General features: G+C 47.9%; 3 protein-coding genes across 9 annotated transcripts in view; all 3 read left to right on the top strand.

The window, feature by feature from the left end:
* The first annotated feature begins 8,711 nt into the window (after nucleotides 1-8,711).
* NPNT (nephronectin) lies at nucleotides 8,712-52,590 on the top strand. Its single transcript, XM_078865128.1, has 12 exons — nucleotides 8,712-9,148; nucleotides 14,965-15,107; nucleotides 23,418-23,510; nucleotides 24,607-24,726; nucleotides 34,596-34,715; nucleotides 38,972-39,106; nucleotides 40,991-41,113; nucleotides 42,071-42,694; nucleotides 44,157-44,225; nucleotides 45,273-45,368; nucleotides 46,456-46,721; nucleotides 49,664-52,590. Exons 1-12 carry the CDS (start codon nucleotides 9,060-9,062, stop codon nucleotides 49,766-49,768), a joined length of 1,983 nt encoding a protein of 660 aa, XP_078721254.1. The 5' UTR covers nucleotides 8,712-9,059; the 3' UTR covers nucleotides 49,769-52,590.
* Nucleotides 52,591-55,865: 3,275 nt separating this feature from the next.
* On the top strand, nucleotides 55,866-61,080 carry LOC144937703 (uncharacterized). Its single transcript, XM_078865129.1, has 2 exons — nucleotides 55,866-55,977; nucleotides 57,022-61,080. Exon 2 carries the CDS (start codon nucleotides 57,024-57,026, stop codon nucleotides 58,833-58,835), a length of 1,812 nt encoding a protein of 603 aa, XP_078721255.1. The 5' UTR covers nucleotides 55,866-55,977; nucleotides 57,022-57,023; the 3' UTR covers nucleotides 58,836-61,080.
* Nucleotides 61,081-65,381: 4,301 nt separating this feature from the next.
* The window catches only part of AIMP1 (aminoacyl tRNA synthetase complex interacting multifunctional protein 1), a 17,537-nt gene continuing 10,829 nt past the window's right edge, over nucleotides 65,382-72,089 (top strand). The window contains exons 1-3 of one of the 7 annotated variants that reach the window (XM_078865135.1): nucleotides 65,382-65,470; nucleotides 66,884-66,959; nucleotides 68,399-68,536. In XM_078865135.1, coding sequence (XP_078721261.1) covers nucleotides 68,428-68,536 — 109 coding nt within the window. In that variant the 5' untranslated portion in view covers nucleotides 65,382-65,470; nucleotides 66,884-66,959; nucleotides 68,399-68,427. The other 6 variants (XM_078865130.1, XM_078865133.1, XM_078865134.1 and 3 more) reach the window with 6 other exon arrangements.

The raw sequence follows: 72,089 nt of genomic DNA on the forward strand, positions 1-72,089 counted from the left end.
AGCCAACGGGACGCAGAGAGAGGCTTCTCTCGCCTCGGGCTGTGCCACAGGTGAGTTCGTCGGTAAGCCGCGATGTCACGGAAGATTCGTCAACTCTCCCAGTGATTGGGTTCAGTGCCGGATTATATCCTCGTAGCACAAGTAGCTACACATGCTGCTACGGGCCCCGCACTTTCAAGGGCCCCGCGCTAAATCCTTTCAAGCTATCAATTCCGGTTCAGTGATTCTGCACTTGCTCTATTACTATAGTACTATACTGCCTTTAACTTTTACGAACGACTGGTTAAGGTTAGCGATTTGTTGTATTATCTGGTAAAAACACAACTACTTTACTATGCAAGTTAAAAATTAGTGTTTTAATATTTACGTGTGTTTTTATTTATTTATGGCCCCTTAATAACATCATGATCGAGGCCCCGCACTAGCTTAGTCCGGCACTGCCGGGGTTTATAAACGCAGCCCGCAACATGGACCGGTGCCAACAAGGTGCACGGTCGTTCCCAGCCACAGCGCCCCAAAGCGAACTCTTGAACAAACAGCTTTTAGTTCACTTGAACTGAACCTTGCTACAACTTCGGCTTCATAATGGAGCCCTTGGCAAGCGTTCACTTTCAGCAGCGTCGATACGAAGCTGTCAAATATACTCTCGCTGCTGCTGCTCTCGGGAAAACAAGGCACGAGACCTTGCCATCGGAGTACAATGGGAGAGTTGTGCGTGACTGTACTTTACTGGGCAGACAGGTGGGTTAATGGTGTGTGCTCTGTACGAGGGGTTCATTCATTAATCATTGGCGAAGTTCAAAAGTGCTGCTGCTGGTCTTGCGAGCGCCAGGGCTTGATGGCCGTGGCGGTGGTCTGGGCTGGTCATGGTGTGTAGGAAGCAGGCGTGCTGTCAGCTCGCTTGACACATTCATAACATCTCGTGGCCATCATTGTGTGCTGACATCAAGACAAAGTGGAGCCACTCTGCAACAAGTTCATGGATGGGCGAGGGCCCTTTGTGATCTGCTGTTACGGGCAACATGCGTGGGCGAACAGGTGCATGATGAACACGGCGTAGTTACTAATGTACTGGCATTGTCGCAAACGAAATGGGACGATAATGCATTATGCGTAATGCTGTACTACAGTCCTTCAAACATGTGTATTAAGTCGTGAAGACAGTGAACGTATAAACAAGCGTATTGAGAAAATTGTGATGGCCATTATTGCACATGCACTTTCAGAGGTCTATATTTCTATATGCACTCGATGTATTAATGAACCTGCATCTCCAGACTACTAATAGCGGGGTGGGTATGTTAACATTTTCAATTGCTTACCTTATTTTGCTCAGAATATGTTTTTAACCGAGATAAGCCATAGCTGGACGTGTTGTTGTTTATTCACGGATTTAGATGAATGCCATTCACACTGAATTTCTGACGAGTGAATCAAGATAAATGTTAATGCTGCAACTCGGATACAGAGAATGCGGACCTATTGATTTCGAAGCTCGCTCCACCTGGCAACTGGGCGGTGCCGATGAGACATCTGAATATGAACATTTCAGTATCTAACGTTGCGGACCATCGAAAACAATCAAAGTGCAGGATTTGATTTCATAATGCATTTTATTTAGACGTTTGAAAAAAATTTAATTGTAGCTTCGAATATAAATGTATAACAGCTGTGCACACGAGTATATACAAGTTCATAATACACTGCTGGATATATTGCGATGTTTTGGCCAATATCAGCACACTTAAATATAAATGGGGTTCGCCCACAAAGACCTCTTTCAAGCCAAGTTGTTCCAAAAAAGCAGGGCCAACGTGCACGTTTGGGGGCTCGCTCAAGAATAACATTCGCGACCGCAGTGATTTAAGAAAGGTAGACACTATTTGGCACACCGGGCTTTAAGCAGTTTCTCATTTTGATAGATGGCCCTTGTGGGCTCCACTGTTAAACGGTCCTAATCGGTTATGTTTGCATTGAACAAAAATACTTGGGAGATCCGCTAAAAGCCTGATTGAATGTGCGTGCAAAAAAATATCCACGCGTACATTCCTAAATGATTCGCAATGAAGAATTCCTTTGGTACATCCTCGCACTTAAGAGGCTGAAAATGATCAAATACATTATGGGACACGGTCAACATTGCAAAATATATATCTTTAAAGAAATGGACATTGCGATGATGTGTGTTTTAACGAAAGCACACAAACAGCGACCGATACGCGCCAAAATAAAAGCGTCGCGTGTTTCAAGCTGTGTTAGTTGGCGCCGCCCCAGTTCCACATTCGGTAATCCCCCGGCATTTCATAGAAATGACAGACGCATGCAAACATATAATTACCACCTTTAAAGCACGTGTATGCCGAGGAAGAATGGATGGGTCTGCGATTCACAAACCCCGGTGTCTTAATAGACAAAAGTGCCAGTCTGTTTCCCCCGTCCTGTCCCGTCTGTCACGCTGCTGAATGCTTTTGGATCTTTTGCTGGCTTAGTTACACCGAGTGACGGAGGCCAGATGTTGAGACCTGACTCGCTGGCCATTATTTGCTTTTTGTATTTCCCCCTCCCCCCCTTCATTGGGCGCAGGTGTTCTGAGCTGAGAAGTTCACCGTGATTCCCAGTCTCGGGGGATGTGAAGCTGTGCAGGAGGCTGCAGGTTTGAAGGCGTTTGCCAGCATCTGCTCTCGTCTTGTTAGTGACTTTCATCTACTTTATACAAAGAAAAGTATTGGTTGGTGGTGGTAACCAGGTTTCTATGGATTCATCACCTGGCGATTTGAAGAAATGTCACAATTTGGGCTTGTGATTCAATTGAAAAATCAATTATTTGTTGTATTTTTATCCTACAGTCTTGTGTGCAGTGTTTCCCAACTCCTTAAAGCAGCAAGTCGCGAAACGAACCTTCAAAAGTCACTTGACGTCACGAGGCAGGCCTTTACAAATGTGTTAACTATGTCACGAGACATTTTAAAAAAAAAGTATTTCACGTCGTTCATCTTATACAGAACCCTCGATACAGACACTGTGAATAGTGTCACTAGATTATGGCGGGTGTTACTCATCGTAAACTGATACAAGTTTAATTATACACTATACCGGGCATCGCTCTTAAATGTCCCAGAAATTGTCTCGGTTTGCCGTGAGTCGTTTTTAACTAAATTTTGTCACTGGGGAAACCCAACAAAATGATTAAAATCTTGCGACAAAATCACTACAATGGCAACACTGCATGATTGCACATTCATGACTGTTGGCTGCACTGGCTGCAAAAATACGACGTATCATTCGCGTACAATTTGTAGAAATTGTACGCAATTGTCACGCGGGGCAATTCGATGCGTCGCGCATCGTACGGATCGGCGGTACCGGCGTCCACGTGTAGCCACAGCGCCTTGTCTCGCGGAGACCCGCTGCTCGTGGTTTAATGCCGAGTTTGATCGGGTAGAGCGCAGAGGGCGAGCGAGCCCGGCGAGTTTGGTGGAGGTGGGGGAGCTGAGACGCAAGGCGGCCACCTGCCTCTGCGGAGCACGAGGTTACGACCTGGGCTGATCGAGCGGTGTCGGGGCTGTGGCGCTCAACGAAACGTCGCTCTCCTCCCTCGTAATCCCCCGGGGTTCCGCCCCCTGTCTCTCCCGCCAGACAAAATAGCCCTTGGTCAGAAGGGAACGAGCCCGGGAAAGGGGGGGGGGGTCAAGGAGAGTGTGCGACAATTTGCAAAGGGCAAAATGTGTCATTATTGGATGCTGCAGAGCTTTCGCGAAAGATCTTGGGTGCTCGGAACGTGCAGGGTGTGGAGATAAAGTCGCCGGTTGTTTCACTGGAACATAACTCCTGGATACAAATATTTGAGAGAGAGGAAAAAACCCACTAAAAACAAGTTTTGATCTACTTCGTTGTTGCTGGTGCATAAACAGAAATGACAAAACCCCCAATAAATTTGTCAATAGCATTGCCCTAAAAGGTTTTTTGTTTAAGAAGTGGCGATGCTGCCAATGGTCCTTATTAGCAGAGAAGGGCCATAGCCCAAAAATGTAGATTTTTTTCATATAATTATATATTTAAGAAATGTTTAAGTATATTTTTCTTTTTAAGGTAGAATGTGGGTTTTTGCTCGAGAGAAGAATATTGATCTCAACGGTAAATTTATGATATATATTTCGAACACTAGTTAATGACTGAACCACATCTTAATTCTCCAGTAATTAGTCCAAAAGTGCTTACGTAGGTGATCATGTGAGATGTGATTGTGAATTGTGGCAAAAACTTAAAAATGAAAATAAAAATGGACTTGTGTGGTCTTGAATCGCACGAATGCGAAGCTTTCAAGTGATGAATGCACCACTGCATAATCTATAAATGCCATATGCGATAGCTTTTTTCACCCGGCAGTTTGAGGCAATTGATATCAACATAACATTATGGACATCTGTATGTAATGCATTTATACACTTTAGGTGAGGTATCATCTTACGTTGCGCGCGACACATTCGCTCAGCTCGTGCCCCTGTTGCCATCTCGTGCAGGCGCTCTGCAGTCTACACAGATCTCCTGTGATCTGCGGTAGCGTGGCCCACCAATATCACGGATCCTATTAGTGGCGGGGTGAACTGCAAAGTGACTCCACTCATCCATGGGAAAGGTTTGTGGATAATCACGGATCATAGCAACAATAGTGCCACGGGTGACGGGGTTTTTTCATGGACCATCTAGTAATAGGTAATAGGGTCGCGGATAACAAACGTTCTCTCGTTAGTGTAAAACTTCAAAGGAATTTCCACTAAACCCCAAAGAGGGTGCTCGCAGTGTTTGTAGCTGCTTATCCCCGAGTCGCTGAACCACAGTAGCACCGTGCAGGATTACCTTGTTGGTGCACGAGTGCCACGCACACTTGGACAATGGCCATGCTTCTGCGCCCTTGTTAGCGAGGCCTGCCCATTAAGCAGAGCCTCTCACTCTCCACGCCTGAGTGGCAGCCCGAGTGGACATCGCACGGGGAGAGAGAGAGAGAGGAAGACGGGGGCACTCTCCCTTGTGCAGGAGGGAGGGCTCTGAGTGGGGGCCCTGGGGGTGGCTGACTGTGGTTGTCAGAGACTAGTCTGACCAGTGTTTGATGGGGCACATAAATCTGTATACGTACCATCTGTCCCTGCAACCACATACCAAGATGTGGGATGTCACTTGGTGTATCTAATTACTGAGACATGTATTAATTCGCCCGACACAGATTTGGTGGCTTGTGAATTGATCGTCGTGCACAAGTAGGTGCGCCTAACGTGAGCGTCAAAGTTTATTTTAATTAATCAGTGCACAGTTACAAAGCTAATTATCATTTTGGAAAAAGCCGAAAGTCCTTTCGCTAATTTTGCGGAAAATACTTTGTATAGCAGATATTATTTTTCAGATAATGTATTGGGTCAAATTGAGAAGTCAGATCATTTATTGGGTGAAATTAAGTCAAAATTAAAATCGAGAAGTGAACTGAAACACTCTCGCACTCTTAGTGGCAGGGACTAACGTTGTGAATTGTAACAATTCTCTTTGTTGTTATTTATGTTCATGACCAACATTTGCACTAGTAAATATTGCCATTTATACACTGTTACTAGATGTGTCAATAAAAAAATGTCAGTGGTTGGTTAATGTTGAATCAATTCGCCAATGGGCCTTCCAGATTTGTACTTGGGAACATATGTAATGTTGTGTCTTCACCGAGTATCACCACTAAAGTGTGGCCTGTTAAACTAACACAACTTGTGTCATGGGCAAGAGCCTGATGCAGTGATTTTGACGGTTTACAATGTACCATAGCGTGCAAGTTTGTATATTTGCAGATGCTAAAGTGTTCCATTTAGGGCGTAACAAACTTAAGCAGACACACACTCTCTTGTATGTGCGCAAGTCTGCTCTTGGACATGAGCCGGTGCGGAGTTTGGTGGCAAACCCTGAGTGAAAAAATTCTGTATGGCCAACAAAAGAGAACATTTGTGATAACCGCTGTATGAACATTTCGCAAGGGTTATCTTCCAATTCTTTGTCATGTCGAGTAATATACCTTCTGAAAATACCGACCTAGTTTTACCACTTCGCGTGCTACTGAAAAGTGAAATATCTGGTATGTAGTCATGGAATAAACCCAGTTGTACTTTCAAAGTGTAATAGACAAACGGTAAACATCTCCACCTTTGCTCGCTCTGCCCTTCCCTAACAGCAGCACACCTGCTCAGCTGTGGGGTTGACACCTGATTTTGCATGCGCGTGTACAAGTGGCTGTGCTGTGCCAGCCTTCATAGGTGCTCGCGAACAGAAGTATGTTAAACGCTATATGAGGGGGGGGGGGGTCTTTGTGTTGTGCGTCTGTGCAGACTTTATCAATTATCCTCTATTCTTGAGCAAGCAAATGGATGACTCGGAGAGCATTGGCGAGAGAGGGAGAGAGCGCAACTGCAGTGAGATCGAGAAATCTTGGATGACCTTCGTCTGTCATAAAACACAACCATGAAGCATCCGCACCATCGCCAGCTCTGCCTCGTCCTTCCTTAACACCAAACCAACAACCGCCGTTCGCCACTAAGTGGCGGTGACATCACTACGGCGCTTGTGCCAGGCTAGGTTCACTTTGAGGCCACGTGAAGTGTCGAATGCCCGCTGGCAGGAGGTCACGAAGCTGATCCAGGTGCCATGGGTGTACTGAGGTGACTGGCAAATGCACCAACTGCGCTCCCCACTGTGCCAACTTTCTGCGTTTTATCGGCCCGGCGTTCCGCTCGTTGTTGTGAGCGTGACTCCTCAGCCCTCCGCTGTTGCTGGAGGGCGACTGCCTCCATCTCCCCGGCAGCATCCTTCACGAACCTCCTCCACAAAGGCCGATCGTGACACTGCTGCTGCTGCCGGTCATCGGCAAGTCCACTCAGCTCCAGGCCCTTCTGTATCGCGTCAGTCCTGCAGGTGTAGCCGCCTGTAGCAGAGCACGGGAGAGGGTTCATTTTCTTAGGTTTTTTAGGTAAAGTCACGTAGGTAAAACATCAAAATTAATAAAAATAAAATAAAAGAAAAATCACGACGTTTAGCTGCAGCTAATCTGGCTGTGACGGTCCCACCTGATGACGGAGACTTGTGTTGCCTCCGAAACGTCGTGATTTTTATTTTATTTTTTATTAATTTTGATGTTTTACTTACGTGACTTTACCGAAAAAACCTAAGAATATGAATCCTTGCAGTCACGAAAGCTTCAAATCTAGAACGGGAGAGGGATAGAGGAACGGTGTGAAGACGAAAATATAGAGCGAGTTCGTATCTGTCCCTAACTCTTTCTGGCGCCTCTTGCACTCACGTTACATTGCTGCTGTTTTACGGTTATCGTGGGTTTAGTTTACGACCGTTAAATATATCGTTTGTTAGTTGTGAAGTGTTCCTTGAGAACTCCGTACTCGTTCTCTGCGATATTGATGTGTTTGTATTTTATTTGCGTTTCTGCTGCTGCTTCTGCGTTCACGCACCACGGGCCCCCCTTGTAAAATAGGCCGGGTTGGCAACTGGCTGAACGGGATCATCCGGGAAAACGAATCAAAGTAAAGTCGAACGAAAGAGAGGCGCTGTGTGGGCGCTGTCTGCACGCGCCTTCCTCCTCTCGGAGTGGTGAGCACCTGACGTGAGTCACTGGGGTGGGTGGACGGGTGAGTGGGTGGGTGAGTGGGTGGGTGAGTGGGTGGGTGGACTGGTGAGTGGGTGAGTGGATGGGTGAGTGGGTGGGTGAGTGGGTGGGTGAGTGGGTGGGTGGACGAGTGAGTCGGTGAGTGGACGGGTGGGTGGACGGGGGAGTGGGTGGGTGGGTGAGTGGGTGGGTGGGTGAGTGGGTGAGTGGATGGGTGAGTGGGTGATTGGACGGGTGAGTGGGTGAGTGGACGAGTGAGTGGGTGAGTGGACGGGCGAGTGGGTGAGTGGATGGGTGAGTGGGTGAGTGGGCGGGTGGGTGGGTGAGTGGGCGAGTGGACGGGCGAGTGGGCGGGTGGACGGGCGAGTGGGTGGGTGGACGGGCGAGTGGGTGGGTGGACGGGCGAGTGGGTGGGTGGACGGGTGAGTGGGTGGATGGACGGGTGAGTGGGTGAGTGGATGGGTGAGTGGGTGGGTGAGTGGGTGGGTGGACGAGTGAGTCGGTGAGTGGACGGGTGGGTGGACGGGGGAGTGGGTGGGTGGGTGAGTGGGTGAGTGGATGGGTGAGTGGGTGATTGGACGGGTGAGTGGGTGAGTGGACGAGTGAGTGGGTGAGTGGACGGGCGAGTGGGTGAGTGGATGGGCGGGTGGGTGGGTGAGTGGGCGGGTGGGTGGGTGAGTGGGCGGGTGGGTGGGTGAGTGGGCGAGTGGACGGGCGAGTGGGTGAGTGAGTGGGCGAGTGGGTGGGTGGACGAGTGAGTCGGTGAGTGGACGGGTGGGTGGACGGGCGAGTGGGTGAGTGGACGGGTGAGTGGGTGGTTGGGTGAGTGGGCGAGTGGGTGAGTGGGCGAGTGGGTGGGTGGACGAGTGAGTCGGTGAGTGGGCGAGTGGACGGGTAAGTGGGTGGGTGGACGAGTGAGTCGGTGAGTGCGTGGGTGGATGTGGAAAAACAACCCAAGAGCAGGCGAGGCGGGCGGGCGGTGCGGGTGACCGGGAGAGCGAGAGGGAGGGGGGTGCGAGGGAGGCGCTGTCGCGTCGCCCTGGCTGGAGCCGCACACACACACGGGGCGCTCACGCACAGCTCAGCGGTCGCGTGGGCTTCACTGCGTGCGGTGGAGGTGGTGGGGGGTGGACTTTTTCCGAGTCTTGTCAACTTTCCTCTCCGATATAAACGGGCAGCCGAGTGCGTGTAAGCTGCTTACGGGGAGTTGGCTTCGTCACCCACGCGGGATTGCATTTCATAAGAACAAATACTCTTCTACGGTACTTGCGATTACTCTGAAGGTTGTGCAAACAACAACAACTTTGACAAGCTCACTGCTGGGCTGTCTGGCGTGTTGAAGACATCTCGACTGGGCGCTCTCTCTCCCTGGCTCCCCTCTGCCCGGCGCTGTGGCACAGCAGTGGACACAATGACCCCTCCACCACTCCTGCTGCTGCTGCTGGGCATTAGTTGCCTGTGGACACTGCCGACCAGTGGACAGCACCAAAGCCTAAGCAGGTATGGGCCCAACTCACTCACCTGCTGCGATATCGGAGGCAAAGGTACCCCGTGTCGCCTCTTCACAGACTGTTCGGGCAGGTGTTGTTTGCGAGCGCCTATGAAGGCCGGCACGGCACACGAGGGGCTGGTGGTTGGCCAATACCACGCCCGGCCGCCTTTGTCTCCCCAGTGTTGATGTTTACACATCACTTGAGGCTGAGTTGACCTAGGGGAGATGCTACACGCACACTCGCAGACGTACGCGCATTCACCACCTGCTGTAGCGCACGCCGTGCAGGTTATGCATAACGTATACAAAGACAGAGATCCCCCGTATAGCCTTGACATACTTTGGGACAAGTGCCGTTTGCGAGAACCTATGGAGGCCGTCACTTTTAAGTGTTTTTTGTTCTTTTGACGAATCAACCGAAGCATGCAGCTCGTGCGTGGGACACAAATACACTCGGCACAGCAGCGTGTCTCCAACGAGAACCCTTCATTCCCTGTGCTGTACTGGTGCGTGTCTTCTTGACATCAGCAGCCGCATGGCTTGTGTTGGATGCAGGAACGCGTGCACTCGCGTGACGAATGCACCAGTTCCACTTTCGAACTTTAGTCACTTTCTAAGCTAAGCTATGCACACTACGCTATAGGCTACAGTACTTTTATTTGACCAGGTAAGCTTCACCGAGCTGTGTAGCTCTTTCCCAGAAGCGACCTGGTCACAAATGATCGCTCAGCATAGTGGCTTATCACGTGGACATTTATACATCAGACAAATACTCAAAACGCGTGATGTTGATTCTAAATGTGGAGGGGAAAACTGGAGGACCCGGAGAAAGACACCCAAACTCCAAATACACAGCAGCAGGCGTCGTGGTCGGGATCGAACCCACGACCTCCTGTGCACCAGGCGAGGTAGTTAACATCTCCTAGCCACCGTGGCGAGATGTTAACTCCGATGTTCATGATTAGCAAGCGAACTGCTCACAGGGTTATGAAAATGTGGTTTAAACATGCCTAGTAAAACTCGTGTATTGAAGAATATCCCCTCCTTATACCCTCCACCTGAGTCACACGTGATGCACATGAATGTCGTGTACATGTTATACGTGATGGGCAGTTTTGTTTTGAAACGAGATATTGTTTGATTTGGCATACGAAGATATCACCTTGAATGCACCCAATCTCGTAAGACCTCAAGCCAAGCAGGTGTGAGCTTGGTAAGTAATTGCACTTTGATCGGAGCTAGATTGCTTGGTAATGCCCCGATGTTGTTGGCTTGGCTGTGAGTTGACCGTAAAAAGGTAGTATAGCAACGAATGATTGTATCTATCTGTGTGGAGTGTGTGCATGGGCTTTCTCAGGGGGCCCTGGTTACCTCCCATATACCAAACGTGGATGCGATTGCCCAATCACTCCACCGCAGGCCCGTCTTGAATGAGTCTTGAGACTCCTTAACGATAACTTTACTTCAGCGCTTCTCATTGATTTCAGTCAAAACTACAATTCGGGCTCGCTGTGCGATTAGTGCTTCGGACTTAGAAAAATATATGCATTTTAGGTCGGTACACTGTACTGTTTCATTGATATTAATATTATCAGCACATGCGATGTTGTATATTCTACACATACAACAGTGACCTTCTTTATGTTAATAGTATTTAGGTGTATACAATTTAATAGTATATTATATTATGAAACAACAAGGCATTTGTGTCTTTGTATGTTGAACTTTTTTCGCAAAGTACGTAGCCAACCGTGCTCATCGGGGCTGCGGGGAATGCAGCAGCAATAATAACAATAATACGCCAGGAATGAAATCATCTATTCGGCACATCTACTGGGACAATGAGCTTGTGGTGCATCGTCAGGTGGGCAGGTGCAGGAGTGTGTCTCACCCACGAGATGTTTAACACGCAGCAGCAGCAGCTGCTGTACACAGGCCACGTCAAACGGCACAATCAAAGTTGCAGTAGATGAAAGTTATGACGCGTATTTGTTTTGTTTTTTTATACGTGAGCAAGACTGTTATAAGAGTTTTGGGGGAAAACAGAGTGGTGAGTGTGTTCGAGTGGGTGAGTGTGAGTGTGTGTTGTGACCTGTGTGGTGAGTGTGAGAGTGTGTGTTGTGGCCCTCATTGTGGTGAGTGTGTGAGAGTGTGTGAGTGTATTGTGACCTTCTGTGTGGTGAGTGTGTTCGAGTGGGTGAGTGAGTGGGTGAGTGAGTTGTGACCTGCAGCGTGATGCTAGAACACACTGTGGATGAGATGAAACAGTGAGTTCGGCAGACCGAGTCCTCTAAACAGGAGCAGTGATCACTGTGTGTAGTGAACACGAACGCTAACCATGGCAGTAGCGATAGCAGAGCGACAAGGAGATGACTGGTCTCTCATCAGAGCGAGTGCTGGACCATCTCGACCTGGCCCCTCCACTCTGTAGCCTGTCGACGACATCGCAGGCGACCTCTTCTGCCATCCACTGCTGGATGATAGACCCCCCCCCCCTCGCTGTGTCAGTCCAGGGGGAATGTTTTGACCCCACTTCACTGCACAGCGCAAAGTGCGGGATGGTGAAGGAGGCACCCGTGGCCGCTTCAGAGGTCACTCGCCACTGATGTTATCCGTGACCGAGAATCCAACTGGGATGCGGCGGGTTCGTGGTGTCGTGCGCGAACCGCTGTGCCCCCCCCGCTCCACCGCATATTCAAGCACCACCCGATCCACTCGTCCTGCACACATCTAGACTCGCAGAAGCCCGTGCAGTCAACCTTGTTAGCTGCTGCGTGTTTCGCGAGTGTTTTGAAGTGTTTTGTATATGCCCAGTGACGCTGTTATTGCGCATCTCTGCTCTTTAACAATTGTCCCATGCACCATCACGAAACAGCGTCACCATCACGAAACAGCGTCACCATTAATCATCAATAGCAGCGAGCACAGAGCACACACCACCCAGACACACACACCACCCACACACCACCCAGACACACACATCACTCAGACACACACACCACCCACACACCACCCAGACACACACACCACCCACACACCACCCAGACACACACACCACCCACACGCACACACCACCCACACACCACCCAGACACACACACCACCCACACGCACACACTACCCACACACCACCCAGACACACACACCACCCACACGCACACACCACCCACACACCACCCAGACACACACACCACCCACACGCACACACCACCCACACACCACCCACACACCACCCAGACACACACACCACCCAGACACACACACCACCCAGACGCACACACCACCCACACACCACCCAGACACACACACCACTCAGACACACACACCACCCACACGTACACACCACCCAGACACACACACCACCCACACGCACATACCACCCACACACCACCCAGACACACACACCACCCACACGCACACACCACCCACACCCCACCCAGACGCACGCACCACTCAGAGTTTCAAGGCTTGGGGCATGGCAACTTGGCAGGACAACGCGGTTGACAAGACACACTTCACGTACGCTGTACTAGTTAGCGAGACGTGTTCGTTTTTAACGCCTTAAATTGTTCATGAAAATCAAGCGACCGAGTGCTGCGTTGGAGATCTACTGTATAAATATAAAAACACATCCTTTAGCATTCTTTGCAGGCGCATGATCTGCATTTTACAGGTTTTGAGAAGTGGAAACCATTGCACACAAGAGTATTTGTACACACTGGTTCAAACAAATGTGTTCACTTTTCTGTTCGGTGCCCAGTGCCCATCAACTTTATCGCCACGTGAGTTGTTAACGAACGTGGGAACGTTGGAGTCACAGTTGCTGCCACGTCTTGATCCCATCATCATCATCAACATCAATGACAATGGTCATTGTGATGTACATCCCAAGAGCATCGCATTCGCCCCGGAACATCGAATTAAGCCAAATACTCTTCAGTCAGCTGTGCACGAGGCAGCTGGAATAACCCCATACAGAAGCATGCTGTCCGTGTCTCGGTGTGTTAACTCTGGATAACCTAATTCTAGATTACCTAACTCTAGATAACCTAACTCTAGATTACCTAATTCGAGCCTAATTCTAGATAACCTAACGGGCTCTCTTCACACATTCGCCTACTTTACAAACCCACGTTGACTGCGTTACATCCGAGGGTCTGCCTGCATTTGATGTTAATAGCACAATACGCTCATTTAAAACTAAGTATAAAATTATGAGTTTACGCTGAATGTGAATGGCTTATTCGACATACAAGGCGCAGCCCTGCAATCGCTTGCTCACGCCACTGCTGGCAGTCGGGGCCGCTCTGGGTAGCCCCTTCGAGAGAGGGGGGCACGTGGCCGACTCTGCTACGCTGTTCGATGTCTCTGAATGTGTGGGGTATTACCCACGCGTCACCCCACCACGCGCGGCCTGCGGTATTCACATGCCACTGATGGGTGGACGGTGGCGGGCTGGGGGTGGGGGTGGTGACTCAAACTGGCGACCCTCTGGGTTGCAGGGCCCCGTGTGGCAACCCCGGGGAAGCATCCCACCCACACACAATGAACACCTCCGGCGGGCTCCGTGCGTGTGCCAAAGAAGAGCATCATGCAGACAGTGCAAGCACGAACCTTTGTAAAACGTGAATAAGACACCTTCACCTAAGTGGAGACAACTTTTGACTTAACCCCAAAACAATTCCCTTCCGATGTAGTCCGTAGGAACACCGACCGACACACACGCAGGGCTGGTTTGCACGGCTCGCCTCGCACAGCTGATTATGAATGCACCATTAGCGTGTGAATGGGAATGCAGATGAGGGCCCACAAAGGGAATGTGTTCGGGGATGACGAGGCTGCCGCGTCGTGCGTCTAACGTACACAACGATGCGAGCCAGCGCTATTCTTAGTTTTTATAGCTCGCGACTCAGTCACTGGAGCACCGAGCAATCCCATCTTGGGACATCACGCATACACGTGTAGCGCGCACTATGCCCGCGCGCAGCCGGTGATCTATTATAGCACGGGTCCTCACAGCTACAGCGCGGAAACTTAGTTTCAGAAACCTTGTTTAAGAAAACTTGTTTCTGAATGTGCAAGTTGTGGTGGCACCGCAGTGTGGTGGACGCAGCCGTGCAGCGACCTCGGTGGAGCAGCGAAGAAAGACGGGGGGGGGGGCATTGCCCCATCCACAGACTGTGAACATTCACTATTCTATTGATATTTACCAAAGAAAATATTTAAATGTTTTTATTTATTAATTTGATCAATTTAGAGTCGTGTTTATTTTTTGGGGATATTTTCAGACCTGCCCCCCCCCCCGCCACCTTGGGAAGTTTCTGGATCAGCCTCTGATCCCAATGACCCAGGGCTGGATTCCTGGCCATGCACCAACACCATCTCGGCCTGGCCTACGGCTGCCCTGAGTCGCCCCGGCTTTAACGAACGGGGTGCGTGGTGGAGTGACCGGCTCCGCAATCTCCAGTGCGGAGACAACGAAGCTCACTCCCGTGGCGTCCCGTAGCTCCAGTTCAGGTTTTCCTGCCAAAGAATCCCACACGGGCCTCCCAGTAGAACAGGTCTGGCGATAGCCCTGCACCCGTGGCTGCGTTGACATCACCTCCGCTTTGCTGTTGCTCTCATCAATGGATCGCCTGCTCATGTCACCCGCTATTACAAAACCCCGAGACAGAGCGCCTCCATCAACCTGAACTGGATCCGCGGCACGCCTCTGGTTGTTACTCCACCTCTGGCGTTGCCTCACCGCAACCAAACATCTGCCCCTCCAGCAGCGCGTGTCCCGCTAATCGGGGACGATGCGCGCGTGTGTGTCGTGCGAGCAGGTACCGCCACTACCACCAGCTGATCGTGGGGCCCCGTGCTCCCTACGGGATCCCGGCAGGCAGCCATCCCGGGGTGTGCCGCTTCGGCACGCGCCTCGACTGCTGCTACGGTTGGCACTGGACGGAGAGGGGCACCTGCCAGCGTGAGTGTGACGACGACGACGACGATGATGACCTTGCACAGCACTGCACCCAAAGGAATGCTCAGGGGGGGGTGGGGGGACATTAAACTTCAACAGATGTTGCCTTCCATGCACCCTCAACTGTAACTCAAGAGCGACTGGCAGTGCTTAATATCTCTCTGAGTATTGTGTGGTCGACTGGGGTAGACACGTAAACGAGTAGCTGCGCTGGATGCGGTGTGGCAGGTGCGGAAAGATCTCCCTGGTCACTGATCCGGGCAGATCTGGCTGAAATTAAGCCCTGGATATTGGGACAAAGCTCGTGGTGGGGGTCTCATCATCATCATCTTTATCACCTGTGGCCATGGTCTATCTGTAGCTGGATGAATGCCCCCCCCCCCCCATGCCGTCACCATCCCGAACAATCCCGCGATGCCACAATCCGTCATCTCCACGTCAACTGATGTCGTCGCTCCGTCTCCGCGGCGGTCGCGCTCTCTCCGGTGCATTCCTTCCCTTGACTGACGTTCTGTCACCACGCTTGTCCATCGGCCATCCTCCCTTCTAGCGACGCGTCCTGTCCTTCCGATTGTAAATACAAGTGTCTGTTGCACACACTGTGGCCAGTGCTGAAGCATGGGGATGAATGTGCTGCATTGCCGCCAGCGCTGCTCCCCAAGCGATCGTGATAATCGACAACATGCCACACGCGGTCCACGCTGCAGGTGTGGGACTTCTGTGTAAGGCCATATTCTCTGGATTACCAGACCCTCAGGAAAGTAAAACCCACCACAAGCTTTTGGCGAGTGCCAATAAAGTCGTGCAAATCTGGTCACACACATACACACCAATGGTAGTGTAAGTCATGCCCCCAACTTTTGCTTCAAACTACGAGGGGGGGGGGGGGTGCATCCTATACTCTGGAGAATGTGGTAATACTGTACATAGTGGGGTTCATAGGATGCCTTGAACGCTACTGTACATCGTGGTGTGTGTGACTCGGGGTGGGTTTTTTTCGAATTGTGCATCGTATTCTGGCTCCCGTGTTAGGTCTTTTTGTGGTGTGACAGTTGGATTGGGCAGCCTAAACCTTCAAGACTTGAGAATAGTCACATCCTCCTGGGCGTAATGCAGGGCAGTGAAAACAAGTTCGACCGTACAGGATCAGTAAATTTTGAAGGGGCAGTCACACCCATACACACACACAGAGAGAGAGACACACACAAACCAAGTACAAATACACACACACAAAGAACTTCTGCCTAGCTCTGGTGGACCTCAATAAAGTGCCACTTAGAATAGGGGTTAAGCATTGATAGGGCATCTTAAACAATCACACGTTTAATTACAACATACACAGGCCAATAGAAAACACACTGTAGAATAATTATAGTATAAGGTATGTTGTGTTTTGATAAACAATATCCAAATGCAGTGCTGTGGTATGTAGAGTCTGAACAATGCACGCACGGCCATTTTCAGTCCACTGCTGGGGTGAGGCCTTGCCTCAATGTTTCAGTCATGTTTCTTTTTCGACCATAATTCACCACGACGCTCAGTGCCCATCGGTGAAGAGGTGGACATATTTAGTTTCTCGTGCAGAGAAAGTCTCACAATAAGAGGGCCACTGTTGATTCTGACTAAGTGGTGCACAATTTATCGACCCTGATAGGATGATGGGATGAGTGCGGTGAAGTATGGGAAAACAAAACCCATGACCAACACAGCATCGGAAGGCCTTCATCCAACAGTGGATTGCTAAATGGCTGCATATTTTAATCATATTTCAGATTGTATAGAATATTTTATATGTTGACTGTACTATCCAGTCATTGTCTGAAACCATACGAATGTACGTTGAACTTCTTTCGCACCGTACGTAGCCAACCGTGCTAATCGGAGGTGTGGCAGTTATAAACATAACTAGCGATGGTTACCACTGCATGATCGTCTAAAAGAGGAAACACTGCGGTGACTTTCACATTGCAGTTCTCTTCACGTGATTGTTGTAAAACACAACCTCTCCTATTAATAGGAACGCCATACTTATACTCTGTATATTTTTTAAACAAAGAACATCAAAATAACGTGAATGTTTGTTTCTTGGTTTATACTGTAGTATTATCCGCTTACATAACTGGTTAAGTGGTGCAGAAAAAAATTCTTCCAAAAAAATAATGTGTTTAAGCAGCTGTCAGATTCCTAAAATACCGGTTCGCTTTGTTGTACATCCAGTCTTCACGCCTGCTTGACAGATCAGAAGGTGAATCGATTTTACCTGTCAAGTTTGCTCGGGATTTTATCAATGCCAGGCGTACATCAGAGGCTCCATACACCGACCTGTCGTGTTTGCCTGTGCGCAGTATTTATTCAGAATTTTTAAATGTTTTTTGATTTAAACATACTACAGGTGATCCCTTATCGAGTGAATTTACCACAAGCTCTGTACGTATTCAGTAAACCCCATGTCAGTTTTCCGTTGACACGGTTGTAAGTTGTAAAATGCCATTCATGCGACTCTTTTTGGCACGGTGACATAACGGAGTGGTTCGGAGGCTTGCCAGTTGGGGAGTGAATCGCAAATGTTTGGCGGAATGAACCCTCATTTTACGCTTGCATATATTTTCCCAGGAAAACTTATCTGACATTTTTATCATCTCATGCAGGAAAGGCGTATGTTGAATGTTTAATCCATTCCTCGTATGCATGCATGGGCGAACAAAGGTGCCCATAGGAAAGCCGAGCTTGCGAAGCAAGCATGAACTCACAAGCATCGCCTGCCCAGTCACGCAGCAGGTCATTGTCATTATCACAAGACGCTCCCATCACTTGAACATGATTAAACCTATGAAATCTCTCGCTGCAAATGAAAAACAGAACGTGTTTTGAATTCTCTTCCACGTTTGGCAAGCTCCAATTTGAGGAGTGGCACACGAGCGCCTAAACAATCTCGCTCAGCCGCTTGCCTGGCAACTTTTTGCACTGCCAACTTTCCAGAAGCCGTCGTTAAAATATCCGTCTGCTTGCTTCACGGTACGAAGCAAAGCCATTTAGCGACACACTCACTTCTTTGTCGGCAGTTCTAATCTGCGTGGTCCATCACTGTTTAATGTTTTTTCGTGAAAGAAAGACACCTAAAAAAATGAAAATTCATCTTGTTCTCACGGTCAAACACAATATGCCTTTTTATTTAAATTAATGCTGCAGGAGGAATTTATTTTGCTTCGTGCTGTACACGACGGCTCTCTGAGTGGCACGGACAATTTCCGCTGCTAAGACGATTGAAGCGCCTTTTTGTTGTCGAGTGTCCCTGCTGCCATGGCAAAGGGCTCTGCTTAAGCTGCGTAAGATCATTGCTTTCATTTTGGAACGTGCAACAGGGGACCTTTTGGGCTTTCAAAAAAAAAACCTGTGGCTAATTCTTCAAGGTAATGGTGGGTGTAATGGGGCCATTGGCAGGACCGAGGATAGCATTCAGGAATGCTCACAAAGCGCCCGTGTTGTTATCCAGGTTGAGTTGAGGGGAGACAAACAGAATCAGCGCTAATCCAGTAGCCCAGATTGTAAGTGGCCTTGCGTGCGTGTGTGTGTACGTGTGTGCGTGTGTATGTGTGTACGTGTGTGCGTGTGTGAACGTGTGTGTGCGTGTGTGTACGTGCGTGTGTGTGCGTGGTGGGGAGCGGTGGTGTAGCGGTTAGCGCGCTGCGCTATGAACCCGGCGACCCGGGTTCGATTTCTCGCTCACGGCCAACACCAGTGACGATTATCTGAACAGGTCCTGGGCCTCCCCTAGGTCGACTTAACCTGAAATGAGTACCTGGTGCGGTGTGTAAAATCGCCACTGGGGAGACAAAGGCGGTCGGGCGTGGTGCTGGCCACCCACCCCCTCGTGTACCATTCCGGCCTTCATAGGTGCTCGCTAACAGCACTTGCCCCTACAGTCTGTTAAGGCTATACGGGGGATCTTTTGTGTGTGTGCGTGTGTGTGTGAACGTGCGTGTGTGCACCTGGCACGTGGGTGCGTGTGTACACACTTTGGTGCACACACTTCGTGATTATTAATGTGCACGATTATGTTTTCGTAATGAATGAAAAATAGATAATTGTGACCGACTTCGTGAGTAGCTGATGTTAATTGTAATGATGACGTTTTATAACTTTAGGCTAACCATTCCACTTTGAGTAAACCCTGCAGGCCATTTTTTGTGCGGACCAAACTAAAAAAACCGGGATAATCTAGTAGAGAGATATATATATGTGACTATTCGTGTCATAACCCAGCTTAGGTCTCATGATGAAACTGAAAAATACATGATCCCAATCGTCAGTGAATCAACAAATGTTGCGCCTGCAGCATGTAACACTAAAGCCGATAGAAAACACGTGCAGCCCGCTATCTGTTACTCTTTTATATATATAGAAAGCGGGGCTGCATAGAGTATACCGTAGAGTGTTTGCCATTGAGCCAGTGTGCATGGAGTCAATTATTCAATACTCGCAGCCACCTGGTGATTCCAGTGGGGAATGACCAAAGCATGCCAACTTCGATAAAGTGGACATTAGTTCATAGCTGGGAGGCCGACCATCCCAAAGTGAGCCAGCGATTTGGAGACATCTGTTGGGCCCCCTCACACCCATCCGGAGGTGTCTGCTGCCCGTTCCGCTCATACCGGGCTCTGGTTCCCACCCACGCCGATGGCGTTACATCAGTGTCGCGCTCCCAACAACGCCGGCGGACATTGTAACAACGCTCACCCCGTAACCCTAGCCCAGGGCTTCCCAAACACCACACCTCAAAACCCTCCCCCACCTCAGCCCAGCGGTCTATTTTTTCTTTTTATGTTTGAGCACAAGCATGTGCAGTGCGCGTTGTGCGCGCGCGTGTGTATAGTGCGTACATTAGTAACGTGCTAGAAGATATATTTGTTCTTTGCAGATAAGCATCAAAGGGATGTGTTGGTACATTTTGTTAATGCTCTGCGTTGAGACACGCCGAGCTGATTTAAGGCTCGTGAATGAAACTTCTCCAAATATAAATGTTAATAATGCACAGTCCGTTGATAAGGTATCTTGTATTGTGATAAATACTTTCCAAATACATTGCGGTTATATGTACAGTATAAATAATAATTCCAAATAATGTGTCTATTTATTGCTGGCTGTGGGGTTTATTTGACCGTGCCTCATTATTAAATTAATTAAGTTCACTACATTTAGGTCCACGTGAGCTTATCGCAGACATTTTTGAACTGTTTTACAAAGTTGGCCACGTGGCCTGGCAAGAGCCACCATTATGATGACCTCATTGGTATGCTGAACAAGTCACCTGTTCATCATCAGCATCACCAGCTATGTTCTAGCCACTGCTGGATGAAGGCCTCTCCAAGCTGTCACCTTCATTCATCCTCCTGAGATGCTACAATCCATCGTGCCCCTACAATCCATCGTGCCCCTGTGTGTGAGCTGAGACGCCATCGAGGCGAGATGTTAACTGCCTCGCCTGGAAAATAGCAGGTCGTGGGTTCGATCCCAAAACTGACGCCCGTATATTTGCAGTTTGCATGGTCTTCCCGTGGTCGCGTGGATTTTTCTTTGGACCCTCTAGTTTTCCCCTCCACATTTAGAAACATGCGTTTAGGGAATTTGGCCGCTATAAAATTCCACGTAATCAGTCACTTCGTTAAACTTAAATTTGTGGCTGGGTCGCTTCTGAAAAAGAGCTACATAGCTCAGTGGGCCTTACCTGGTAAAGTAAAAACAGTCGTGATAGTAAAATAAAAATAGTTGTGATAGTAAATAGCGATCTCAGCCGATCGCATTCTTCCTCCTCCACGTGGGGCTTTCTTTTCTTTGGCTGCCATTCGGTCACAAGTCTCGTCTGTCGGCCGTCACCCCTTCCAGCGATGTGACCCCGCGCTCAGTCGCTACAACGTCTCCGCGTGGCATCGCTCCGCGTCTCACCTCTCCTCGGGTAAAACTATTTATCAGGTGAGAATGCTCAAGTTTGAAAATAAATATTGTTAGGTTTTTTGGGTAATGTCACGTAGGTAAAAAATTAAAATGAATAAAAGTAAAATACAAAACTTTTATAAATTTTACTTTTTTACCTACGTGACTTTACCGAAAAAACCTTGCAGTCACGAAAGCTTCAAATCTAGAATTGAAAATAAATGTTCCGTGGACTGTTGTTGCACGACACTCAATCTCTGCCTTCACGCCTGCCGACGTCGAGTTTTGACGCTGCATTAACACCCTGGGTGCACAGATGGTGTCTGTGTGGAAGGATTAGTCTGTGTGTTGTTTCAGCAGGTGTGCGTTGGGATCATTATAGCACAGGTTTCTGAAGTTTGTTCTTGCAATAGTGTTTTGGTTTAAAGTGCATGTTGACTTAGATTGCAGAAATATGGTATTTTATTACCAACGGAGCGTTTTTTTTCTTCCTGACAATCAATGAAGGCCATCTTTCCATCAATATTGTTGCTCACCAGCGATTACAAAAGGCAAAGTTACTTGCGGGCAATGAAATCCATCGCAATGAAATCCACAGCCAGGATGAGCGGCTGGGTGGCGTCGGGCCCCGCTGGGCGCAGGGCCCGACGTGGCCTCCATGGCCACCACCTGCGGGCGCCACCTCTCGCCGGCACCGCGAGGGAGGCAGCGCCGCCTCGTCACGCCGTCCACCCGCGCCGCCGGTGGACGCACCGAGCGGCCGCAGCCTCCCACCGGTCCCCTTTTAGCCGCATCCCAGAGATGACGGAGATCAAGGCCCTCTCGCCCACCTAGCCCCCCTCGCGACTCGACGCCCCGGAGCCGTCCAGGGCTCCACGTTGCGACGCTCCGCCTCGCGCTCGCTGCCCACCCGGTTAGCCCCGGGGCGAGCTCGCTGTCGAGTTGCGTGGATGCGCCACCGAGACAACGGCTGCCCGGGTCCCCTGGGCGTGCGTGCGTGCGTGTGTGCGTGGCACCTGCGCTCGTTAGAACGAGAGTGATGTGTTCCCGTAACCTAATCATTCGCAAAGTCCCTTCCTCGTCCAGCGCCCGCCCGCTTGTGCCCGTGTCTCGTGATAATACAACGAAAAGTGAACGTGAGCTCTTTTGCCAAGTTCCCACGTGAGATCCTCTGAGCTCACATGTCTCTGTGTGTCCACTCTGAGAAGCACGAGTATGAAAACACCAAATTGCCGATGCTTTTAGCCCTCCCAACTTGTCACCTGTGGTCTCCTTGCTCATACAACACTCTGGGTTTCTTAGGCAGCGCCGCCCCACGGGGTGCCCACCACCCCGCGTGGTGCCCACCGCCCCGCGGGGTCAGCGCGAGCGTTCGCCCCTCGCGCGGCCACGGTCATTGACACCACGTGGCTCTGCGGCTGCAAGTGTTGGGTCTGCGTTGCGTTTTGCCGGGTCCTTGCTTGTGTTAAAGCGTTCGAAACAGCAACCGCTATTGTCAGGTGCTACCCGCGTCACGTCTGCGCCAACTTGAATGTGGTAAGAAGACATGCAAACATCTATGGCTTATTGTCCCTTACGAATAGTGGGGAGTGGTGGCGTAGTGGTGAGGGCACCGCGCTATAAACTCGACTCACAACCACGAGAAAGTGACATCGGAACCGACCCAGGGCCTCTCCCCTTCACCAAGCGACACTGACCAGCGCGGTGAAGTATGACCAAACAACCACCGTGACTGGCACAACGTGGGGAGACATTCATCCAGCAATGGATTGACACCGGCCTGCATATCAAGTATAATCATTGTCTGACGAATAGCGGCGTGCCGGTAAAACAGAACGTGACTGCCTTTCCCAAAGTCACGGACCCGCGTGTGTCTGTGCCCGCTACGCCACGAGCGTGTCACGTGCGCGTGCCTCGAAATATAACGAGACGCACGCAACGGTGTGGAAAGAAGTCTCGATTCGTGTCGTTGGGAGCTTCGCTTTGGGTTGCGTGTGATGCGACTCGGCTCCCTCCCAACCACCAGGGAAGCGCTAACCGGTCAAACTTCATCTACATCGCACGCGCTCCACGCGAATACAACTGTCTCGGGGCACCTCATGAATAGATAACATGCAATACACCTGGTTTATAACAAGAAAGCAATGTACCCAGGCAATATAATGAAACACTCCTGAAAGCGTACGTTATGATCAAGACTAGTTACTAAAACGAAGGAATAACACCGTGAAAGCATCGGCCGAGCTCACCTCACGTGTTTGCTGTGCACTGTTACAGAGTGGTGGGTCTCTGCGTGAACCGTGGCCTCTACCGACACTCTTTGTCTCCTCTGCCCTGTTGCTGTGGCCCCGATTCCGTACCCCCCCCAACCCCCCCGTGTAGCGATCTGCGAGCTGGGATGCAAGCACGGAGAGTGCGTGGGGCCCAGCAAGTGCAAGTGCCAGCCGGGCTTCACCGGCAAAACCTGCAACCAGGGTACGGCCACCAGTGGAGTAACAGCAGCAGCTGCTGCTGCTGTGCCCTCGTGTATGCATCCCTCACAACAACAACAACAGCAGCAGCAGCTGCTGCTGTGCCCTCGTGTGTGCATCCCTCACAACAACAACAGCAGCAGCAGTAGGATCAGCTGACTGGTCATCGAACAAAAGACGGTGGCCACTGCATCGCGCGCTTTCAGACGCGCTTCTGCGGCCGTCTGGAACGCTCTTCCTTGCGATATTAGGAAGCCACTGGAGCTATGAAAGTTAATTTCTTTAGCACTGCTTTTTTGTGTTTAGTTTGTTGTCCTGCCCCCCCCCGACACCTCCGATTAGCGTGGTTGGCTACGTACGGTGCGAAAAAAGTTCAGTACACACACATACTCCCCGTGTCGGCTGCCTGTGTAAGAAACAAGTTCCATCCGGTGGCACCGCCTGGCCCCGTGGGTGGTTGAGGCTCATGCCGAGGAACTCCTCGTGCTCGGATGTTCCTGAGGTTCACCGCCTGCCTGTGTTGTTGTCCACTGCCTGTGTTTGTGGTGTGTGGGACAACGTGTGAACACGTGGACGTTTTAACGACTCGAAAATGTACGGAGCGCAGCCACTTTGTCACCTCAGGCACGTCGACGGCAGCAATTTATTTAATCAAACAGCTTTTTGGAAGCTTTGTTAGCTTTTGTTTTAAGTGCCCTTGCAGTGCTGCTATGTTTGTACAAACACAAAAATTGTTTTTTCTTACAAGCAACATCACTCAAACAAACAATCGCAAATTATCACAACGGAGGTGAAAACAACGCAGCGAAGGCGTTGGCGCTCCCTTGCTCCCAGCTTGCTCTCACTGCGCGAGTCGCGAGGGCTCTCCCCGCTAACCACTCATCTCGCTCTGCTGTGTCTGCTGTCTCTGCTGTCTGCTGTGTGCGCTGTGTCTGCTGTCTCTGCTGTCTGCTGTGTCTGCTGTGTTTGCTGTCTCTGCTGTCTCTGCTGTGTGCGCTGTGTCTGCTGTGTGCGCTGTGTCTGCTGTCTCTGCTGTCTGCTATGTGCGCTGTGTATGCTGTGTGTGCTGTGTATGCTTATGTCTGCGCCACGGCCGGCAGACTTCAACGAGTGCGGCCTGAAGCCCCGGCCGTGCCAGCACCGCTGCATGAACACGTACGGGAGCTACCGCTGCTACTGCCTCAACGGCTACATGCTGGCCCACGACGGCAGCTGCACCAGTGAGTGCACCACGTCGCACCCTCCACCACGTCGCACCGCTCCACCACCGAGCAGAGGCCACGGCACGCATCAGGTGGTAGCAGAGCTGGGCTACTCGCTTATTTAAATTAGAAAATGAATGAGCAGATAATACGCCTCCCTAGTATATATGTCTGTTCTCCCACGTAAAAAAAGATAAAAGTATTTGTTACGCATTGCTATCGGGGGCATTCAAGACAAGCAATCGCTGGAGCCTTCAGCAGTGACAGATATATGACTTATATTCTCCACAACGACACGAATGGTTATTTTTTATTCTTTAAATAATTATCGATTCTTCTTCGATAGTTCTCTTCCGTCTTGGGTTCACCTCTCGCGTCATCCAATCTGTCTGGCCGGCAATGGAGGGAGGAAAAAAAATATTAGGGGGGAGTAGGGAGGTAGGGGGGCCACCCAGGCGTGGCGTGACCGCAACGCCGCGTCTGCCGCGGGTGTCCCCTCTTACCCTCTTGTGAACGTCGCCATCGGGATTGCCGCGCGGCTGGAGCACGAGAGGGCGGGCGGCTGGAGCCCGCTGGACGTCCGCCTCGGTGCCAGCGATCTCGAGTGGCCGCTGCGGTCACCGTCCAGTGAGAGCAGGAATGCCCCTTTGCCGGACCGCCGCCCGTGACTTTGGCTCTCCGTGCGGCTTGTGCGGGCGCTACGGGCTCAGGGTTGTGAATGTTTTACCACCGTGACGTCGTCGGTTCCCGTGTCCGAGTTACCGGGTCGCTGCGAGGTGGCCGTTTTACATTGCGGCTATCCGCAGCTTTTTGCGGTTTTCTCAGTCTCCTGCGTGGCTCTGGATCTTCGCCGGAGATCATGACGGCCAGCAGAGCCGTGTCCGGGAGCGGTGCGAGAAGTAGAATATTGCGACAAATTGTGTAATGCCGCAAATATGCGCGTGCGCATCTCTGTCCGCAACCACGAAGCCTGCGTCACTCAGCGTATTTAATACATTTTTATTAAAGTAATAATATAACTTTTAATATATGCAGGTCTAAGACTGACGAATAAATATTAGGGGAGATTGATGGCACAGTGGCGATTTATATCGGGACTCATCATGGGTGCCCCCCTTCACTGGCCGGCACGGTGAAGTACGGTCAATAAAACGCCATGACCGGGATGGGATGGGGAGGTCTTCATCCAGCAATGGATTGACAAATGTCTGTAAACTATGATTATTATTTATTCTGTGACTCGATGTATTTTCCACTGACAATGACCATAATTCCTCTGGCAAGATTACCCGAAATGCACCCCTGCTAGATGAACGGAGAGAGAGGCTTATTTAATAAGTTAGAATGGTGCAAAGTGTATTTATATACAACTTGGTCTCAGCTCTCAAACAAGTGTCATTCAAAACAACCGAAAAGGTGATTGAATATCACTTGAGGGTTATTAGAATTTCAATGACCCTCACTGTCGCTGATTGTCAGTTGCTGCCGATCGCTGGATTAATGTCTTCACGTCAAGTAGCTGGCCCAGTGGGGGATACATACACACAGCACACTCACCATCGCTGTGATACATACACACATCACACTCACCACCACTGTGAAACATACACACATCACACTCACCACCACTGTGATACATACACACATCACCATCGCTGTGATACATACAGACATTAACAGCGCAAGCACTCTGGGTTTCTAACTAGTGTTAGTGACTTTGTGCAATTAATCATGAATATTGACTCGTCCAGGTCCCTGGACAGGGGGGAGTGGTGGCACCGTGGTTAGCACACTGCACCCAGAACGTGGCGACCTGAATTTGATTCCTGGACACGGCAAATGTCAGTGGCGAGCGGTATCTGAACTGGCTCTGGGCTGCCCAACTTTACCAGCCCACGCTGACCAGAGTGGCGAAGTATGGTCAAACAACCACCACGACAGGCGTGGATTGGGAAGACATTCAGGAAGCAGTGGCTTGACAAAGGGCTGTAGATATTTGATTATGAACGACTTTGTTCACCTTGCATCGTGGCCGGGAGAGAACTTTAGCTCAATGTGCTGTGGAATATTTGTGTTGGTTAAGGTCTCCGAATGCCATCTCAAGTAATACGCGCCGCACAAAATAACCTCAGAGCAGTATCACCACACCGTGACCAACCCTCACTCCGATCTAAGCGGAAAATAGATTTTCGCTCAGGGCTGAATGTTATCAATTATTGACCAGATGGCAATGTCCCACTTGCTGTTTGTTTCTTTCAGCCACAGCTAAATCACATTCACCTCAAGGCCAATTGCAACATTCCATTGGTTATGTATTCCCTTGGTTATGTATCCCCTTGCCAGTCTGCACCACTGAGACCATTCTCCTGTCAAGTCCAGGCTCAAGACTCTCCGCTTCTCCTCTGCCTGTGACTGCCTCTCTCTCTATGAAGCATCTTCATTCTCATCTTACCATGATGACGTCGTCCCAACTCAGCAGTAAACCCTTCTCTGCCCGCTAAACGAAACACCGCTTGTTTTCTTCGTACTATCTCGATGTCCGTCTGCTATCGAGTACAACAAACGTGCGAATTGCCTAATGACCCAATCGCCCGGGATGCTCTCGATCTTATCAGATCTCAGAAGCGAAGCGACGTTGAGCCTGGAGAGTCCTCGGCTGGGTGACCACCCTCGTGCATAAACAACACGGCACGGTCGGCGTTGTGGGCAGTCAGGGTTCAGTGCGGGGAATTCCATCGTTCTGCACTCCCACCCCCACTCTCACCTATCCGCCGCACTGACCAGCGTGGTGAAAATATCCCTCGTGGACTGCAATGTCTTGGGAAGCCTTCACCCCGCAGTGGATAGGCAACAAGCGGGCTGGACATGGCATGTGCGAATGTCTCTCTTGTCGCTGCTCACCGCAGAATAAACCTCCTCCCTCGTCGAGAGCCACCGGTTATTATTATTATTAACGCGGCCTTGCCTTATTAGACCCGCTTGTTTGTTAAGAAGGCTCGTACGCTCTTCCGCCCAGGATATCCTTTATTAGTTAGTCGTATAATTTGAAAGAACACACACATTCAATCGCACGACATTGAAATAGCTGCCATACCAGAGAGCAAAGCATAGCGGGACACACTTACACACACTTGTGTATATATGTGTGTGTGTGACCACAAGGGAATGTGGCTCGGCTGAGAATAACTGCCACACTGGCGGTTCGTCCCTCATCCCCAAACTATTTTCTGTCTCGCCAGCTTGATTTACATGACAAGTGCTCCGCAATCTTTCACCCCCATTGTTATTGCAATATCAGCAGCGACGGGGCAGGGAGGTAAAACAATAATGAAAGCTAAATTTGTGTCATTCCAGCGTTCGTTTGATGTCACCGCTGTATTGGTTTAGCCACGTTGAAGCGTTGCATGAGGCTCTTGTCCACGCTGTGGACATTAAAGAAGATCTGCGCCTCTGTTCCTTCTAGGTGTTATTTTTACCTTCTGTTTTACCCGAGGCCTCTCTTGCTCTCACCTGTGTACGTGCCCACTGAGCCACCCACCGAGTGGGTCCACGCTATCACCACGCATCACAGTGTTCAAAATATTGGATTAATTATCGAAATAAATCATCACCCTTAATTGCAACAGTTAAATTAATCGCTGGGAATGGGATGAGGGTGGTAAATGATTCCATGCCAACTTACCAACCTACTCGCCCACTCACCTACTCGCGATCTCGCCGACCTGCTTACCTACCCACTCACCAATCTACTCAATGCCTCACTTATCTACCCACCCATCTGCTCATTGACCCTCTTACGTACGTGAGACTTTAGCCAATATTTTCTTAGATTTTGTTTCACTTGGCGGTGAATAGTTTTGCTTCTAGCGGCTGTAGCGGTGATGTGGAGACATTGTTTACATCATCATCATCAGCCACAATAAATTCACTGCCCAGGTTGCGATGAAATAATTCACACGAGCTGAATTCATTGATCCATCTACGTAGATTTACAACATAGACACATTGAAACGCATTGACATTTACACTTGCGGTTCGATGCACGTACCGTGATCTTCATAACCGACAGTAACTAATGGGTCGATGCATCGTTGCACCCCCGGTTCGTACGTATGTGTGTAAGCTCATGGCTCGAGCAGAATGTTTAAATATTTGACTATAAGTAGTGACGGAGCCATCGACGTCTATTAACAGGTATGACGCTTGGCAGAATTCCTCGCGGGCCATATTTCTTGTGCCTTAAACAGGGTCGCGTCTAATCGCCGTGGAAGGTGATAATTTAGGAAAGCCGTTAACGGTAAGCGAGACGCGTGGATCGCGCCCCGCGTGATGCCGCGAGCACGCGGGGAGCGATCTCGACTGCGTCGCTTCAATCGAGCTTCGGAGCCGAGCTGGCGGCAGTCCAAAGCGCTCTGCGCTCGCTCGACGCTCCCAGCCGGGGGAGTTGAAAACATCATGGGACCTCCTTTGCCAGTACTGAAATATAAGAATAAGTTTCTCCCATTTTTTCTGGTAACAAAACTGAAACCTTTGACAAGGAATCACGTCTGCATTGACCACAATACTTGTGGTCAGAATTCAAAAAAAAAAATACTCTGATAATATATGCGTTGTCCATGAAACTGATTGGTCCACACCAGAGAGAGCTTTCTTTTGAGTTTCGTCTCGAACGGTGTTAGAATAGAGGACGACAAAAGGCGTACAGCTCAAAGACAATGCACTATCAGAGTAATGTTTGCATTCTGACCACAAGTATTGTGGTCAATGCAGACATGATTCCTTGTAAAAGGTTTCAGTTTTGTTGCCAGAAAAAAGGGGAAAAAACTATTCTCATATTTTGGTACTGGCAAAGGAGGTCCCATGATGTAGATGCTCACCCCGAGCTCTCATTAAAAATAACCTTTGGCGGGTTTCTTCATCTGACATCAGTGAACGGACACGATATATAGAACATAAGAATAGGTCGTTACCCTTTCTCACAATAAAACACTGATTGGCCTACACCTAAGAAACTGATTGGCCTGCATCGAAGACAGTGCATCTGTTGTCAGAGTTTGTTTGCATGTTCACCACAAATGCGTGTGGTTCATGCAGGAACTTGATTCCTTGCAAAAAGGTTTCTATTCGGTGCTTGAACATCTTAACACCTGCTTTGTTGCCGGAAAGGGTAAAACCTATTGTTATTTTTCATATTTTGATACTGGAAAAACATTCCCATGAATACGTTATAAGGTCGCACTCATTAAACGCAAAGTGCTCGCCACAAATGAACCACAACACCTCGCTGATCTCGTCAAGGAGCATAAACCACCATCACGCGAACTCCGCTGGTCATCCTCGCAGCGGCTGTTGTCTCGCCATCGAACAAAGGTGGTGGTCACCGCATCGCGATGCGCTTTCAGACGTGCTTCTGCTGGGGAGTGGGCAGGGGGGGGGTGATCGAGTTATTTATCCCCTTGAGACCCCAAATATTGTAATTGTATTGATATTTCCAAAGACAATAAATCACTTTTTGTAATTATAAAAGTAGGGCCCTGTTTAAAGAGAATTCTATTTTGGAGCTGGCTCCCACCACCCCCCCAGAAGTTTGTCGATCTATCTCAGTCTGACATCACCCTCCATCAACGCGCTGGTAAATGTAGCTCACTGCAGTGGCCTGTTTGGTGAACCACTTGCAGTGGGGTAAAGTGTGGGGATCTCCAACTCGAAGGGCAGCTTTTAGGTGTGACGCCGCCGTGGTGTGAAAATCCTGCATTGGTGAGAGCACTGAGGACAGAACTCACAGAGGGATCGAGAAACGCTCCCAAGCCCAGGGGATGTCAGGATTTTTAAATAGGGCCCTACATGAATGATAACAATAATACAAATATTCAATGTATTTTCTCAGGTAAATATCATTAAGACATTATTTTTCCAGGTCTGAGGGGTGGGTGTTCAGAAGGTCAACCAATCACCCCCATCGCCCCCCTCCCTTGGACCCACCACTGCTCCCACATCTGATCCAATGGGGCTGGTTGAGAGCTGACGCGGTATGGCCGGTTGGCCCTGGTTAGGGTTGACCTTTACTGCCAATGAAAAGTGAAAACAATGTTAATGATGGCGACGAGTAGGATGCAAGGACAGGGCTTAGAGGGGGGAGGTTTGAGTGGCTTCACGGGGGAGCCACCCCGCATGGAATGCTGCGGTCACCCTGGAGAGGCGACGCACACTTGTGGACGATGGTCGTGGCTCCTCACACCCTCAGAGGGCGCCCTGACTGAGGGGTGGTGACATCAGCCACTCCGTGCCTGCCGCCAGCACCGCGGGTTTCTGTCTGGTGGAACGTGGGAGCTAAGAGCTAAGCAGGTGAATTGTTAATTGTATAGTATGTGGTTTATTATCTTGTTAACACTTAGATAATGTAGTTTTTTTTTATTTCCACTAAACGAATTAGTTTTTTTACAATAGATATATATGTTTTTATTGTCCCAGGTAAGGCCCACTGAGCTACGTAGAAGCGACCTGACCACAAGTGATAGCTCAACGAAGTGGCTCATCATCATCACGTGGAAATTTATAGCGGCCAAATACTACAAACGCGAGATGTTGATTCTAAATGTGGAAGGAAAAGCCGGAGGACACAGAGAAAAATCCACACAACCACTTAGAGAGAGAGAGAGACATACAAACTCCAAATTTCCAGGCGTCAGAGTCGTAATCGAACCCACTACCTCCTTCACGCCAGGCAATAAGGGAGTTAACATCTCGCCACAGTGGCATCCTATCAGTTCAGTCATCACGGTGAAAGTTGTACAAGTGAGATAAATTCCACGCTTAATATTTTATAATTATATTCTTCAAGCCATGCTCTTCATACTGTATTAATATTCGTTCTCACTTTCTAAAACATTTTTAATGCACATTTTTTTACTTCTTTCTCAAAACAATCCCAATTTCACCAACACAACCTGTTCCCGTCCAAGTTTCCATTTCAACAACAACAATAACAACAACAACACAAACAATTTGATGAGCGGTTCAGTGGCTACTCAAGAGCTATCCTGTGCGCACGGCGAGGGGAAAAATAACAACATTTCACAGAAAACAAAAAACAACGAAATGTTAAACCAGTTCCAGTGGCCGTGCCCGCAGGCACCAGAACCAGCTGAGTGTCATCGGGGCGATGGGCCTGGGAAGCCGAGCTGAGGCAGGACGTGATGCCTCGTAGGGTCCCGTTTGACGGGAGAGAGAGTGCCGTGCAATACCCATGGCAATCTCAGCGTCAGGGTAAACAAACATTTGGCAGGGGGAGGCTCGGCCCAGAGGTGGAGCGATGACCCCCAGAGCGCCCGCCACGCTCCCCGGGGCCTCTTCTCACTGCCGCTGTGCGTGCCCACGGATGTCTGGACACCCCCGACATATATGTATTTGTTTTTGGCTTAGAGACACCCACAGAGTTTTGGAAAGAAAACATGGGAATTTTCGACCTGCGTTGTTTCTCCCCCTCAACAAGGTGACGTAAATGGTGACGGCAGAGGCTTTAAAGACACAGCAGCACGTGAGCAATTAGTGCAGTTCCACGCCAGTCACATGTTGTGCAGACTTAACCTCACGACGTGGCTACGAAGAAGGCCAGTTTGCCGAAATGTCACCGATCTAATATATAATTGGATTTTAAGGCAGTGCTATTGATAAATGTGTTGAGTTTTTGTTCTTATAACCATAGTGTGGGAGAATTCTGAAGCGAGGCGAGTGGGCAAACCGTTTGGAACCCTTTCCGTGAGTCTCAGCGATAAGCACGCGGACCGCTTTCCAGACGGACACCGCCAACTCCCGGCGTGTGGCCGTGCCCACGATGTTCCCGGCGGTCGTGGTCAGCGGAGTTCACGAGACGTGACTGGCAGCTGCTGTCCCGCCTAATGCCTGGGACTCGGGTGCCCTCTGCGCTGATCGTCTGCTGTTGACAGCTCCGCGAGATTGAGTTGCCCTCTGCTGAGTTTTGTTAAGCCTCGCGCTGTACAGGGCCGACCACGCCGCTCCTGTTTTACAAGTGGTGTTTATTTTGCAAACTTATGGAAGTAATGTTTGACCTTCTGCTCTTCTGCTCGCCACGTGCTAATAATGGTCCAACGTGCTCTCTGCGAGAGTTGGCCAATGTGTGGCTCCGCAGATGTATTTCACGCACGCAGCCGAATGAATATTCCCACTTTGAGTGGTTTCTACATTAACAACACGGCTGCCAAAACGCACTCGCGTTTGTATAATTATGGTGCACAAGCAGTGTTTTGAATCAGATGAAAAATAACCACCGCTTTGTTTTTGCCAAAACGTCCCAATTGGATCTCGTTGGTTTGACAGAGCGTGCAAATGTTTGGATGTTTGTTCTCTGTCCATTGGCGAGGGTTTGTGCGGTGCCAGGAACATGCAGCTGCACTCACCACTGCTCTAAATAGACACCGTGAACTTTCAAAACCTCCAAGCACTTTTTAAAAGTCTGTGGAATAACAGGGTGCTGCTTATTGCAAAGGTAACCATAATGATAGTTATTACTAAATTGAAAACCAATTTCCTGAGTATGTATGTTGAACTTCTTTGCACCGTACATAGCCAACCGTGCTAATCGAAGGTGCATCTGCCTTTGTAGAACTACTTTGTTGTGCTTAGTTTGTTGTCCTTCCCCCGCACCTACGATTAGCACGGTAGGGCTACATACGGTGCCAAAAAAGTTCAACATACATTCATTAGAAGTTGACAAATTATTATAATGATACCAATGATACATGTAATAATGATTGTGACACCGTTGTAAAATTAGAAACGATGACTACAGTACTATGATCATTATGATGGGACTGTGTTGTGGGTATTATTATCCTAGCTGCATTAATGTGTCAATGTCTGCTGTCACTCGAGATGCTGTGTGGTTGTGGTTCGTGCACTATTCACACTAACCCCGACACATGTATGTATGTTGAACACCTTGCCGCATTAGGTGATAGCCATGCCATGCGTTGTGCCAGGTCAAGTTTACTTTGAGACCACACGCACAGCCAAAGTCTCGCTGGCACGGGACAGACTCATCTCTGATGACTTCACTTGTAATCCACTCACGCTCACACAGTGGTCGCTCATTTAACGTTAAGGACATTATGCTGTTAGTGCTGTGCAAGTGAGCACTTACACAGGCAAAGTTCCCCATATAGCTGTTTATGGCAGGACGAGTTTCGCAGTGAGCCCCTGTGAAGGGCGGCACAGGAGGTGGTGTGATCAGGACCAGGCCCGGCTGCCTCTCTCTCCTCGGAGCTGATGATTTACATGGCTTAGGACCACTTCACATAAATCGCTGCTGATATTAGCCGCGATCGGGAATCGATCTCGGGCTTCCAGGTTTAGAGCGCATTGCGCTAACCCCTATGCCCGTGCTCGGCAGGCACGCAAAGACACAGATCTCCCGTGTCGCCTTAACAGACTGCTGGGGTGCTGTTAGTGAGCACCTAATGAAGGCCGGCACGGCACACGAGGGGGTGGGTGGCCAGCACCACACCCGGCCGCCTTTGTCTCCCTATTGACGACATGCACATATCCTACCGGGTACAGGACACATTTTTGGCCGAGTCAACCTTGGGGAGGCCCAGGACCGGCTCAGATAATCGTCGCCGGTGTTGTCCACGAGTGGGAATTGAACTCGGCTCAGCGGGTCCACGTCACAGCGCGATCACCGCACCACCACCACCGCTGCTCCGCTGCAAGGCGCCACACGCACGCACGCAGAGCACGCACACACAGCACGTACACACAGCACGCACACACAGCACGCCACAGCACATGCCGCGGGCTGGCGTGGGTGTCGTGGCGCGAGTGCTCGCTCAGGCCGTGTGCCCCCCCACGTGCCGCCCCCTCCTGCGCAGACATGCGCACGTGCGGCATGGCGGGCTGCCAGCACGGCTGCGAGGAGACGGGCGGGGAGGTGCGCTGCCTGTGTCCCTCCACCGGCCTGCAGCTGGGACCTGACGGACGCACCTGCATAGGTGAGAGCCCCCCCTCCTCCTCCCCCCGCCCGACTTCCACTCCGTCGCATCGCGGACAGACGTCCCACGGCCGCGTGAGGTCGACCCCTCGTCGCCTGCGGTCCGGCGACGCGCAGCGGGGTTGATGGATCGCGGAGAGCCGGAACGCCGCCTGCTCGCTGCTCGGCGGCGAGGCGCGATTGGTGAACTCTAATCCGAGCCCCAAGTGCAAGAAAGGTTCTGTGTCTGGACCTCACCAGCTGGTGATTCTTATTACTGGGTAAAGGGATTTAGTGAGTTTAAACGTTTCAATTTCAAAGAGAAATTATGCAATATTGTACTCGGACAGGATATCGTCGATATATTTTTTTATCTATAAATATGTCATATGGATTTGATCAACATTTATACCTCAACTACATTATAGGAGGTTAAGTAGTATTATTTTGAAATTTCGTAGTGTCACGTCAGCCCAGTGAATGACTCCAGATAAAGAGGAATCAGCACGTGGCCTGTGAAGGAGTCACTTGGCAATGTCCTCTCTGAACAACACCAGAGGGAACTTGTTAATCATCAGATTTGGACCAGGCCAAAAGTGAGTTGTAACCCGTGTGTCTCTGATGAATATCCATTTGAGTTATTGATGATGGTGCTGAGGCCATCGACACATTATCCCTGCTTGGGAACTTGATTTAGTATCAGCTCTTGACCTGGATCTGAACCCGAAATCTAATCTGTACGCAAAATAGACGTTAGCCCTGAGAGCCACCCAGCCAATCCTACTAATGTTAAACATCCTCACCACATACATAAAACATTCACAGCCTTATAACAGAGAAATGTGCAATTTGATAATGTTGGGGGCAATGCTGTTCAATTGGCAGCGTTACCACCCAGCCAGGATGTTTTGGCTTCTTGGCTACAGCCACTGACCAAGTTGCAATAAATTGGCCAGCAGTGAAAATAAGACTCGTACGTACGTGCAGAGTTTGCGTCTATGCGTCAGATTAGCCAGCAAGGACGATGTTGAGCTGCCTCTGAGCATGGGTTTATACTGGCATGCAAGTTTATTTACATGGACATTAAAAAAGAGAAAATTAGTGTTGGCAATGAGCGAAGCTTTTCTGGGAAATTAATGACAAGTTATCAGTTAGGTGTGCTTGCGCATGTTATAACATAAGGGTCTTTAAGGCTGTATAGTTCTATATATATGCAGATGCTATATTAGCACCTTTCACCAGGAAGTAAATCTACTTTAAAGTTTTAATATTTTTTGGATTAGCCACTTTGAGAACTTGAAAGTCAGTGGCTGTGGTCAGACTGTAACAGCTTCTCAAAGGTGTTATTGTCTGCACAACAAATTAATTCCCCGAGTAGCTTTAACAGACTGTTGGGGTGCTGTTAGTGAGCACCTATTAAGGCCGGAATGACACACGGAGGGGATGGTGTGGCCAGCACCGTACCCAGCCAACGTTGCCTTCCGAGTACCGACGTTTACGCATATCACGCCGGCTACTCGTTTAAGGCTGAGCATACAAACTCTGCGGCCTCGATGTGATTCCCACAGCTGACATCAGTGGCATGTCATATATGGATGGGTCCTGGGTCTCACCTAGGTCAACTCAATCTAGTGGCATAACCACATGTGCACTCACATACATTCTACATTCACATGCACGTGCGCAAGCAAGTGGTCACATTAGCCCATATTCCATAACAGCCACCGTAAATATAGCGACATCTCAAATATAGCGACATCTCAAATATAGCCCGTGCTGTCATCTTTGTGGTTTACTCTTTCTCACCCTTCTCACTTTGCAGTCCCACACATGGCTGCACTTGAAAACACGACAGCATTGGTCAGCTGGCCTGAGCCACCTGAGTACTTAAACCACGTCACGAGTGTCCCCTGAAGGACACCTGCATCCAATGGTCTTTGATGTTTACCGAAGGATAATCTATTGGAACTTGGTCAGTTGTCACGGGGATAGGAAGCCACAAAAACCCAGCAGTTGGTGAAACTGTTATTGAGCAACATTGCCCCACAACATGACCCGGTTTTTTCCCCTTTTATATATTTCTATCATAAGGCAGAGTTCATGAAAAATCCAAGTTGGTTTTTAGCATTTGTAGGAGTGGCTGGGTGGTTCATGGGATGGTTGTCCATTCTCGCTCCTTATTTGATTTTGAGTTGAATCTAGACTGCCACTTGATATTAAATTAGCAAGCATAGCATGTTGATAGTCTCAGTGCAATCGACGGTAACTGTAGAAAATCATACATGAGGTCATTTGAGTTGTTCATTTGCATTGGCCTCATCCACATTCGAGGGATAAAATGGTTAATCTTTTTAAAATAACCAGGTAACACCGAGTGAATAGAGTGTTGTTCAAAATCGGCATTACGAATTCACTAAAGAGGACATCTGTGGTTTTTATTTTCTGGACTGATCTATTTCCTTGGTAAGGTGATGCTCTGCTAACTTAAGTTTAATTGTTGATGAAATCCATGAGTTGCAACAACGAACAACTCTTAGTATTCCGAGTACATTACTGCGTGAATTCTCTCAGGAATTGGAATGTTCATTTCTTCACCCACTAATAAGGATCACCTGCTGGTGAAGTCCATTGCACTGCTTGCATTTGGGCTCAGCTTAAGGGTTTGAGAAGTGAAACTCAGCTGGATGCACTCAGTGAAAGAAGTTGTGCATGTGCCTGGGCTTATGCTGGCTCAGGCTGCCTCTAATCCTGTGCCACTCTCAAGGATTTGCTGCTTAATTGCACTTGCGACGTAGACCCAGGCAAGGAGGCAAATAAATTATGTAGGAACACCCTTGGCATCATTAGGTTTGGATGTAAAAATACAAATAAAATAAACAATAAATATTTTGTTATTCTCCCAGGAAAGGCCCACTGAGCCATGCAGCTCTTTTTCAGGAGCGACCTGGCTGCTATCACAAATGATAGCTCAACGAAGTGGCTTCCCGTCACGTGGGAATGTATAGCAGCCAAATACTCTCAACGCGTGATGTTGATTCTAAATGTGGAGGGAAAAAACGGAGGATCTGGAGAAAAATCCATTCAATCAAGGGGAGGACATGCAAACTCTAAATATACAGCAGGCGTCATGGTCGGCATCGAACCCACGACTTCCTGCATACCAGGCGAGGTAGTTAACAGCTTGCCACAGCGGAAACATTTTCCAAAAAACTTGGACATTTAACTCCCCTCTCCGCCCCGAGTAACAGCACAAGGTACTGTGTAGGTGTTTTGGTTGTGATATGTTTTTGGGTTGTGCCGCGTGTTGTTTGGCACGATGTCCAACGTTTCGCTCCACGTTCTGGGAGCTTTTCCTGGGACTGGATTCGTCTCCACACCACACACGGCACAACCCGCAAAAACCGTCGGAGAGTTATGTAGCAAGAACTGCTTTTTTCCAATGCGGGATTTAGGCGTTGTGTATATAATCTTCATCGCAGAGATGACAATACGTTTTGTCTATTTGTCTGACGATCTGTCTCTCTGACATGAGTACGCACCTGTGCCTGAACCTGTATAACTCTTTGTATTTTTTCTGACATTCACAGCCAATCTTTCAACTCAACCTTTTCCCATGTGTTAATGTACATCTCCTGTTCACGTGGAAAGCACTGTGTTTGTTTTGGAGAGTGTCACTTAGCGCCAGCCGTTCATTTGACCTGGACACCAAAACCTCTCAAACCGGCCGCTGCAGTCAGCATTGTCTCAGCCTGTAGAGACGTTATTCAAAAGTCAGAGTAACTTCCTTTCCGAATGATGGCATACTCCAGGACAGCGCGTCCACTTGTCACCAGTGGTGGTGCTTGCCATCAGCAAACCAAGCCAAGGCTTTTTACGGCCCGAAGCAACCCAAGTGCCCCCAAATTCATGAATGGGGATGCACCAAATATCAGCTCGAGTTGAGATTCTAATAAATATAAAAACCAAATTAACATAATAGAATATTAATCTTTCCAACCTCTACGTTGCCTGTATCTCTCTCTCTCCCACCATATTTTATATTTAATATCTGCATCTTTTTCATTTCATTACATGTCTTCTCTCCATCTTTCTTCTCTCATCTCACTACATCTCTAACTCCTGTCTGCATCTCTTCCGTCATTTCGTGAAGCAGTTTATAATCCAATTGGTCAGGCAGCCAAGAATGATTCCTGCTTTGCGCGCCCCCCATTGAGCCGGCGCCACCGCTGCTTGTCGGGGTGGGAGACGTTGAGGAGAGCCACGTTTGTCTCGCCGTAGACGTGGACGAGTGCAAGGCGGGCAAGGCTGTGTGCCCGCGTCACAAGAAGTGCGTCAACACCTTCGGCAGCTACCTCTGCAAGTGCATCGACGGCTACGACCTCAACTACCACAGTGGCAAGTACCAGTGCAAAGGTGAGAGGCAGCAGGCGTCCATCTCCCGGCGCGGCAGTTAAAACAATGGGCGGGTTTCTCTACTCCCCCTGCCCCTGTCCACCGAGCGGCTATGCAGTCATGGGTGTGCCGCCGTCGATCGGTGGGTCACATGTGATGGAGTCAAGCATGGCTACTCCCACCTCTTCCAAGATGTCTGGACAGCGTGGAAGAGTAGGTCAATATACCCTCTCAGAGCGGCTCTAGATCTCCATGTCTGTATGTAAGTTGAACTTCTCTCGCGCCGTACGTAGCCAACCGTGCTCATCCGAGGTGGGGGGAAGGACAACAAACTAAACACAAAAAGCACTTCTAAAGAAATGAGTGTTCAATGTAGATTAAAAGTGCATAGCTTCCCAGTGACATCTTAATATTGGAAGGAAGAGCGTTCCAGACGGCCACAGAAGCGCATTTGAAAGCACGAGCGATGCGGTGGCTGTCTTTGTTCGAGTGGAGGGTGCTTCCACCAGCAGTGGCATGTGCAAGCAATGGCAGGGCTGCACCTTGACCTTCATCTCTACAGGAAAGGGATTCAGAATAAATGCCTTCACACTGTTATATACTTTTACTGCAAACCTCATTTCCTCCATGAATTGGTTGATGTGCATTGCAGTCCCCGGTTAGAATGGAACGCCGGGCTGTGGCAGGCAACCATGTCTCAACGTTGACGGTGGCTGCACTGGACTCTATTTTAGCTTCCCGTGAAGTGACCCAGACTGCACATTTCTAAATATTCCATTCACACCACGTGTTGCCAATGGGGTAACTGAAGATTGACCGCACATGCAGTGCTTTTGGAAACCAGACACACACCTGGCTTTGGGATTTCAAAAATAATTCTCAGCAGATCCCTGCACTGGGCCTGTCCTGAGCGACACGGTGTCTCGACACGAAGCCTCATCCCGCACCCTTCTCGCTTTGCACGTTAGCGCAGCAGCGGGGGTTTCTGTCGCCACGACGGATGTTTGAAGGGGCACCGTGGTGGCGATGGGGCGTCACGGTGGCGAAGATGTTAACTGTCTCGCCTGGTATACAGGAGGCCGTGGGTTCGACCCTGACACCTGTATAATTGAAGTTTGCGTGTCTCTCTCCCCGTGGTTGTGTGGATTTTTCTCCGGGTCCCTCCACAATTAGAATCAACATCACGCGTTTGTCTGCTATAAATTACCACGTGATAAGCCACTTAATTGAGTTATCATTTGTGGCCAGGTCGCTTCTGGAATAGAGCTACTGTATATAAATAAATAGTAAAACTAAAGGATTGTCCTATGCATAAATGCATCAGCAGCAGTGTGAGATGGAATGGGAGGTTAAATCTACGAATCTTCTAACTAAACGCACCTCTCCACGACGTGCTGGATTCCACAGCTAATCACAAACGCGTGCGTAAGTGTGTGCACAGGTGTGCATTGCTCTTGTTCTGTAGCTAGGTGTGGGTGCAACTGTAAGCCACATGCTTTTGGAGTGTTCAGCTCTTTAATCGGGTTCATGGGTACTGCTACTGTATTAAACATTCCCAAATGTTCCATTGGGCTGACAAGCAGCATGAAATACTGAGAAATATGGCCAGGAGTTCCTTGATGGGCAATGAACGGCTTGAATGCTTTTTTTCTTTTACTTCAACCCATACGTTCTTCACGATTCGAAAAACTAATTTTGAATGCCAGCAAAACAAAAATTTAAAGTCTGAACATGGGCCCCACGTACACAACGCTGCCTCCGTCTTAGCAGCCAAAGCGACTCCTTACAATTGTTGTGACCCTAAGCCGTAACCCACGGCAACAGAGGTGGCTGCTATGAAGGGCGGGCGGGCGATCCGTCTCGATAGCCCGTGTGCCGACGCGGAGTGAGTGGCTTTGTGCACAGACACGGACGAGTGCAAGCTGGGCAAGCACAGGTGCCACGCCAACGCCGTGTGCTACAACACGCCCGGCTCCTACCGCTGCAAGTGCAAGCCGGGCTTCCGTGGCAGCGGCTCCGACTGCACACGTGAGCTCCGCCTGCCGCCGCCACGTTATCTCGCTTGACCACGTTGGATGTGAAATTCTGGTTGTTTACCTGCATTTACGAAAGAAGAGGAAGCTCCTCCTCCGCAGCGTTAATTATGAAGCAGTCCCCCCTCCTTAACCACCTTCCAGTCCTCTCTTAAAGCCTCACCACCGCCACCACTTCTTCTCCATCGCCCATTGCCTTCCTCTTCCCTCCCCTCGCCCCTCCGCTCTCGCCGTGCCTCCGCTGCCCTGTCGTGACCCCCACGTGCCCTCTGTTACGGTCGCTCATTCCTCGGCCCTTGCACTGCCCCTGCCATCTAAATCACTCTCATGTTTGTTACTGCTTTTAAACAATTTTATATTTAGAAAGCGCCTTGAGCTCTATAAATATCAAATAAGATTCAGTGGATAGCCACAACCCCCCCCCAAACCTCTTCCCCCCAAGAAAATGCACCGCTTACTTTGATACACATTCGATTTTTGTATCAGGCAAACGTATGTACATAATGATCCGGACAAATTTATGTTGCGAGACGCTCCACCACCCCGACACAGCCAAACGAATGATAATGTCGCGTGAGCGAGCGTCTTAACGATGCGCCAATTATCAGTCGTTTCAGGTCACGCATGGATACGATGACGAACGGTGCTTACAACCACATGTTAGAAGCGTGGGTATTTCCCACCTCTTCCGAGATATCTGGCCACCCTGGAAGAGTAGGCCAAAATAGCCCCAAAGGGGCTCCCCAGAGCTTTCTACTCGTCGAGGTCCATCTGCCAGCAGTGGCGTGAGCAGGCAACTGCAGGGCTGCACCCTTGCCTCTCGCCATTCCACGCAACGCGCGGGGAACACAGCAGCTGGTGACTCCTGGTGGAGCCCCTCGAGTTCCTGGGTCGTGGCAGAGCTTCGGGTGACATTGCGCTTCCACTGTCCCCCCCACCCCTTGCTCTTCAGCGGTGCCAGAAATCCCCAACGTCGCCTCGCCCGTCTTCCTGGGCGGGGGCGGCAGCCGCCACTACCTGCGCAACCTGGTGACCGGGCGGCACAGCGTCGTGCGGCCGCACCGCAAGGAGCTCAGGAACGAGATCCCCACGCCGCCGGCCCCGGCGGCACCCGCGCGCACCCCGGCCCGCACCGAGCGGCGGCCCGGCCTCCAGCCCTTCGACTACGACGAGAGCGGAGCGTTCATCGGCGCGCCCCGAAAGCCGGAGGGGCCCGCCGGCCGCAAGGGCCTCAAGGAGGAGAGCAACGCGGTCGGAGGGACCACGGCCCTGGGAGGAGGAGCGACGGTCACAGAAGGAGCGGGGACCGCCGGTGGGAGCGTGGGAGGTGGGGGGAGTGCAGGTGGCGGTGGGGCGGGAGGTGGTGGTGGGAGTCCCGGAGGTGGTGGGGGGAGTGCAGGAGCCGGTGGGACGGGAGAAGCTGGTGGGACGGGAGGAATCGCTGGGACGGCAGGGCCCGGCGTTGCGGCCGGAGCGGGAGCTGTGGGGCTGACCCCCAGGCCGGAGGGCGGAGACGACGTCCACGCGAGCAACAGCATCGACCCCGAACCTCAGAAGCCTCGCGGAGACATCTTTGGTAAAGCCTGCGGTTTTCAAAGCACTGCACGTCATCTGCACGCTCTCACCTGCTCTGGTTTTCATCACAGAGAGGGCATTTGGCAATGATTTTGCTCCGAGGAATCTGACCACGGCTGGTGGAGGCTCCGGGATACAATGGCCTCGAGTCAAACGGCTGTGTTCCAGGTGACGTAAATATTTACATGCAGCAGTCAAAATATTTTGAAGGCTGAAATTTAAAGGATGTTGCTGAGAGCGACTTGCTCTTGATACTGGAGTCATCAATAGAATAACCTTGAACTTTTGTGCATTTTTTCTTCCTGGGGATTTTTTTACACAAAGAGATGCCTTTAAAATAAAGTTCACGTTAAGTTTGTGAAACTTAACATCACAATCATTGCCCCCTACTGGCAGACCAACGCCCATTGGCACGCCAAGTGCTGAGCCACCACCGTGTGCCTGCATGGACAGCTGCCACGGGACGTGGCTTTTCCACGTGGTTGAGATGAGGCGTCAAGCGCTCCGAGATGCCCCGGCTCATAGGGGGCCACTACTGTTTATCAAAAACAAATCAACATTAATATCATACAAATCAATATTCATATCATACAAATCAACATTAATATAATACAAATCAATATTCATATCATACAACTTAACATTAATATCATACAAATCAACATTAATATCATACAAATCAATATTTCTATCACACAAATCAACATTAATATCGTAAAAATATATTTTAATATCAAACAAATCTATATTAATATCATGCAAATCAATAATAATATCATACAAATCAATATAAATATCATACAAATCAATATAAATATCATACAAATCTAATTGCAGGTGGCTTCCCACTCCAGTGGCAATGCGGTGGTGCCCAGCTGCTGGCCACAGCCCCTCGGCACAAGATGAACATTCAGGATTCCCGTAGAGTTGAAATCAATTAAATTTTCCTCGGAGGACTGAAGGGCTGAGTCGACCTCTGTTAGGATGTGAACTTTGTGTGCTCTTCCAATATTGAGCGTGCGCTCCACTGTTCCACGTTCACAGTTTGGGTCACCATTCACGAATTCAATAAATTAACAAGTTGGGAGAGAAAAACAATTGCACATACTCATTCACGTGGCACTTTCCCCAACGCACTTTGGTCTTCGGAAACATTGCTTCATTCGTATGAAAGCCGAGGAGCAGGTGTCAAGGCGAAATGTGTTTGTGTACTGGCAAATACACTGTCGTAATTTTTGCTTTGATGCATCCCTTTGATAAATGTCGCCCGATTTAAGCTGAGAAAGTCCTGAACGTTAACTTTATTATAAACATAAATTGACATTGAATCATCTTTACGAGAGTTATCATGGCCATCCACCACCCGTTCCAGACAGATGTACCGACAGAGCTAATCTTAGTTGGACAGCGTTCAGAAATATCTGTGTGTGTGACGGTGGTGTGTGAATGTGTCTGTGCTGCAGTGCAATCTGGGAAGGAAACCTTTCAGGGCGCCATCTCAATCGACTGGGGCAGCAGCGCGGACAGGGAGAGTAAGTCACGCAAATCTCTCGCGAGCCTTGCCTCATGGTTACGGTCTGACACGCAGCTCAGGAGCAAAAGCCTCGGCATATCTCACCCCAATGGCATGTTATCTTTGCGTTTAGTGAGAGGCACCACCTGCCCAGATTATCCTGATACCAAATGCCTTGGATGCTGATGCCCCGTGCACGCGAACAGTCTTGCATCGCAGCACCTTACTGAAAGGTTCTCCCACATTTTCCACACGTGGGGAGCTTCTGTTTCCAGCTGGTCTGGTTCATAACCTGTGCATCTTTGTACACTGTACTTGCGTGAGTACACCGATTGTCATCAGCCTTGGTCAACGCACTGGAGGATGAAGGCCTCCCCAAGTCACCACCATCTCGTGACCCCGCGGTGTAACAATCCACACGAGCTGATTTCATTGCGTGGATGGTGGATGTCCTCTCAGATGCGTTTTCCATGCCTTGGCTGCCACTCCGTCGACTAACCTTGTGGAAAAATGACATTCAACAAATGTTGCTGTCTCGTACCGAACGGGCGCCACAGTGTTTGTGGAGTTTTCTTGCCGCAGTTGTTTAACAGGCCACACTCTGGTGACGAAACCGAAACCAGTGTTTCCTACTTAAACAAATTCCTGTTGACAAACATTGGTCCAGAAGGCTGATAGGTCGACAGGCTGGAGGACTATCAAGTTATTTAAATCCCCAACCACCCAACCGCCAGGCCTCTGTCCACCCAGCCGTATAACTCGGCACAGCAGTCAGTCTGTCAGTCGAGCGGAAGGTGACGTGTGATGGAGACCAAAATGTGGAACTCCCACCTCTTCCCAGACTTCTGGCCAGTATGGAGGAGTAGGCCAAATACCCTGTCTAGAGCTCACATTAGTGGAAGCCCTTCTGCCAGCAGTTGCGTAAGCAGGGAAGTGAAGCGTTGATGGTAACCAGGCGCAGCATCAGAGTTCAATGGTTGTGCATCAATGCTGGTTTGTGCTATTGCTGCTGCTGTTGCTGCTATTGATGTCGATGTGCTGCCTCTCCTTGTGCTGGTGCTGCCAGATTTCTACAGGAACTGCGCCTTTGGGCAAGGAACCTGCGAGTGGATGCAAGACGCTGAAGACGACTTTGACTGGAAATTCCTGGAATCGCCCGATGGTAGGGAACCCACGTGTCTATTGGCTCATTAACAACAACAACAACATCAGCAACAACAACAACAACATCAGCAGCAGCTGCAGCAGTAGCAGCAGCTTAAGAGCTATTCCTGTTTGGAGGAAAGCAATTCCCACTCCTTACTCACAGTTGGAATCCCAATGCTAGGTTTGGATTCAATTCTCACGCAAAATAAAATACGAATGCCGACTTCTCCGCAGCTCTGATTGGCATTGTAGGCTACGTATGGTGTGAAAGGAGTTCAACATACATACACATGCATTGCTGAAGACCAGCACACAAAGTCTCGCGATGAACATAACTCGTAATCTCTTAGCTCTGCACAAATGAGTTGCCTGCATTTGTTTTGAACGACGATGGTGAAAAATTATGGTTACAAAGATCGCGATGGGATAAATGACGAAGATTTTAGTCACGTCAGTTTTATTGCTGGTTGTGTTGATTTGTATTGCCATTCATGAGATGATGATGTAAGTTATAGGATGATAATGAGGTCAGCCAAGATCAAATAATGATTCTATAAAGTTCGATGAAGATGGCGATGTTAGTCAAGACGCTCACGTCAATTGTGACACGGATGTCGACATTAGTGATGGCGATCATGGTGAGAGTGTGGGTGTCAGTGATCAAGCGTTGATGTCTGGAGTGACGGTGTCATGATGATGATTATGATACCAGTGCTGCTGATGATGGTCTCCCTGATTGAAGGTGATCATTATATCTGTAATGACAACGTCTTGACGATGATGGCGTTGTCTTCTTCATAATGAAAGGGATAATGATGTCGTCAGTACGACAGTATCATTGTCATGATAGTAATACTAGTGCTGATGTTGGTTGATCTCAGTGATGAAGATGATCATCATATCGGTAATGACAATGTCTTGATGATGATGAAAACGATGATGATTATAATGTCATCAGTCACGACAATATCATCATGATGATTCCGATGCTATGAGCGGTGATGATTATGAAGATGACAATTGTCAGCAATGAGTGTCTTCGCGACGACAATGAAAGCGATCAACACGCACGTTTTGTGTGTATGTGCGCGTGCCCTCCGCAGGCCGCGAGCGCTACATGACGGTGCCGGCCACCTCGAGCCGCCGCCGCGAGATCGGCCGACTGAGCCTCTCACTGTCCAGCCCCGTGCCGCAGGGCGACTTCTGCGTGTCGTTCCGCTACCGCGTGGCGGGCGAGCACCCGGGGAAGCTGCGGGTGATGCTGCAGAGGGGCGGCCGCGTGGGGCCGCCCGTGTGGGAGTGGTGGGGCGCCGCCACGGGCCAGTGGCGCCACTCGGGGCTCACGTTGCTGCCCACGGCGCTGGAGAGCGTGAGTCTTCCCCCCGGGGGTTCGCCTGCATGCACGGGGGCGGTGGCGGGGGGCTCGCCACGTGGCCACCGTACGCCGATCATTAAATCTTTTCCCGTTCCGTGTACTTCATCAGCTTTTCTTCCGATTGCATTCCGATGTCGTACGTGGACGTCATCGGAACGTGCGTGGACGTCATCGGAACGGAATCGGAAGAAGAACTCAAATAAAATAACTTTATCTGTATCAAGGCTCCCACAAGGCTATGCGGGGGGGCGTGTGGCTCAGTTTGGCGCCAGCTATCGTAGAGTGCGGTCGTGTCGCTACGGTTCTCTGCGGTGAGTGCGACGTCTTTAAAAACAACGGTTCCACGCCTCTCTAAATAAAATTAACTCTGAACCGCTGAAACAGGACACTCCATCCCTCAAATTGTAGACGTCTCGTAAGGGGAAAGGGTTGAGCACGATGGTGGAATGGCGGGTAGTGGCGCTGCTCGGGACACGCGTCGCTTCAAGAGAGCGCCATGAGTCTCTTCCCCGGGGTTGGTTTGTAGAAGGAGGACTGGGCTCACACTGGGGGTCACTTCACCCGTGCGTCCCTCTATACAGATCAATGTGATGACAGCAAGCCAGCCCTGTGGCGGGGTCATCGCTAGGAGGAGCCAGTGGGGCCAGGCGCCACGAGTGAAGGAAAAGAAAAGCAAGCTTTTGACAAGACTGCTATTTATAAGTGTTATAAGCATACTTCACCACGCTGGTTAGTGCGGGTTGGTGAAGGCCGGGGGAGTGGGGACATAGATACGGGAACATAGAAGTACAGTACAACACACATGTTTTGTTCACTGCCCTAAGTTGATGGTAAAGTATAGCCACAACGCCTGAAACAACTCCTATGCATGGTGGTCGCCCATCCAAGTTCTGTCCAAGATCAAATCCTACTTTGAGATCTGAGATCTGGTGAGATCGTGTGCGTACAGTACTGGACAGCGTGCATCAAGCACAATTCTGTACTTAGAAATACCCAGGATGCTTAAAGACCATAAATTAATTAACGCAGAATCTCAGAATTATAGCTATAAATTGACCAAACACTTGGGATATTCGCTAACAATAGCCGCGTTTCTAATGAACACGCGCTTCACGGTATTGTGTTTGGGGAGACACAGCGGGCCCTGCTGGTGCCGTTATTTATACGCCGCGTATTTCTGTCCTGAAAGCTCAGTAGGGGGAATGTTTCGGCAGTCGGGGCCTGGCTCGCCACCGCAGTCAGAATTTATGGAGCATAAATTGCTCTGAGCTTTTTTTTTTAAATGCGGCTTCGTGTTGCCGTTTAAGAAGATCACGAGTGACAGCTGTCCGCTGAAGTTACGCTCGGGATAAAGGCTGCTTGGCACCCGTCTCCCATGATTTTTATTTAGCCGGTTATGTCAAAAATAAGGATGAAATAATCGCGGGCAAATATACTCTTCTTCCATAAAGCCGTCACACTGCTCCAATGAAAGCATGAACATATTATAGTTGTTATTATTATTATACAGACGGTCCATTGCCTCAAATGTCACCGATTAAGTATTTTTCATCCGATGGCTCGCAGTGTCATTGACGAACGTGTCAAGGTCTTTTTCAACACGGCAGCATCGTCACCAAATAATGTTTTTCGCGTGAACAAAAAGCGCGCTCTGCTCGGAGACGATCGTGCGGCAGTACTGTAATTGAAGAAGCAGCAACGGCCCGTGGAGGTGCAGTGTTTTTGCCGGTAACGCGAGCGCACGGTCGGGGAATGAGCCACCAAGACGCAATAAAACGCCGTGCTCACGTTACTTGCGTGAGCAATAAAGCCCCTGCGTCTCATTTCTGCCGCAGAAATAATGGTTGTACGCGATCAATGCCGTTGTGTCATTAAACATAACACTGCTTGCATTGTTAATGTCGTGTTCACGGAAAGCTGCTGCTGGTTGGTTTTAACGCTCGCATTTGTGTCTTGTTTAAACTCTGGGGTCGTTTAACGCACCGGCTGCTTGGCACTGCCAGGTCTATTTAGTTGCTTTCTTCACTTGCGTTGTGCAATCTCATTTTCGCTGTTTCAATTTTGTTAATGGTTCTAAATTACTATTATTTTTAAATACATTAGTTTTAACTCCGACTTTGGTTTTGTATTTTACGTAACGCGTCTTCCTTGGGTTCATCAATTCCCGTTCACCGCGTTATTAAGCTATCCAATTACACCGCAGTCTCACTGGAACGAGACCGGGTTGAAAGCTCCATGAAATACTGACAAGGTCACAATTCTAATGTAAAAGATATGGAGATGGGGATTACTTTCTCAGTCCGGGGGGGGAGACAGAGAGAAGGTGGCATGGCGGTACACAACGAGCTGCGACATCTGAGAAACACTGAGCGGGATGTGTGTGCCACAGCGGGATAGGGCTTAACTTGAACCTTGGTTTTGGCAGAGAATTTGAAACGAGGATTGGGGCTGTATTTATCTCTGCTTGGGCCATTGTGCAGTGCACCCCCTACATTGTGCTTCACGGACTAGTTTGATTGCCAGCAGAATGTACGGAATTTCAGGTGTGCTGTTGATTCCCATGTGGGTGCGATTACACACTGAAATTCAATGGAGCACAGGTGGCAGGTCAATGTGTGTGTGTGTTATTTGAGAACGCGACTTCCTTTTAACTTAACCGTTGCAAATGCCAGAATTAGCTACAGTGTAATTATCAATTTCCACATGCATGACTGGATGTGTATCTTTGTGACAAAATAATTTGTTGTACTCTAATGTGCTCCCACAGTCTATGCTCTCCAGCTTCACCTGACCATAAAGTGGAAGTACGGTCAAGTCACAGCTGTGACCCGCGTGGCCTGGGGAGGTCTTCGTGCCGCAAGTGGATTGACAAGGGTGCTGCGCGCGGCCACCGACCAACCTGCGTCTCTGCCCGTGTGCCCGGCTCGTGTGTGCAGATTGTCTTCGAAGCCGAGAGAGGGAAGGGGAGGAATGGAGAGATCAGCCTGGGCGACGTGATGCTCAAGTCCGGACCCTGCCCCGAAGAGCTCATGGAAGATTAGTGGAGGGCGGCGATCCGGCGTGCGTGCACGCGCACGCACGCACACACCTATACACACACACGTGCGCATAGGCGCACGCACAAACATGCACGCACACGCACACACCCACATCTGCGTGCGTCGGACTTGCAGCGTGTATATACACCGGGTGTGATTCTACACTGGCATAAAGACAAACCAGAAATGCATTTCAAAAGCAGTTCCTTTGGTAGCTTTCATTCTGCCACTTTACCCTCCCAGTCCATAATTCTCATTGCACTTTCGGCCAACCGCTATTTAAATACATATACGTAACAGTGAGTGTCTTTATTCATGCCTTAGCCCTTAATATTATTATTATTGTTGTTATGGGAGACACAACAATTTACCAGTGCTCCGGTACAGATCTATGTACGGGCACACCTTGAAGATAATTTCATGTTGTACATGTAGTAGGATTTTATTTAGTTGAAACCATTAACTCAGTTATCTTGCCATTATTACATTAATCTCGACGGTGGATGGATGCGGATGGAATTGGAGCAGTACGACAGAAATGCCCCTTCAGAAGAACGGTGCACTCCACGATCAGGGGATCACAATTGTTGCCCCAATTAAAGGAACTGTGGGGTGCATAGATTTGTGGTGAGATTTGCGGGGGCAGTCCCATGTCTTGTTAAAAGGGGCATTTTTCAATAAACTTTGCCATCTCTCTGGATTATCCAATTCAGTAGTTATCCTCGATTTTTATTTTATTTCGTAACATGTTTAAGAGGAGGCTTGCAAATGGTGAATCGGCGCAGATGTTTTTTTAATTATAAATTATTCCATCTTCTTCCAAGTGATAGCTCACCATTAAAATTTGGAAAGACAAACGTTGCATTGAAAAGATCACAGTTTCATGGAAAGGCTAGTCCACTGAAGCATTTAAATATGCACTATGCTTTTATTTTATTTTATTACAGAGACCGCTGGCTGTAAGGTTATCATTTGACAATTAAAATCTTTAAATGAGCTGTGGTGAGCATCAGGAGTTCCCACTGTGCTTATTGAAGCAACTGTCAGTGCTGTGGTACTGCTACTTGCGATACACTCAACCTCACGATACACCGGGACAGTTTTAGTTCAAGTCGTCGCTGGCAATGCTTGTTGCTCCATTTCCGAGTGTAAACATGTAGTTGCTCGTATCTGGACAGATCTGGTCACTGCTGTCCCTATGAGCAAGCTTGATGTGAACTTCAAATCTGCTTGCAGTGAGCATAGGTCACGAGAACTCCCAAAGTGGTGGGCTCTGTAAACCAAATCATTGTTAATCAAATGTGCTTTTCAGCTGTTTTCATCGATTAGACACACATACCAAGTTGCTCAAAGCGAACGTGTCGTTTGTGACAATTGGCATCAACGATTGTGATAATATTGACCCGGTGAGTCATGTTTTCTATCGCCACAGTACTTCAATTTGTTAATGAACAAAGTCGTTCAAAGTTAAATTTTTGTAGCTCTTATTGTGTCCTACATATTTGTGTGTGTTTTTTAAACAAGTTATATCGTTGCATATATTGTATTATTGCATTAGTGTGTTAGTAACGTTTCGATTCAGACACATTTACGTGTGGATATTGTATATTTACTTTACATTATGACTGTTTAAACCTGGGTTCTACATAAATCATGACAACAACAACTTTAAAGGGTGCTATTTCCGGAATACTTTGTGAGATTCATGCATACATACTATAAATAACTGCCGAGCATAACATACCACGTTTTTTTATCCTACCTTCAAAGTCTGCTTGAACTTCTTAGATATTTCATCTGCGGTTACAAAGTAGATTAAATATTCCTAAAATGTTGAGAGAACATTTCTAACTGTTTGTTCTATTTTTCTTCAACAATTTTTATTTTTTAACACAAGAGCCACACTTTAGAATTGTTGGTGCATTGGTTAACGCACGGCCGTTATTAACCCACCGAATTTGAGTTTTATTCCTGACTTGGGCAAACATCGGTGGACGTTGATAAATTGCATCTGTATTGGCTCCCCCATTCACCAGTGTGCACTGACCATTGCGGTGAAGTATGGTCAAACAACCTCCACGGACAACACAGTGTGGGGGGAAGGTCTTCATCCAGCAATGGATTGCCAATGGGCTGTGAATTGTGACGCTGCAGTGGGTTAGAATTAGACCGACTTAAACATGTCATGCGAAATAAAACAGCGCTTCGATTCTCTTCTCGTCTCGTGCCACCACAGTCGCGCTTTGGGTATTTTTGTTTTATCCTGTGACGGGCACTTGATTTGAATTAAGATTATTTGTCAGAAGTTAAAATCGAATTTAATGTGGTAGTTTTACTTTTAAGTTCGTTTAATTCTCACAAACACTGACATTCTAAAGAGGTTGTGCGTCATTGTTCTTACAGCATGTTTCCCAGTAACTTGCTGACACTTTCTGTGGTCATTCACAATGTTTATGGTGTGTTTCAATCGGCAAAGTGACCCACAAGCCCATGGTGCCCTTTTCATGTAAACTAACATTATTTTAAAGACAATTTGAGGGTAGCACACACATCCAATTAGCTGTAAGACTTGTGTTTATAATTTTAAAATATTTGTGTACTCCTTAGCTTCTAACTGTGTTTTTCTATTTCTATATCAACTGCTTATCAGTAAACTATTTTATTCTGCCTATAACATTTGTGTTCATACCAATGAATGATCAATTTAGAATACCCTTTCCTGAATTTACTAATTATTTCAACAATTGCTCTTTGGCTTCGATGCTGTCTTACAGCTCATTGCATTTTACGTCTCCTCGCTGGTTTATAAACTTGTACAGATCACGTTTGCTCTCGTATATCTCTTTGGATGATTCCTTTGCTCGCGAAACAACGGGAATTGTAGTTCACCCAAGGTGACACGTCTCAAATGATTCTCATCCCATCTGCTGCTCTTGAAAATATGTCACGTGTAATTGTTTTTATATTTACTATTTAAGAATAATTTCAAGCTGAAACTTTCAGAATTTCCTTTGACAGCCCAGCATTAAGATGTTTTCGCAGAGATTTTTAACTCTATACCGACTCAAGAGTGTTTATACACAGATATCATAATTACATCACACGATGATATGTGTTATCTAATGAATGCTGATCCAAATTAAATCCAAATAAGAATGCATGATAAGCCTTTTATAAGTTATGTTAATTTGTTATAATTGGTATATGAGGGAATGGGTAGGTCCATTAAATGAAGTGACATTACAATGTATCGAACCAATTATGTTAATATTTAACGAGGCCCCCCCCCCCACCTCATACAAGTGGTAGGGGTTGTAATGACAATTCTTCACCATGATGGTCAGAATGGGTTGGTGCAAGCATGGAGTTTAATGTGATGGTTGCGTTAAAGTCTTGAACAGCGGGAACCTTCAGCAGGGCCCTCTGCTGGTAACATCGCCGTTCAGGGGCCCACGCTGCCCGGCCCATGCTCAGTGGTCACCCAATCCGAGCACGATCCACAGCAAAATGTTGCTGAGCTTCTGAAATGTGATGATGATGGATGCATTTCGAGTGATTCGGTCACCTCCACGTGGCACAATTGTGCATTTGAACTCATTGGATGACTCAATTGGAAATGCTCTGCCCTGAAGCAAAATTGTGTATTCTCGCCAAAGTGTGGGATCCGCTGCGTATGTCTGTGTGTACATCCATCCGTATGGACTGCGCAGCAAATGCATGACCGTTGTTTATGACCCCGTGGGAGTCCACTGAGACGAGTCTCTGTCTTGGGAGGGAAACTTGGGCTGCACAGTAAAGTACAACTTCATCTTAGTGCAGACAAATAAACAACACGCAATGGAAACAATGATTAAAAAAATCAGCAATGTATTAAAAAGATTGAAAATACAAACATCTCAAGCCATGCATTTCACACTAACACATTGCAGAGGTGCCGTGCTCGGAGTTAACATCATACACATTGGCCAACTAGTCACCTACAGCACTAAGTCGCTGATTATTACGTTGGTCGAAATAATAAAATTGGCAACACTTCACAATGTCCTGCAGCATGAATTAAGAAAACATCTCGATTCCATGTTGTCGTTTCGGTGATCTACTCTGTGTAATGAAACCTGACAGAGATGGCATGGATGATAAATTTAAGGCAGATTAAAATGTCATTCCATTTTACAAGATTTATCACCAACTTGTATTTTTGGAACACGATCGAGAAATCGTGAGGCGTGTTTTGGATTGCAAGTGTTTACCCTGCGACACCCTTAAATTGCAAGAGGTTGTCCTGTGGACTGGCCAGCAGTGTGAATTGGCGTGGTAAAAGATCGTGATGCCAGGTCAACCCGCACTCCGTGTCGCTCGCTGTGCGGGGTCATTGGTTTTCAGTCACCAGGCAATCTCCACGTGACATGACGGGAAATAATTGTTCACCAGCATCATTCGTGCTTCACATGCTTAAACGCATTTTCACGAAGGTATATTTCGATTTTTGCCCTGGTATACATACGTAAATATATTTCAAGATATGGAGATGCAAGAAGTAAAGGTTTATTAAATTAAAGCTTCGAGATGTATTCTCTTTATGCCACCATGAGTCATAACAAGCTGGGGCAGCCTTTTAACGTTGCAGAATTTGGGAAAATAGTTCACTCGTTTTATCCATCACCGCCTGAAGACGTGAAACTAAATCTGTCCGGCGAGAGAAAAGCACCGCTCGGAATGCGCTAAACAGCCGATCGGTAAAAGTGAATTACTGCGAGTAGCTTGCAGCACATTCTGACCTGGTTCAAGGATTCGTGTTTGTACTCCGTGCTGATCTTTGCCGTGGCCCGGGATTACCCAGCACAGCAGCTCAGGTATGGCCATGTGACCCGAGCCACCTTTTTAGGGAGCCCTCTGAAATGTCTGGCTCCACGGAGAGGCAGCAACACGAGGTCGGTGCGTAGAGACGCACCGTGGCTCAACCAGATACAGTTAATCGCACTGTCTGATGATACTAATGGGCAGAGGTGGGACAAAGTCATTGTTATGCAAGTCCAAGTCGAGTCGCAAGTCATCAAATTCATGACTCGAGTCTGACTCGAGTCCAAGTCACATGACTCGAGTCCACACCTCTGCTAATGGGTGGTACAACGAGGCAATGATAAAGGAACGTTGTCGTACAAAAGTATTTACAGCACATTGAAGAAAAGGTTAAATAACTCTACATATATACTCTTTGGTTCTTTCGGTAAAGTCACGTAGGTAGAACAAATAATAGATCACGACGTTTCGATCGCCACACAAGCAATCGTCATAAGGTGGGAGACGTCTTGCAAAACACTCGCAGACCAAGTTACTCGCAATTCAAGGTTTTACTGTACTACAGATATAAACTTGGAGATATATAACGACATTTAGATTTTAGACTCAAGTTGGAGTAATAAGAGGAAAGGGCCTAAGGACGTGGACCATATTGTAAAACCAATGATTAAGTCATCATACACTTATTGATTGACCTGTGTAAAACTAATACATGTATTCGACTCAAGGTAAATCAATCAAACATAAATCACTGCACTCATTTCCGTCAACACATTGTTTCCCTAGCTTTAGCCATCATCGATCGGAATCGGCATCTTTATCCTGGAGAAATCCGATGAGCTATGAAGCTCTTTCTCACAGATGTCCAGTAGAGGCGAGTTAAAAAAGTGACAACAACAACAAACAGTACAAAAACACGACAGGAGTGCCAATTATTGGCAAATAACTAAATATAAATAAGTAAAAGGAAACTAAACTAAGTATTTTACCAGGTAAGGCCCACTGAGCTATATAGTTATTTTCTCAGAAGCGATCTGGACATCACAAATGACAGTTTAACGAAGTGGCTCATGACCACCACCACCATCATGGTCACCGTGTCAATGTATGAGCAGGCAAACAACCCCAACGCGTGACGTTGTTTCTAAATGCTGGAACCCTCCGATTCGCCCCATCCGCGGTTGAACATTGGGGGGACTTGCGTCGAGAGACGTGGCGTTTGCTACCACCTCGTGGCCAAAGCTGCGGTGCTTCTGTGCTTGTTATTAGCGAGCAGCCTCTGGGGCTGCAGGGTGAGAGGTGAACAGGAAAGGCGGCGGCGGAGGAGGCTGCCCTGGACACATCAGCGGAGCGCATTTGTCGTGCCACAAACACGCTGCTGTGTGCGCCTGCACTGCGAGATCACGCGGAAGGTATTCGCTTGTCTTGCTTAGCTCTGTCGTGTTATGAAATAGCGTTTAGATGTGTCCTTGTAAAGCGGGTGGAGAAGTGACCAGTGAAGTGCGCGCATGTTGCGTGGCGTGTGTGTTAGTGTTGCGGCGGGCGCGCTGCGCTTACGAACTTGGGCTACCCGATTTCGGTTGCAGCTCACGGCCAATACTGGTGACGATTATCTGAACCGGTCCTGGGCCTCCCCTAGGTCGACTCAGTCTCTAATGAGTACCTCGTGCGGTGTGTAGTAAACACCGCCACTGGGGAGACAAAGGCGGCCGGGCGTGGTGCTGGCCAACCACCCTCTCGTGTGCCTTCATGGGTGCCCCAAGTCTAATACTAATTATCACCCGTCGCCCTCAACGGGACCATCTGTATTGTTGTATTGTCTTGTGTTGGACCCTGGATCTCTGAAGCACCGAGCAGTTGGTCACCAAATGCTAACCACTCACCTGGCACTGCTCACATGCCCCTCACCTTCATAACCCACCTCATGCCACTCGGCAGGCACCTCACCCTCACCTCTCACCACACCTTATGCCACTCACCTGATAGCGTTCAACACAAACTCACGCCATCAGCTAACAACTCACCTGACGCCTATGACACTCACCAAGCATCTGATATCACTCGGCTGGCCTGTCAGAAGCTTGCAAGTTCAAATCCTGGTTGATGGTTGACAGCCCATAATCCCTCCGGGATCCATAAAGAGAGTAAAGTGAGTTCTACTTTTGGGGTGGTTGTCCTCTGGGTGGACTTACCCCTGCCACAGGAAAGTAGAAGTTCCACCACTGAGAGTTGTAAAACAGGGAATGGGCACTTGGCCCACGTTTGTCCGAGTGGTAAACCACTCAGAATGTTTTACGTCAAGTAATGGCATGTCAAGTCATGTATAATATAACGTGCACATCAAATGTATTTGAAAAAAAAAGTCTGAAGGGCGACACTTAACTCAATCAGTCAAGCGGAAACATAACTGCTATGCATCAGTCTCCACTCACAGTGTGCGTTTGTCTGCACTGAAGGAATGGCGGACCTCGAAGACCTGAATGCAGTGGGCATGCACCTGGAGAGATTGCACACAGACGGGCACTTCACTGCAATTCTGCCAGTCTTGGACAGGTTGGCCTCTGCCCGCGTGTGTTTGGGAGACTTGCGGAAAACGGCGATTGCTCGCTGTGTATCTGGACTCGAACGAGGCTGCGCCGATGCCAGCGTGCGTGCCAAGGCACGTTCCCTGCTGCGCTCCTGGAATAGGGTCTGTGCGCTCTCGTGCGATCCAGAAGCTGAGGGTCAGAGTTCACCTGAAACCAAGCGGAATAAGTGGCTTCCTGATGGCCTTTGTCATACCGTGGGGCATAACAGAACTGCTTCCGATGGTGACGAGAGCCAGGGGGGCGGTTGTGCAGATTTTGGAGACGAGAGTTGCGCTCGTTTGACCATTGATGCCAGCAGCCAAAGTTTGCAACAACATTTGAGAGACGTTTACACGGATCAAAATTTATCGGTGCCAACCACAGGCGGAGATAATGCCGAGACTACGAACTTGACTGTGTGTGAGCTTTCTGGAGGTAATTCGCTTATGGCTACCGTGTCAGAAAATGTTAATTCGTGCGCACAGTCTGGCAATGTTAATTTGTGCGCACAGTCTGGCAATGTTGATTCGTGCGCACAGTCTGGCAATGTTAATTCGTGCGCACAGTCTGGCAATATTAATTCGTGCGCACAGTCTGGCAATGTTAATTCGTGCGCACAGTCTGGCAATATTAATTCGTGCGCACAGTCTGGCAATGTTAATTCGTGCGCACAGTCTGGCAATATTGATTCGTGCGCACAGTCTGGCAATGTTAATTCGTGCGCACAGTCTGGCAATGTTGATTCGTGCACACAGTCTGGCAATGTTGATTCGTGCGCACAGTCTGGCAATGTTAATTCGTGTGCACAGGCCCTCAAAGCTGACACTGTGACTGGCAAGGTGAATGTAACTCGGTGTAATCGCACTGAAACCGACCCACACGCTAATGAGTTGCCTGAAGATGTTAACATAAAGCCGACGCAAGCGTGTAGCATGCAAGCAGTGAGGGAGAAGGGGATTCAGCTGCTCTACAAGGGCCTTCTTGGAATTGACACTCGCTCTGTTGCACCTTCTGGAAGCTGCAAACCCTTTTGTGGTTCCGCAAACAACATTGCTGAGTGTCCTGAACTCTCACGGGAGAGCACCGAAACTTTAGGTTCTCACAGCCTCAGTGGAGATGTAAAATCGTGCGTTGTCCACGGAAGTGCCGGCGAAAGACGAACCGGTCCTCACATTCCCGACTCCTCGGTGGTGGAAACAGAACCGTCAGAGGAGGAGAGCAAAGGAGACAAAACGCATCTCATTGAACTGGCGAAAGAGATCGAGCGAGCCATCTTTGGGTTGCACCCCAGCGTGGACAAGAAGTACCGAGCGTGTCTGAGGAGCAAAATCGCCAACCTTCGCCACCCACAGAACGGCGAGCTGGCCGGGCGGGTGCGGGCTGGAGCGGTGAGCCCGGCACAGTTTGCCGCCATGACCCCGGAGGAGATGGCGTGCTCAGAGTTGAGGCACCTCCGGGACTCTTACCAGCAAGCTGCCCTCAGGGAACACCAGCTACCGCACAGGCCCGGCGGAACGCGCACGGACTGCGTGCGCTGCCGGCGCTGCGGAAAGTTCAACTGCTCCGTGTCGGTGGTTTGTCGCGGGACGCTTTTCATCCCGGGCTGGGTGCGTGGGGACAGCCCTGACGAGCAGCTCATGACATTCCTGACGTGTGAGGAATGCGGCGAGAAGTGGTACAATGCTGGATGGATGGTGACCTGAGGGTCGCCTCCTTGCTGGAGAGTGATCAGTGCAGGTCGCAATATGTTCAAGAGATGGCAGTACAGCAATTGTATTGAAAGTAATTGTGCACAGCTTTGAGCGTTTACCCCGTCATATGTGGAGTGGTTTTTCTCCAGGGACACCAGTTTTCTCCCTCATGCCAGCCAGTATCGGAATTGGCCAAATATCCCAGTTCCAGACCTTCCTAGAACACGAGTCCTAGTGAGTGAGGCTTCGCTGGATAAAGGCTGCTGTTGGATTTGGTAAATGAGTGTAGTCTGTAACTTAAGCACAAGGTGCATTGACGTGGCAGTGGTAAAGTGTTGACAGTGTTGACAGTGTTGACGATGTAATATTCTGTATCTGATTCTCTTCCATTTGGTCCACGTGATAGCCTACTGAGATAGCAATGCTACATCACTCGAGCAAGAGTCCTGGGATACTATTTATTCACTGATGTAAGGGCAATTTCTGCCAATTTTTGGCAGTGAAAAACACTTTTCAGGGCATATAGAGGGTGTGCCCTTCACGTGCATACAGAGGCCCGTTGAAGTGACCTCAGAAATAGTTGTGACGTCTCACATTCTCTGACATGGTGATCCACTGCTAACTGCGTTATCCAGTCAGAGTTCTGAATGGAAATGTCTTCATCTTATAACGTGCCAAAATAAAAAAAAATTGCAATAGTGATTTTTTTTTTATATTTAGTTTATGTGTGCGAGTGTACCTACCTGGGTACTTTGGGTCATTGAATGTCCCACCTCCCCTCAATTAGTCATTCACTGTTTTGGCAGTGCATGGAGAAGCTCCTATATTGAAATGTGCTCTTGGCCAGTTATTTGGTGACAGAGGTCTCACTCTGAATCAGCAATAAGTATACCCTCTCTTTATTCAGTATGGCCTGTTGATTATCCATCTGGGTTTTGTTTAGGTTGGACTGAGGATCGCACAGGTATTTGGCATGACCGGACAGAGTTCGATCAGTGGGCTCTGGTAGGTGAGGATATTGTGTTTTGTTCCTGTAGCTTCCAGGTCCAGCCAATCAATGCATCCACATATTGTTTGGTCAGATATAGAGGGGCTCAGAGGAGCAGTACGGGCGAGACGAAAGACACAGTAGGGGATGACTTTGGAACTGAACGGATTTGCCGATGGCAAGTATGTGTGGTGTGAAGATTGCCCTCTGTCGATGTGAATGACGCTGCTGGCTGGTTGCCGGCAGCTGCCCTCCAGCAATCATGGAACAACAAAGAGCAGAGAGTCTGGTGGCTAAAACACAGCAAGCTGGCACAGTGGGGAGTGCGAGTGGTGAATCTCCAAGCTACTCTGGGCTGTTAACCCATAACGTGTGGATCTATTCCACAATCTGCAATCAGTGAGCCTACATATAAGCAGTGTGGCATAGAATAAATAGACATGTTTGTATTGCACAAGGCATATAACGAATTCCCCATGCGATTTGATTGTCAATTTGGGGTGACGGTTTGATAGATGAACCGATCCTCTTTGTCTCCTTTGTTCCGACTCATTTGTATCTGTCGTGGTTGGTCTTGTTCTGTCTTATGACACTAGCCTAAAGGTAACATTGGCATTTTATTTTGTATAAATTAAAAACGTTGATTAATACACACATCATTTTAGGCACGTATTGAGTGCCTAAGAACAAATCACTGGATTGGTATTTTCCTAAAATACACAGTGACCATGTTTACAGGAATTCAAACAAGGATTCACCTGTGGATTGCCTCGATTTTAATTAAGACACTGAAAAGTCCCCATCTGGCTCACCTCTCTTTCTGGTGAGGTTTACATATGGATGTGGCAATGTGTGCATGATCCTTTGGTCCTTCCAGTTACAACCTGAATGAATATATCAACGCGGTAATTACATAACTTGAAATTAAATTTGCGAGAAGTGTGATATTACAATTATCTATGACTGAAAGTGTCACTTTCCTGATTACATGCACTGGGTTATACAGCAGCACTTTACATTCATTGACTCAAGCATTTGCTCATTAACTGGCTATTGAAATATATTTTAGATTTGTGTTTGCATAATTTACACTGGTCAAAAAATTATTGAAAATAAGCCAATGATGTGTTTTATTTTTATCCCAAAGCAGTTGCTGTGAATTAAATAAGGACTGAAAATGAAATTGTAATTCATTAACACACTATGAACCATGTTAAATACAAAATTAAGTAACCATGTTGGCAGTGGTGTACAAGCACTCAATAAAGAATGTACCACCTTCATTATTCTCAGATTTTAACAGGAAAAATTCTGTTGACTTAAAGCTTTCGTGACTGCAGGAATTCTCCTCCTGATGACGATCGCTTGTGTTGTAACCGAAACGTCGTAGTTCATTTTTATTTTATTTTTATGAATTTGAACCTATTTACGTGACTTTACCGAAAGACCCAAAGTATATATATTCTGTATTTTTGTGTTTAAGGCATAGTAACGGTGAAATTGGTAAATGCCTTTTCTTTATCCATTGGCTACACTTTGTTTGAGAAATAAGAATAGATGTGAGATTATCACTTGATTAAGTGTGTTAATTGACAAACTTTATTTGTTTTTTTTACCTCCTCGTGCCCCTTCACAAATGGCATCTTCCACCACATTCTGCCTCCCACAGGCAGGAAACCTACAAGTCGTTCCCAGTATGACGTGGATGATATGCCGATGATATCGCCAGGCTTTGCCGATAACCTGCCATCCAGCAGCACTTGAGGATACAGATTTGAGACTTTTTTGTTGCATCTGCTTGTGTGTTGTGCACTCTGTTGAGTCATCCAACCGAAACAATAGAGACATTGATTTCTGAAAAAATCGGGTATCACAGCTTGAATAAAAAAAATGCAATAGACCGTGGACATCTGAATTAGTTCTGCCCACTGCCGAACTAATACATAAATAAAATATTTTACAGACATGTTTTATGACCCTTAACTGTGTTGCATATAATCCTGTAACAAGCTGTACAATGACATCATCTACAAATTGGATCTCGTCTCATGTACAACCAGTCTTGACATGGTACCCTACGAGTGAGCGATAATGCTCGTTAGAATCTCGCAAATTTCCCTTCTGGTGATCTCTTCAAAGGTACGCTATTATAATGCCACAATGCCCAGCCCTGCATGCTATAGGTTGCATCGTTAAAATGTGACAATCGCCTTTCAGCGAATGCTAAGGATTTGGATCATACGCGATGAAAGCTATTTTGATCCATTGAAGACGTGATGTAAGAATTAACACCATAAATTTTTGCGTTGAAAAAGTCACTTTTGAGACGGTTGTTCTTGGCCCATTATTTCCATGTGTTGAACTCTCGCTTAAAGGGAACCTGACATGTTGGTTCTTTCTCAAAGGTGACTGCTACGGAGAGTGAAATGATAACAACATTGGGTTAAAGCTGTCCAATTTATGCAATTTACTCTCATAAAATAATACCCTACATTTAGCTGTCATCAAGCTCTCGTAACACTACTAAGCTGAATGTTGAGTGTAATTGCTAAAATACTTTAAATGCGCTTTTGACCAGCGATCATAGATACAGTCCTTCATTACTCAATCCTTCAGCAAACTGTTGAGGCAATATTCCCTCAATTTACATTTATTGCAGAAAAAAACGTTATCTTAATTTTTTGTAATTTATATATCAAAGACTCGACATGCTTATTTGCTGCTGTTTTCATTAAGCATGTCAAATAAGGGAGGCAAAGTAATCGTTTTAATTAGAAAAGCAGCTGGAGCAATGATGACAATATTGTTTATTTTTGCTGAGCTGCGACAAAAAAACTAAAACCGTTGCAATTATAATTATATTGTAGTGCCGAAGCCTACCAACTAATTTCAGAATAGCATTCCGGTAGTATAAACATTGGGCATGCAAAGATGTGTCTCTTCATGAATTATAATCGATTATTATGCTCATAATACGCGATTGTATTAATTTAATTTGTATTGTAATTGAATTACATAAACCCTTCAACCGCTGGAGGTGCTACATATCGTCGATACAGAATCCTTCAGTAAACTGTTGAATATTTTAAGACAAATAGGCAATATTACCTCATTTCGTATTTATTTTAGATTTTTTACTTCATTTATCAAAGACTTGCAGATTTGCTGGAATATGCATGGAATATAATGTAAAGTAAGGACATCAAAGTAATCTCGCAAACCCTAGAGGAAATACTTGGCAAAAAATATATGGTAAAAATATTGTATTCTTTAAATGAATCCCAACCCTTTAAACCTGGTTCCTGTTCGCAGAGAGCTTATACAAACAACGTGTTAATATAACGCTTACAGATACTGCTTCAGTGAAGTTTTACAATAACAGGTTCATTAAATATAATAGTAATGTCAGAGAGAGAAAACAATCTTACATTTGTTTTGGTTGACTGGGCTTTTCTTATTTTTCTAACTTCCCGTTTTGAGATACCTATTTAATACAATTTAAATTGGCCAAAAAGTTAAGATCTTATCTATCAGTGACAAAACATTATTCTTACTTTTAATCATGCTGCATTTCATTGTTAGCTAATATATGCTGGTGCATGACAATGAATGAATAAGTATAACCCGTAAAAACAAAGTTTTTCACTATAAATCCTTTATATGCGTGGCAGCGAACTTAATATAAAGGATTTAAAAATATATTCGCCTGTGGAGGACGCAGGGATCGATCCCGCGACCTTTGGCATGGGAAGCAAGGGCGCTACCAACTGCGCTACTCCGCCACGGCCTGTGGAGGGGTTACGCTCTGGGCTCTTACACTGTGACGTTCAGCCAAAGCCATGAATGAGTTCTATTTGAATATATGTAAAATAAATTTTTTTTGCCTAAAAAGTGTAAATTTTTTGGAATTTTTTTTCACGAACATTAATTGTCTCGCACAACGAGTCTGTGTGGAAAATGTCAGCTCGATTGGATCACGGGAAGTGGGTTAAAAAACGACCGAAAGATTTGCACGGTCGTAAGCAAGCAAGCAAGCACGCAAGCAAGCATGCAAGCAAGCACGCAAGCAAGCAAGCGAACTTAATATAAATGATTTAAAAAGTATGCATTCCATTTCACCCTGATCTCAGAAAAACCACTCTGCCATACGCGTTGGGACCCACTGGACTAGGTGACCACTTGCCTGCTGGCATGGTTCTATGTCAATAGCTGCAGTCGGGCCAGATTTAGGTCACTGATCCCGGGACACGAGACCACACCCCGACCTACCCACACACAGACACCAATCCTCGACACAGGCTGTCGGGGACAGTGCTGTTAGCCAGCCACTATTAAAGACCAGCTTGGCACACGAGGGACTGGTATGGCCAGAACAATACCCGGGCACCTTTGTCTTCCCACTTGCTGACGTTTTGACACACCGCGCCATACAATCATCTGTGTGGACAGACTCGCCACCCGTCGTGGGAATGCAGAATTCCCACCACCGGTTCACGGCTGGTAAACGTCGTGATGATGGGCTCCACTTGAGCACGACATCACTTCCACGTGTTGTTTTAATCTCATGACTTTTTAATCTCATTGATTCCGGGGGCCAACCTTTAGCTACTTGTGGAGGGGGGGGGTTGCCCTCAACGTTGGCACCTTTGCTCGAGAGTGACAGGTTGTTTTTCAGTTTCATTTCTTAGGTACGAGCTTGACTACCCGAATTCGCCCGGGACTTGGATTCACCACGGCCGGCCGCCTTTGTCTCCCCAGTGGCGATGTTCACACACCACACCAGTTACTCGTTTGAGGCTGAGTCTACCTAGGGGAGGCCCAGGACCGGTTCAAATTATCGTCACCGGTGGTGGCCGTGAGCGGTAATCGAACTCGCGCGCGCGTCCACAGGTACACATACACGCGCTTGCTGCAGACAGACACGACTTTCAGGGTGCGCACGGCAGTAAACGACTGAAATAACAAACGAATGCTGCGCGAAGAACGCCTTAGACCTGCAACACATTTGTATGGGGGGGGGGGGACATCAGCAGGCACACTGCTGATGTCACCCCATGATGTACAGTCTTGAAAGTACCCACATGGCAAATTTCTAGTTTGTTGCATGTCGGGAAGTATGCTAAACATTTTGAACAGACACACATATTCACAAATTTCCCTTTTATGTAGAGAATAAGAAGATAACCCTGTGAGACATGCGGCTCTCGACTCGGGTGCAACCGCAACAAAACAAAAACATGAACAAGAAACATCTTAAAGTGACTACACGCAACAGAAAAATCCTGGAAACAACAGCAAAGTCTTCCAGGAAAAAAACATGTGAATGTCATCCCACGGGCACAACGCCCCCACCACGGCAGTTGGCATTGCCCATGAATTGGTGAGAAACGAAAAACCGCCCCAGAGGTGGTGGTGGTGTAGGGGTGGTGGTGGTGTAGGGGTGGTGGTGATGCTGGTGGTAGAGGTGGTGGAGTGGTGGTGGTGGTGTGGTGGGGTGGTGTGGTGGTGGGGGTGGTGGTGGTGGGGTAGGGGTGGTGGTGGTGGGGTAGGGGTGTAGTGGTGGTGGTGGGTGGTCAGCTCCAAACGCCCCCCCCCCCACAAAAAAACCCTCCTGCCGTGACGTCACCGGCGGCGAGGCCTACACGAGACAGGCTTCCGCGTGAGTCTCGGCCCGCCCGGCGCGCAGTGACCGCGTGTTGTTGCGCGGTGTTCGCGCGAGTGAACGTCGCGAAGTTAAAGTAAAAGACGTGCGCGTTCAACACAGTGGGAGGGGGTGCGCGTCTAAACACACGCCGGCGATGTGGGTATCGAGTAGCGTTGGTTGCCTTTGACAGCGGCGCGACTATTGCCGGGCCGATATCGCGTGTCTTGGGTGAACACTTCGTTACCAGTCAACTCTACAAGGGTTTAAGATACACGCGAGACCGCGTGTTGTTAACAACATCATTGTTAACACGTTTCTATCACGCTGGCTGCTTGCCTCAGTGAGCATTGAGGCGACAGCCGTTTCCTTTGGTGGCCCTGGGCATTCTACGTTCATGTGGCGGGGCTAGGTACGGTCGTGTGATATTGCGAAGGCTGCACGTTTGGAGATCGAGGCGGCCCCTCATCACCCCCCTGCTAGTAAGGCGGTCGATAAAGCGAGCAGTACCACTTAGTGCAATATTAACGGTGGTGCTATGGATATACTGGCCCCTGGGCACGGGAATGTGGAATTTCCATCGTGACTGCAGTTTGATAAGGGGCGACACTTTGACTCCGTGGAAAAAACATATCTCATGAGTCAATTTGTTTTTCATCTGGTTATGAATTGGATCAACTTCGTTCGGGTGTGAAGTTATTTTGTTGCTGTTTCAGTGATTGCGTCATGATTATTGGCGCGTGGCGTTCACAGATCGAACCCCGACACTGCCTCGCTCGCTCATCAACAATCTTTAATCCCATTAAAAACACAGCCCAGGACACAGCCAAAGTTTGCATTTAACGCACGAGAATTGGTCGTGGTATCTCGAGTTGCATGTTCACTTTATCCATCTGAGGGAGATGTTTTTGACGAACGTGTTTTTGTGATGAACTAATTGTAATTGTACGAGGATCGGTCTAAAATTATTCTGTCTGCGTCGACTTGCGTTACGGTAAATTAATCATTTAACACAGACGCATGATCATTTAGTTTCAACCTCTCACGTTGGCAGTGGGTTTTGCCTTTTTTATTTGCTTCATTTCACGAGGTGTGACAGCAGTTCAACATACAGTGAACATTATTATTTAGTTTTTCTCTTGACATTGCGGTGATCCACGTCACTCAACCTGCTCTCTCGTTCTCACCTGGTTCTATAATTGCAGCAAAACACCCCCATTGACGTCTCCCCCCTTTACGTCGTCCCGCCCTACGTCGTCTCGTTATTAATACCAACACCCGATTTGCGTCGCCTCAACCCACACGGCGGTGACAGCAGCATCATCATCATCGTCCCTCCTCGTGTCCGTCGCCTCTCAGCCTTCGCCTCCACCTACCCTGTAAATTGTCTTTGGTTTACGTTGTTTCGATATTCGCTGTCGCACTTTTCAGGACCGCATCCCCGACGTAAACCGGCTCTACAATTGACGACTTGAAACGGACGCCACCTCAAGTATTTTCGGGGGATGTAAGTACGAATGGCATGAAACGGGAGTAGCAGGAAAACACGCACACGTGTGTGGGGATGCCAACACTCCACGAGGGCAGTTTAGCAACCAACCTGCCGAACCTGCTGCCTCTATGCTTCTTGTAGAGAGTTTGTGTTTTTCATGGAGTTTATTCTCATTGCACATTCACCACCAAGGTTTTATTCCGGTTGGCTGAATGGTAGGTAAGGCGTGTGCCACCACACCCACAAATTACTGCAACGGCTGCATTTGCCAGTAAATGATGTGCAGTTTAAGAATCAGGAACTCTTGCTCTTCAGAGTTTGTGCTTATAGTAATTTGGTGATCTTTAAACCATAGAGTAGTACCCACCACTGCACCTCCCAACATGTACCTTTTGTAAGTAACTGTTAACGCATATCCCTCCTTTGGCCTCCAAGTCCTTACAAGTTGACAGACATGTGCCCGTGCATTACAGATAAACCCTGTAGTGCAATGTAAATGAGAAATCTCATTTCTATGCCAATGAGAAAAATACATGTGTCAGTAAAATCGTACTTCGTGTAACTTGCTTCATTATGTATGTTGACCTTTCGCACCGTACGTAGCCAACCGCGCTAATCGGAGGTGCAGGACTTTAATTATCCTATTGGTTTGGTGCAGTTTAGTGAAGGGGCCCAGATGACTACAGCTGCTTTTTGATAGGTAATGCTACCATGTGGTGTGACATGATGCTCATGTAGTTATAACATTGTGACGATGTATTCAGTAGCATGCAGTATGAGGCAAAGGTAATTTAAATTAGAAAGTTCTTGGCATAGCAAAAGCATGGCAAAAATAAACTTGCAAGTGCTGCACTTTCACACCGTACTGTATGGTTTACATAATTTTGTACACTACAGTGCAGATGTAGGCATGTTTTGTAAATCCAGACATGTGCAAATAACTACACATTTTTAAATGCATAAATACATCAGTATGCAGTAGTTTCACACACTCAAATTTATCTGTATACAGTCGTTTCACAATGTGTCACTTATTTGTTTCTGTTAGTCACGAGATGTGTTTTTTTCCCAATGATAAATGTAATGCATACAATTAATCCACAATATTGATTGCAGTAAACATTAAATGTCCCAGTGTTCCTGATCTTGTCATATTCCAGAAGCTAAGCAGCATTGAGCCTGGATAATCCTTGGATGAGCGATGATCATGCATTAACCACGTTTTATTGATTGATGCGGGGCTACGTTCGGGGCCTGCAGACAGCAGTGCTTTAAAATCGTTGTACATACATACATGTATGCTCTCTCATCCTTACTGCCCACCTTCAACCCACACAGACCAGAGTTAGTGAGGCCCTTATTCAACAATGGAATGACATCGATTTCTGAGCCCCCATGTTTGTGTACTGTGAAACTGGCGGACTCTCTCACTCTGAGCTCCCTGTGTGCTGCAGCCAGGTTTGTGTTGCGGCCATTTGTCAAAATGTCCCAGCAAAGCGCGGTGATTGGAAGATTGGAGCAGCGGGCTGCTGAGGCCGACCAGATCATTGCCTACCTGAAGCAGCAGGTGGCTCTACTCAAGGACAGAGCTGGTGAGGCTTTTACACACAGTGGTATCACATGGAAACATTGCTGTGTGTTTCATACTGTATGAGAACATGTTTTGCCGGCTGTATTCCTGCCTGGATTCTTATCGGTAGTGACATCTTCCTCGCATATTAGTGCGATGACGTCGGTCTCATCCCACGGGCTCGAGACGGGTTCGTGTGTGCTGACTTCACGCCAAACGCGATAGAGGAGAGAGATCGAGGATGGAGATGAGGGAGTGAGATGGGAGAGGGAGGAAGAGATGGGGAGCAATGGAAAGGAATAGGGAGAGAGAGTGAAAGGGCATGAAACGGAGATGAAAGAGAGCAAAATGGAAAGAGTACGGTGAGGGATAGCAACAAGCGGTGGGAGGAAGGATTAAGGAGAGGCAAGAGGTTGAAACGGGAAAGGGAGGGGTGGGAATAACGAGAGCGAGGCTGAGGTAAGAGAGAAATGGGGAGAGAGATTGGGGGAGGGAAGTGGGTGAGATCCAGTGGACGGAGGAGAGGAATGTAGATGGATGGAGGGAGAGATAGAAGAGGGGACAGGATTACAGAATTGGATAGAAACAGACAGTGAGAGATTGAGATGAATGTGGATGTACATTCCAGAGAAGGCAAGAGAAATGTGGAGAGAGACTGGGGCTCTATATAATATTAAAAGGTTTTCTGGCTGACTGAGCGACAGACGGAGAGTCATGTTCAATAGATGTGTGGGTTGCTACTGTTTAACTAAAAATGTCATATTTTGGCCTGTGGTTGACATCGAGTTGTGTATTATTGTATTGGTAAGATAAAGGGATGTATATGTGGTGTAATAAGCATGCTGGATTGACAATCGAGTGCTCGCTGGTTTGATGTTGTGGGGCGGCAGGTGAAATAATAGTGCACATTTTTAAAATCCTCCCGTTTTTGTTCTCCCAGCAGTTTTGATGGATATACCACTTAGATGATTGGCAGGTTGCATGGGTAGGGTGAAGTGTGGATACTCGTGCCTCTTCTGAGATGTCTGGGCAGTGTGAAATAGTAGGCCAAAATATAACGGAGAGCAAAAACTCGATTTGAAGCATTTTTGTGACTGCAGGAAATACTCTGGTTCTTTTGGTAAAGTCACGTAGAGAGAAATAAAATAATAATAGAATACGACGTTTTGAATTTAATTTATTTCTACATGACTTTACCGAAAGAACCACAGTTATAACTGAGGAGTGCTCTAAAGCTCCCTCGAGTGGAGGTTCTTCTACCAGCAGTGATGTAAGCAAGCAATTGCAGGGATGTACCTTTACGCTATCATTCATATTTTAACGTCTCACCACCAAATGCTGTAATATGCAAAGAGTAGATAATTTATGTAAACAGATTAGTCTTCAGGCATGATACACATACTCTGGCAGTCTTTGACGGATCTGCAAAAAACACTTGATGTAATTAGATTTCTGCCAAGGCTTCTTAATCCCATTCATGTCAGAGAGTTATTATTCAAGCAGATTGAGCAAATGTCAAAGATCTGCCAAAGTAGTGCCAAGCAATGTGGGTACAGCATTGGCATCGTGACATCAGAAGTGCCAAAAGCTCATCAAGTTAAGCCATGGTGTGTGCCTAATAAGGCGATTTAAATTCACAACGTTACAGTCTTGTATGATACTGATACATTTACTTAAGACTGTTTGAATCCTGACTGCCTCAGTCTGACCTTCTAAGGCACTAAAATTAAAGTCTTGACATCATACCTGCCACCAGGTCTGGCAGATTCCCTGGTTGTGTAAATTGCTACTCACCTCAAATTGAGTCATTCGGTGTGCCTGGATAAAAATGGTCACAGCAAGGACATATACCACTTGCCACGTTCCCCAGAGATGGAAAATCATACAAAAAGGCTCAATCCGTGGTGGATCTGTCCAAATTATGAATTGTGTTTTTGGGCACAAGGCTAACTTGCATTCCTTCAGCCTCTTTCAGCTTCGTGACAAAACGGTGCTTTGCCAGGTTTAAATTGTCCTTTGCCAAGATGTGAATTGCACCCTGATATCTAAGTTGGGCTATCAGATTTTAATATTGCCAATGAATTTAATATGAATCAAAATTTGATTCCGCATGCAATGAAAAATTATGACATGGGGTTGATGTTGGGAAAATAAATAAAAAATCTGGCACAAAGAAGAAAATGTTGTGAATTCCAAACATTTCTGAGGTTCGTACTGAACCAAGATTTCTTTCAGGGTCAATGAAGAAAGTTGACTTCCTTGTGGATTTAAAGGCCGTTCATGCTTCTATTTGTGTTGCCAGCTTACAAAGAAGGATTCTGCCTCTTGGGCACAGGCTGCAGTGCAATTAACCAACCTTGAATTGCATTAGAATATTAGCTAGCCATGCCAAGAATTTCAGAACATTCACACAGTATTTTTTCGAAAGAAAACCTTCATCTTTTCTATTGATGTGCATTAAAATGCAGACAATGTGTCCCAGGAACTTGCTAAAAAAAACACACACATTTTTACATTTTATTGCTGTGAAAGGAGTCTTAGTGGTTTGAGCTCGAACATCAGAGTTATTGTTTTGCACAGTTATTAGACATTAGCCTTTTGCCCATCCAAGGACGGGTCTATTGCAGTGAATCTGAAACTTGCAAGCGAAAAGCAATGCGTGTGCAGTTTGTAAGGGCGCGGTGACACAGACTTATTTCATTTAAAGGTTATAATCCCTTGTTCATCATGACGTCCTTTTTACTTTGTCTTAATTGCGTTACGGAGATCACGTGACGTGAGGGTTCTGGCTTTGTAGTGAGGGTTGTAAGTTGACGCGAGGAGGGGGGAGGAGGCGCCTCGGCCCCCCATGTGGAGTGACGTCACCCGATAATTATTATTAATGGGGGGGGGGGGGGTGTCCATTTGGAGGACGTCACCTTTTAATGATTATTAATGAGGGGGGCTGTTCGATGTGGAGTGACGTCACGAGCGTTAAGGACAGACATTCCTGGGTGATTATAGTAGGTTTTACTTATCTGATTTAAAATAAAGTCCAAGGGAAATGGGAATTTGTAGGTACAATGAGATGTATGCATATTTAGCAGTGAGCAAATAAATAATTGATTAAGAATAATTGGGACAAGGTAATTTATTAAAGCATATTCTGTGGCATGCTTCAATTGTAATAGCATTAGAAATAAAGAAATTGGCCCTTTTATATTTAAATGTTTTGTTAAGTATTTACTATATAAATAGGTGAGGTATATTCAAGAGTTTTATAATTTGGTTTGTCTGTCGGGATGCAATATTATATATTATAGAGGACAAGCCGCCAATACAAAGAGTGGCGAGAACATTATCCGTTAGCAACACATTGTCAGTAGGAACATTTAGCTGGCTATCCCATCAATTTTTTTCAGACGTAAAAACATTTAATTTTACATTTCTGATGAATTAATCGCATTGCAGTTGAATGGAACATGTTAAAGCTTTTGCATCCAAGGCTTTTGCAGATTTGTGGCCAAGGTTCTTATACTGCATATATAGATCTAACTAACTGTTGTGAAGAATGATATTATTTAATAATGTAAAAG

Source organism: Lampetra fluviatilis, chromosome 19 (genome assembly GCF_964198595.1).
Source record: "Lampetra fluviatilis chromosome 19, kcLamFluv1.1, whole genome shotgun sequence".
Lineage (NCBI taxonomy): Eukaryota > Metazoa > Chordata > Hyperoartia > Petromyzontiformes > Petromyzontidae > Lampetra > Lampetra fluviatilis.

What these genes read in the sequence shown, in the direction of transcription:
- NPNT (XM_078865128.1), top strand. Translation starts at nt 9,060, where the DNA reads ATGACCCCTCCACCACTCCTGCTGCTGCTGCTGGGCATTAGTTGCCTG. An exon ending in TGACGGACGCACCTGCATAG is followed by an intron (nt 34,716 to 38,971) that starts GTGAGAGCCCCC and finishes GTCTCGCCGTAG; the next exon opens with ACGTGGACGAGTGCAAGGCG. An exon ending in CAGCGGCTCCGACTGCACAC is followed by an intron (nt 41,114 to 42,070) that starts GTGAGCTCCGCC and finishes CTTGCTCTTCAG; the next exon opens with CGGTGCCAGAAATCCCCAAC.
- LOC144937703 (XM_078865129.1), top strand. Translation starts at nt 57,024, where the DNA reads ATGGCGGACCTCGAAGACCTGAATGCAGTGGGCATGCACCTGGAGAGA.